The sequence below is a fragment of the Pseudophryne corroboree genome, chromosome 6 (assembly GCF_028390025.1).
Source record: "Pseudophryne corroboree isolate aPseCor3 chromosome 6, aPseCor3.hap2, whole genome shotgun sequence".
Lineage (NCBI taxonomy): Eukaryota > Metazoa > Chordata > Amphibia > Anura > Myobatrachidae > Pseudophryne > Pseudophryne corroboree.
Window position 1 is genome coordinate 77,056,357 of NC_086449.1, and position 72,089 is coordinate 77,128,445.

The 72,089-nt window shown below is 48.2% G+C and overlaps 1 protein-coding gene across 5 annotated transcripts; it reads right to left on the minus strand.

The window, feature by feature from the left end:
* Positions 1–5,368: 5,368 nt before the first annotated feature.
* ECSIT (ECSIT signaling integrator) lies at positions 5,369–36,846 on the minus strand. Of its 5 annotated transcripts, none has more exons than XM_063931238.1 (8): positions 36,736–36,846; positions 34,925–35,029; positions 33,609–33,981; positions 31,526–31,749; positions 29,955–30,012; positions 28,689–28,834; positions 28,513–28,570; positions 5,369–5,727 (listed from the first exon to the last, which is right to left on the minus strand). In XM_063931238.1, exons 2-8 carry the CDS (start codon positions 35,015–35,017, stop codon positions 5,492–5,494), a joined length of 1,188 nt encoding a protein of 395 aa, XP_063787308.1. In that variant the 5' UTR covers positions 35,018–35,029; positions 36,736–36,846; the 3' UTR covers positions 5,369–5,491. The 5 variants fall into 5 exon arrangements, with proteins under 5 accessions (XP_063787308.1, XP_063787307.1, XP_063787304.1 ...); XM_063931237.1 differs by having other exon boundaries at positions 28,513–28,612; positions 34,931–35,029; positions 36,736–36,845; XM_063931234.1 differs by having other exon boundaries at positions 28,513–28,612; positions 36,736–36,844.
* Positions 36,847–72,089: the final 35,243 nt, after the last annotated feature.

Here is a 72,089-nt window from a genome sequence, read left to right on the forward strand (position 1 = left end):
AGCATCTCTTGAAGTTCCGGGTACCAAGTCCTTCTTGGCCAATCCGGAGCCATGAGTATAGTTCTTACTCCTCTACGTCTTATAATTCTCAGTACCGTAGGTATGAAAAGCAGAGGATGGAACACATACACCGACTGGTACACCCACGGTGTTACCAGAACGTCCACAGCTATTGCCTGAGGGTCTCTTAACCTGGCGCAATACCTGTCCCGTTTTTTGTTCAGACGGGACGCCATCATGTCCACCTTTGGTAATTCCCAACGGTTTACAATTATGTGGAAAACTTCCCCATGAAGTTCCCACTCTGCCGGGTGGAGGTCGTGCCTACTGAGGAAGTCTGCTTCCCAGTTTCCATTCCCGGAATGAAACACTGCTGACAGTGTTATCACATGATTTTCCGCCCAGCGAAAAGTCCTTGCAGTTTTTGCCACTGCCCTCCTTCTTCTTGTGCCGCCCTGTCTATTTACGTGGGCGACTGCCGTGATGTTTTATCCCACTGGATCAATACCGGCTGACCTTGAAGCAGAGGTCTTGCTAAGCTTAGAGCATTATAAATTTACCCTTAGCTATATTTATGTGGAGAAAAATCTCCAGACTTGATCACACTCCCTGGAAATTTTTTCCTTGTGTGACTGCTCCCCAGCCTCTCGGGCTGGCCTCCGTGGTCACCAACATCCAAAACTGAATGCCGAATCTGCGGCCCTCTAGAAGATGAGCACTCTGTAACCACCACAGGAGAGACACCCTTGTCCTTGGATATAGGGTTATCCGCTGATGCATCTGAAGATGCGATCCGGACCATTTGTCCAGCAGATCCCACTGAAAAGTTCTTGCATGAAATCTGCCGACTGGAATTGCTTCGAAGGAAGTCACCATTTTTTTACCATGGCCCTTGTGCAATGATGCACTGATTTTAGGAGGTTCCTGACTAGCTCGGATAACTCCCTGGCTTTCTCTTCCGGGAGAAACACCTTTTTCTGGACTGTGTCCAGAATCATCCCTAAGCACAGGAGACTTGTTGTCGGGATCAGCTGCGATTTTGGAATATTTAGAATCCACTCCTGCTGTTGTAACAGTATCCGAGATAGTGCTACTCCGACCTCCAACTGTTCCCTGGACTTTGCCCTTATCAGGAGATCGTCCAAGTAAGGGATAATTAAGACGCCTTTTCTTCGAAGAAGAACCATCATTTCGGCCATTACCTTGGTAAAGACCCGGGGTGCCGTAGACAATCCAAACGGCAGCGTCTGAAACTGATAGTGACAGTTCTGTACCACGAACCTGAGGTACCCTTAGTGATAAGGGCAAATTTTGGACATGGAGGTAAGCATCCCTGATGTCTCGGGACACCAGATAGTCCCCTTCTTCCCGGTTCGTTATCACTGCTCTGAGTGACTCCATCTTGATTTGAACCTTTGTAAGTGTTCAAATTTTTTTAGATTTAGAATAGGTCTCACCTAGCCTTCTGGCTTCAGTACCACAATATAGTGTGGAATAATACCCCCTTTTCTTGTTGTAGGAGGGGTAATTTAATTATCACCTGCTGGGAATACAGCTCGTGAATTTTTTCCCATACTGCCTCCTTGTCGGAGGGAGACCTTGGTAAAGCAGACTTCAGGAGCCTGCGCAGGGGAAACGTCTCGACATTCCAAACTGTACCCCTGGGATACTACTTGTAGGATCCAGGGGTCCTGTACGGTCTCAGCGTCATGCTGAGAGCTTGTCAGAAGCGGTGGAACGCTTCTGTTCCTGGGAATGGGCTGCCTGCTGCAGTCTTCTTCCCTTTCCTCTATCCCTGGGCAGATATGACTCTTATAGGGACGAAAGGACTGAAGCTGAAAAGACGGTGTCTTTTTCTGCAGAGATGTGACTTAGGGTAAAAACGGTGGATTTTCCAGCAGTTGCCGTGGCCACCAGGTCCGATGGACCGACCCCAAATAACTCCTCTTTCTTTATACGGCAATACACCTTTGTGCCGTTTGGAATCTGCATCACCTGACCACTGTCGTGTCCATAACATCTTCTGGCAGATATGGACATCGCACTTACTCTTGATGCCAGAGTGCAAATATCCCTCTGTGCATCTCGCATATATAGAAATACATCCTTTAAATGCTCTATAGTCAATAAAATACTGTCCCTGTCAAGGGTATCAATATTTTTAGTCAGGGAATCCGACCAAGCCACCCCAGCTCTGCACATCCAGGCTGAGGCGATCGCTGGTCGCAGTATAACACCAGTATGTGTGTATATACTTTTTATGATATTTTTCCAGCCTCCTGTCAGCTGGCTCCTTGAGGACGGCCCTATCTATAGACGGTACCGCCACTTGTTCTGATAAGCGTGTGAGCGCCTTATCCACCCTAAGGGGTGTTTCCCAACGCGCCCTAACTTCTGGCGGGAAAGGGTATACCGCCCATATTTTCTATTGGGGGGAACCCACGCATCATCACACACTTCATTTAATTTATCTGATTCAGGAAAAACTACGGTAGTTTTTTCACATCCCACATAATACCCTCTTTTGTGGTACTTGTAGTATCAGAAATATGTAACACCTCCTTCATTGCCCTTAACGTGTGGCCCTAATAAGGAATACGTTTGTTTATTCACCGTCGACACTGGATTCAGTGTCCCTGTCTGTGTCTGTGTCGACCGACTAAAGTAAACGGGCGTTTTAAAAACCCCTGACGGTGTTTTTGAGACGTCTGGACCGGTACTAATTGTTTGTCGGCCGTCTCATGTCGTCAACCGACCTTGGCGCGTGTTGACATTATCACGTAATTCCCTAAATAAGCCATCCATTCCGGTGTCGACTCCCTAGAGAGTGACATCACCATTACAGGCAATTGCTCCGCCTCCTCACCAACATCGTCCTCATACATGTCGACACACACGTACCGACACACAGCACACACACAGGGAATGCTCTGATAGAGGACAGGACCCACTAGCCCTTTGGAGAGACAGAGGGAGAGTTTGCCAGCACACACCAAAAACGCTATAATTATATAGGGACAACCTTATATAAGTGTTTTCCCTTATAGCATCTTTTTTATATATTTCTAACGCCAAATTAGTGCCCCCCCTCTCTGTTTTAACCCTGTTTCTGTAGTGCAGTGCAGGGGAGAGCCTGGGAGCCTTCCCTCCAGCCTTTCTGTGAGGGAAAATGGCGCTGTGTGCTGAGGAGATAGGCCCCGCCCCTTTTTCGGCGGCCTCGTCTCCCGCTCTTAACGGATTCTGGCAGGGGTTAAATATCTCCATATAGCCCCCGGAGGCTATATGCGAGGTATTTTTAGCCAAAAAAGGTTTTCATTTGCCTCCCAGGGCGCCCCCCTCCCAGCGCCCTGCACCCTCAGTGACTGCCGTGTGAAGTGTGCTGAGAGGAAAATGGCGCACAGCTGCAGTGCTGTGCGCTACCTTAAGAAGACTGAGGAGTCTTCTGCCGCCGATTCTGGACCTCTTCTCGTTTCAGCATCTGCAAGGGGGCCGGCGGCGAGGCTCCGGTGACCATCCAGGCTGTACCTGTGATCGTCCCTCTGGAGCTAATGTCCAGTAGCCAAGAAGCCAATCCATCCTGCACGCAGGTGAGTTCACTTCTTCTCCCCTAAGTCCCTCGTTGCAGTGATCCTGTTGCCAGCAGGACTCACTGTAAAATAAAAAACCTAAGCTAAACTTTTCTAAGCAGCTCTTTAGGAGAGCCACCTAGATTGCACCCTTCTCGGCCGGGCACAAAAATCTAACTGAGGCTTGGAGGAGGGTCATAGGGGGAGGAGCCAGTGCACACCACCTGATCCTAAAGCTTTACTTTTTGTGCCCTGTCTCCTGCGGAGCCGCTATTCCCCATGGTCCTTTCAGGAACCCCAGCATCCACTAGGACGATAGAGAAAATCTGCTATTAAGCCTATTTGCACATAATGTATTCCTTTCCTAAACATATGTCTAATTTTCCCCTTTGTATTTCTCTATGCATTTTGCTGTGGCCGTCTGAGCCACTGTAAAAATAGGAATGGATCCAATAATACCACAGGACTAGCGTGTATACGTTGCTTAGCAACGACCAGCCGGAAACAACATGACTTGATACAAAGATAAATAGGACTTATGACACACGGGATACAATCACCGGACAGATAGCGGAAGTGACGGCGGGACGCCATAAGACTCATGGGACTTGTAGTTTGGCTATGTATAGGAGTCACTGGCATCCGCCGCACTTCCGGTAACACGATGAACAAGCCGTTGGAGCGGAAATGACGTGCCGAACCGGGGAGGCACCTGGGAAATGTAGTTCCCGAACTGATTAACGTCATCTGCACTTTCAACACTGCGATTGGATGTTCACCATTTAAAAAGAGGACGAGGACACCAAACTAATATCGGATGCCCTGACAAAGACCCGATGCAAAGGGTCGAAACGCGTTAAAAAGGCTATATCCACCCCAGGAACACAGGGGGAACCTTTGATCACATACCGGACGAGAGGGGGAGAAGGCGCTGCGGTTGCCATTGGAGATTTGTTTCTACACGCTTACAAATACCATCCCTCCGGTAATTATATACATTGGACACCCTGTATAAACAGACTGCCTGTGGCCACACATTGCTGCTTGTATCCATTCATTTTACACATGTGTCCTTTTGTCAGTGACTGATTTTTTGAATCCACCGATGTTTTTAATCTGAGGCTTCTGTGTTTTAATGAGCATATCAGAATAAATGTTTGTTTTTATTGCCTATACAGTACTTCACTATATGCACTTTTCCTTGTCTTTTTGATTCGGGGACAAAAAAATTGAAGCCCCCATAGGACAGGATTATAGAGTTCAGTATATTCCTGACTCTAAGAAATTCCCCATGAGATGCGCCTGGTTGGATGTACTGGTACCTTTTTTCTATGCTGCTTACAATGCTGTATCACAGTTGTACCAAGTAGCTTTCATGGAAACCATCCACATCTACCGGCAATGAGTGGGCAGTGACACTGACCAAACCTAACCACTTCACAGGCCCTGTAAGGAGGAGAGGGGGTGATTGTCTCAGTGTTACCTGGGAGAAGGCCCTGTCTGAGTATTACCCACAGGGAGGCCCTGACTAGTCAGTACCCGGAGGGGGCCCTGTCTGAATGTTAGATGCATGAGGAGCCCTGTTGAGCATTCCCTGGTGGGGGCCCAATCCGAACGCTACCTGGTGGGGTGCCCTGACTGAGCTTTACCTGGAGGGCTGCCCTGTCCGAGCATTACCTGAGGGGGCCCTGTCTGAGTATTACCTGGAGAGGGGCCATGTCCGAGCATTACATGGGGAGGGGGGGAGGGGGGGCTGGGCTGTCTGAACATTAGCTGGTGAACCACCCATAGGGGGAAAAACATTTCTGGACAACAATTCTCATTTACTGCACATGAAAAACATAATTCACTGTAATTTACCAAAAACCTGGTTATTACAATGGTGCTCAGTCTTTATAGCTGGGGCTGCAATTCTGCACAGTCAGTTACTGTTCCATTTGCCGGTGCTCTGGTTGTCCGGACTCCTCCTCCTCCTTCTGTTGCGACTTGTCCTCTTGTTTGGTGACTGTGCTGACTTCCTGCAGACCCGAGGTCAAGCGGAAAAGGACAGGTAGTTGGGCAAGTATTGGGTTAGTCTCTTCAAGCCCTTGAATCCACTTCAACAGTGATTTCTCATTTCCAGAACCGGTCATGCACATGGCGTAGACTGGACCTTCCTCCACTGCGCACATGGGAACAGAAAGAAAAATGGCGGGAACGTGAGCCAGATTTAGGGTACAAATGCAGCGACAATCAATTAACCATTCAAAGAGTCCAGAACACCTGACCTCATCCCCAGATACCCTCTCACTGTGCTCAACCAGTGAGTACTCACATGCACCAACATCACCACACTTTCCAGACACCCCAAATGGATTTCATGCAGAGACTGTACAGTAGGGGTGTCAAACTTGCAGGCCTCCAGCTGTTGTGGAACCACATATCCTAGCATGCCCTGCCACAGAGTCGTGCTGCAACTGATTTCATTTTGAACAGACTTCTTGTTGACTGATAAAGTTTCATTTTGGAAAAAAAAAACAACCTTTAAAATCTTTGCAGTGATACTATTCTATTCCAAGGGCTATGTCAGTGGAGGCTGAGGTCAAAGTACATATATTATGACTGTGGATGCTGAGCGTGAAGTATATGGATTATGACCATAGAGGCTCAATGCAAACCATATGGTTTATGACCATTGAGGCTGGGTGTGAACTATGGGGGTCATTCCGAGTTGATCGCTAGCTGCATCCGTTCGCTGTGCAGCGATCAGGCAAAAAAACAGCACTTCTGCGGATGCGGCGCAATGCGCACGCACAACGTACTATTACAACGGCCGATGTAGTATCACACAGGGTCTAGCGAAGCATTTCAGTCACACTGCTGACAGCAGAGTGATTGACAGGAAGAGTGCGCTTCTTGGTGTCAACTGACCGTTTTCAGGGAGTGTTCAGAAAAATGCTGGCGTGGCTGGGCGAACGCAGGGCGTGTTCGTGACGTCAAAACAGGAACTGAATGGTCTGAAGTGATTGCAAGCGCTGAGTAGGTATTGAGCTACTCTGAAACTGCACAACAAAAGTTTGCCACCGCTCTGCAATCCTGGGAGGCGGCATAGCGTTTGTACGGCTGCTAAAAACTGCTAGCGAGCGAACAACTCGGAATGACCCCCTATATGTGTAATGACTGTGGAGGCTGTGTGTGAAGTATATGGGTTATTATGGCAGTGGTACTATATTTTCATCAGAGTGTATAGAGTTGTGCCAAATGGCTGCATTTGCACAATAAAATTGGGAGAGGAGTCTGGTGAGACTGGTCCCTGCCTAGTACAGAGTTGGAGCCTAGTTTTGTGGATCACTACAAGACATTCCATTTCCTTACAGCAAGGTTACTGAAATGAGATTGATAGGTGCAGAAAGCCCAATTGTTCTGGCTGTTCCTGTATTTGCCTGAAAGCCACACCGACTCAGAGCTGGCGTGTACCAGGTCATGTCCTGTAGTTTAAGGGAACGTGTATCTTGTTCTCCAGGTGCATGTTGGGAAAGACGCAACAGTTGTCCGTCACTTCCATAAACACAGCCATACCTGAGGCTGCACCAAGCAGTATATTAGCAGATGAAATGATGAAAGTTTGGTGTGATTGACGGGGTGGCTATAAAGTGGTAACAAGCTGGCATCTGACAGAACGTTTGCTCAGTGAGCATGCACTAGGGGACCATCTGGGTGCATGGCTGCAAAACACACCCCAAAAAGGAAGTGATTTGCAGTGTTTTTACATTAAATTACTTAGTTGTGATACAACAATGGACACAATTATTTTCAATACACAAAATTAAGCTTGTATAAACCGAGATAACAAATAAGAAAACTGCTTTGAACATAGTGTATACAAGCGCCCCCTAGTGGCCAGTTTGCTGACCTCTATAAAAACAATTCAAATTGTCATGGGAAACACCATACAACCATAAAAAGCAATAAATATACATTATAATGACCTGTTACATTCTCCATGAATGTACCTGCCCTCTGTTCTATGGAATAACTAGTTCACTCCACAGGTCTGTTGCAGAAGTCTTTCTGTAACATCAGATTTAGTGTTTGTGTAACGTCTCATTTATATAACAGACCGATCATGGGGGCTAATGTAATTAGCAATAATCCAGTTCCAGCAACGTTCTGTTAAGAAAACTAATGAATAGAAAATCCTCTGAGGTATTAGATATGGATTTTTGTTTGCTAACAATGTTACAGAACTACTGAATATAAGGGGTCATTGCGATCAGGTCAGAACTGCGCATGCGTATGCACCGCAATGCACAGGCGCGTCGTACGGGTGCAAAGCGGATCGTTGCTGTGCGATGGATTTAACGAAGAATCCATTCACGCAGCCGATCGCAAGGAGATTGACAGGAAGAAGGCGTTTATGGGTGTCAACTGACCGTTTTCTGGGAGTGTTTGGGAAAACGCAGGCATGTCCAAGCGTTTGCAGGGCGGGTGTCTGACGTCAATTCCGGCCCCGGACAGGCTGAAGTGATCGCAAGGGCTGAGTAGGTTCAGAGCTACTCAGAAACTGCACAAAATGTTTTTGCAGAGCTCGGCTTCACTGGCGATCGCACACTTGCAAGGCTAAAATACACTCCCCAGTGGGCGGCGACTATGCGTTTGCACGGTTGCTAAAAACAGCTAGCGAGCGATCAACTCGGAATGACCCCTATAGTCTTAAATCTGATATGGAATAACTGTCTCCATCGTGTATCTACATGAGCCTTTCACATCAGACAGATCTCTCCTGCTCTATTCACCATAGGGATACAGACAACTCTACTAGCTTTATGCACACAAAACAGGAACCTTTGAAATATTCACAGCGCCTTCTCAATCAGCTTTACTTGAAAAGACCAACATGGTAGAATAACCATGTCTGTATCCTTATTCCGGAAAAACAAATCCATATGTCCAAAAGGTAAAAAATAAGAATTTACTTACCGATAATTCTATTTCTCATAGTCCGTAGTGGATGCTGGGGACTCCGTCAGGACCATGGGGAATAGCGGCTCCGCAGGAGACAGGGCACAAAAAGTAAGCTTTTAGGATCACATGGTGTGTACTGGCTCCTCCCCCTATGATCCTCCTCCAAGCCTCAGTTAGGTACTGTGCCCGGACGAGCGTACACAATAAGGAAGGATCTTGAATCCCGGGTAAGACTCATACCAGCCACACCAATCACACCGTACAACTTGTGATTTGAACCCAGTTAACAGTATGATAACAACGAAGAAGCCTCTGAAAAGACGGCTCACAACAATAATAACCCGATTTTTGTAACAATAACTATGTACAAGTATTGCAGACAATCCGCACTTGGGATGGGCGCCCAGCATCCACTACGGACTATGAGAAATAGAATTATCGGTAAGTAAATTCTTATTTTCTCTAACGTCCTAGTGGATGCTGGGGACTCCGTCAGGACCATGGGGATTATACCAAAGCTCCCAAACGGGCGGGAGAGTGCGGATGACTCTGCAGCACCGAATGAGAGAACTCCAGGTCCTCCTTAGCCAGAGTATCAAATTTGTAAAATTTTACAAACGTGTTCTCCCCTGACCACGTAGCTGCTCGGCAAAGTTGTAATGCCGAGACCCCTCGGGCAGCCGCCCAAGATGAGCCCACCTTCCTTGTGGAGTGGGCATTTACAGATTTAGGCTGTGGCAGGCCTGCCACAGAATGTGCAAGTTGGATTGTGCTACAGATCCAACGAGCAATCGTCTGCTTAGACGCAGGAGCACCCCTCTTGTTGGGTGCATACAGGATAAACAGCGAGTCAGATTTTCTGACTCCAGCCGTCCTTGAAATATATATTTTCAATGCTCTGACAACGTCCAGCAACTTGGAGTCCTCCAAGTCGCTAGTAGCCGCAGGCACCACAATAGGCTAGTTTAAGTGAAAAGCCGAAACCACCTTAGGCAGAAACTGAGGACGCGTCCGCAGTTCTGCCCTGTCCGAATTGAAAATCAGATATGGGCTTTTGAACGATAAAGCCGCCAACTCTGATACTCTCCTGGCTGAAGCCAGGGCCAGTAGCATGGTTACTTTCCATGTAAGATACTTCAAATCTACCGATTTGAGCGGCTCAAACCAATGGGATTTGAGAAAATCCAAAACTACGTTGAGATCCCACGGTGCCACTGGAGGCACAATCGGGGGCTGTATATGTAGTACACCTTTGACAAAGGTTTGTACTTCAGGCACTGAAGCCAATTCTTTCTGGAAGAAAATCGATAAGGCCGAAATTTGAACCTTAATAGACCCCAATTTGAGGCCCATAGACAATCCTGCCTGCAGGAAATGTAGGAATCGACCCAATTGAAATTCCTCCGTTGGGGCCTTCTTGGCCTCACACCACGCAACATATTTTCTCCAAATGCGGTGATAATGTTGTGCGGTCACTTCCTTCCTGGCTTTAATCAAGGTAGGAATAACTTCCTCTGGAATGCCCTTTTCTTTTAGAATCCGGCGTTCAACCGCCATGCCGTCAAACGCAGTCGCGGTAAGTCTTGGAACATACAAGGTCCCTGCTGAAGCAGATCCCTTCTTAACGGTAGAGGCCACGGCTCTTCCGTGAGCATCTCTTGAAGTTCCGGGTACCAAGTCCTTCTCGGCCAATCCGGAGCCACGAGTATTGTTCTTACTCCCCGTAGCCGTATAATTCTCAGTACCTTTGGTATGAGAGGCAGAGGAGGAAACACATACACGGACTGGTACACCCACGGTGTTACCAGAGCGTCCACAGCTATTGCCTGAGGGTCTCTTGACCTGGCGCAATATCTGTCCAGTTTCTTGTTGAGGCGGGACGCCATCATGTCCACCTTTGATTTTTCCCAACGGTTCACAATCATGTGGAAGACTTCTGGATGAAGTCCCCACTCTCCCGGGTGGAGGTCGTGTCTGCTGAGGAAGTCTGCTTCCCAGTTGTCCACTCCCGGAATGAACACTGCTGACAGTGCTATGACATGATTTTCCGCCCAGCGAAGAATCCTTGCAGCTTCTGTCATTGCTCTTCTTCTGCTTCTCGTGCCGCCCTGTCTGTTTACGTGGGCGACTGCCGTGATGTTGTCCGACTGGATCAACACCGGCTGACCCTGAAGCAGCGGTTTTGCCAGGCTTAGAGCATTGTAAATCGCTCTTAGCTCCAGTATATTTATGTGAAGAGACGTCTCCAGGTTCGACCACACGCCCTGGAAGTTTCTTCCCTGTGTGACTGCTCCCCAGCCTCGTAGGCTGGCATCCGTAGTCACCAGGACCCAGTCCTGTATGCCGAATCTGCGGCCCTCTAACAGATGGGCACTCTGTAACCACCACAGAAGAGACACCCTTGTTCTTGGTGACAGTGTTATCCGCTGATGCATGTGCAGATGCGATCCGGACCATTTGTCCAGCAGATCCCACTGAAATATTCGTGCGTGGAATCTGCCGAATGGAATTGCTTCGTAAGAAGCCACCATCTTTCCCAGGACTCTTGTGCATTGATGTACTGACACATTTCCTGGTTTTAGGAGGTTCCTGACAAGTTCGGATAACTCCCTTGCTTTCTCCTCCGGGAGAAACACCTTTTTCTGAACAGTGTCCAGAATCATTCCCAGGAACAGCAGACGTGTCGTCGGGGTCAATTGAGATTTTGGAAGATTCAGAATCCACCCGTGTTGTTGAAGCACTACTTGGGTTAGTGCTACTCCGACTTCCAGCTGTTCCCTGGACCTTGCCCTTATCAGGAGATCGTCCAAGTAAGGGATAATTAATACGCCTTTTCTTCGTAGAAGAACCATCATTTCGGCCATTACCTTGGTAAAGACCTGAGGTGCCGTGGACAAACCAAACGGCAGCGTTTGAAACTGATAATGACAGTTTTGTATCACGAACCTGAGATACCCTTGGTGTGAAGGGTAAATTGGGACATGCAGATAAGCATCTTTTATGTCCAGGGACACCATGAAGTCCCCTTCTTCCAGATTCGCTATCACTGCTCTGAGTGACTCCATCTTGAACTTGAATTTCTGTATGTACAGGTTCAAGGATTTCAGATTTAGAATAGGTCTTACCGAACCGTCCGGCTTCGGTACCACAAATAGTGTGGAATAATACCCCTTTCCCTGTTGTAGGAGGGGTACCTTGACTATCACCTGCTGAGAATACAGCTTGTGAATGGCTTCCAATACCGTCGCCCTTTCTGAGGGAGACGTTGGTAAAGCAGACTTTAGGAACCGGCGAGGGGGAGACTTTTCGAATTCCAACTTGTAACCCTGAGATACTACCTGCAGGATCCAAGGGTCCACCTGTGAGCGCGCCCACTGTGTGCTGAAAATCTTTAGTCGACCCCCCACCGCCCCTGAGTCCGCTTGCACAGCCCCAGCGTCATGCTGAGGGCTTTGTAGAAGCCGGGGAGGGCTTCTGTTCGTGGGAAGTAGTTGCTTGCTGCACCCTCTTACCCCTTCCTTTGCCTCTGGGCAAATATGACTGTCCTTTTGCCCGCTTGTTCTTATAGGAACGAAAGGACTGCGGCTGAAAAGACGGTGTCTTTTTCTGTTGGGAGGTGACCTGAGGTAAAAAAGTGGATTTTCCGGCTGTTGCCGTGGCCACCAGATCCGATAGACCGACCCCAAATAATTCCTCTCCTTTATACGGCAATACTTCCATATGCCGTTTGGAATCCGCATCACCTGACCACTGTCGCGTCCATAAACTTCTTCTGGCAGATATGGACATCGCACTTACTCTCGATGCCAGAGTGCAAATATCCCTCTGAGCATCTCGCATATAAAGAAAAGCATCCTTTAATTGCTCTATAGTCAATAAAATACTGTCCCTATCCAGGGTATCAATATTTTCAGTCAGGGAATCCGACCACACCACCCCAGCACTGCACATCCAGGCTGAGGCTATTGCTGGTCGCAGTATAACACCAGTATGTGTGTATATACTCTTCAGGGTAGTTTCCAGCCTCCTATCAGCTGGATCCTTGAGGGCGGCCGTATCAGGAGACGGTAACGCCACTTGTTTTGATAAGCGTGTGAGCGCCTTATCCACCCTAGGGGATGTTTCCCAACGCGCCCTAACCTCTGGTGGGAAAGGGTATAATGCCAATAACTTCTTTGAAATTAGCAGTTTTCTATCGGGGTTAACCCACGCTTCATCACACACGTCATTCAATTCCTCTGATTCTGGAAAAGCTACAGGTAGTTTTTTCACACCCCACATAATACCCCCCCTTTGAAGTACCTGCAGTATCAGAGATATGCAAAGCCTCCTTCATTGCCGTGATCATATAACGTGTGGCCCTATTGGAAAATACGTTTCTTTCTTCACCGTCGACACTAGATTCATCTGTGTCGGTACCTGTGTCGACTGACTGAGGTAAGGGACGTTTTACAGCCCCTGACGGTGCCTGAGACGCCTGGACAGGTACTAACTGGTTTTCCGGCCGTCTCATGTCGTCAACTGACTTTTGCAGCGTGCTAACATTATCACGTAATTCCATAATTAAAGCCATCCATTCCGGTGTCGACTCCCTAGGGGGTGACATCACCATTACCGGCAATTGCTCCGCCTCCACACCAACATCGTCCTCATACATGTCGACACACACGTACCGACACACAGCAGACACACACGGAATGCTCTTATCGAAGACAGGACCCCACTAGCCCTTTGGGGAGACAGAGGGAGAGTTTGCCAGCCCACACCAAAGCGCTATAAAAATGTATATAAACAACCCTAAAAGGTGTTGTTTCTGTTATATGCGCTTAATATATAAAAATATCGCCAAAATATGCCCCCCTTCTCTGTTTTACCCTGTTTCTGTAGTGCAGTGCAGGGGAGAGTCCTGGGAGCCTTCCTCACAGCGGAGCTGAGCAGGAAAATGGCGCTGTGTGCTGAGGAGAATAGGCCCCGCCCCCTAAAACGGCGGGCTCTTCTCCCGGAGTTTGCGATATATGGCAGGGGTTAAATACATCCATATAGCCTCAAGGGCTATATGTGATGTATTTTAGCCATAGAAAAAGGTATTATACATTGCTGCCCAGGGCGCCCCCCCCAGCGCCCTGCACCCTCAGTGACCGCTGGTGTGAAGTGTGCCGACAACAATGGCGCACAGCTGCAGTGCTGTGCGCTACCTTATGAAGACTGAAAGTCTTCTGCCGCCTGTTTCCGGACCTCTGGACCTCTTCAACTTCGGCATCTGCAAGGGGGGTCGGCGGCACGGCTCCGGGACCGGACTCCATGGCTGGGCCTGTGTTCGATCCCTCTGGAGCTAATGGTGTCCAGTAGCCTAAGAAGCCAATCCATCCTGCACGCAGGTGAGTTCACTTCTTCTCCCCTAAGTCCCTCGTTGCAGTGAGCCTGTTGCCAGCAGGACTCACTGAAAATAAGAAACCTAAAAAACTTTTTCTAAGCAGCTCTTTATGAGAGCCACCTAGATTGCACCCTGCTCGGACGGGCACAAAAACCTAACTGAGGCTTGGAGGAGGGTCATAGGGGGAGGAGCCAGTACACACCATGTGATCCTAAAAGCTTACTTTTTGTGCCCTGTCTCCTGCGGAGCCGCTATTCCCCATGGTCCTGACGGAGTCCCCAGCATCCACTAGGACGTTAGAGAAAATGTATTAAAAATGTATGAAAAAATCCAAACATAAAAAATAAAAACATGAAGCACTTAAACCGGTTTCAGGTAGACTTATATGGGTTATACAGTTTGGTATTTTATGGGATTATTTCTCACCGGACCTCCAGGGCGCTAGAGTTGCTATGCTCGGTATTCCCCTTCTGTCGGGAAGGGGAATACCTGAAACCGGTTTAAGCGCTTCATGTTTTTGTTTTTATGTTTGGATTTTTTAATACATTTTTAACCTTTTGGACATATGGATTTGTTTTCCAGAATAAGGATACAGACATGGTTATTCTACCTGTTTATGTTGGTCTTTTCTAGTAAAGCTGATTGAAATATTTCACAGCGCCGTTCTCAAAGGTTCCAGTTTTGTGTGCATAAAGTTTCTGGCTGATCAGCTTCTTTGGAAGTACAGCTGTGATCGTTCAGAGCGCTTAAGAAAAAATCCTTTACTTTGGATTGTGAACTCTACTAGCTTGTTCACTACAAAAGTGAATGGACTGTTAAGCTGTGTCGGCCAGATGAGTCTTAGGCCCTGTTGTACACTAGCGACTGGTCTGGACGGTCAGGGTACCGCAATGCAGAGCCAATACAAGCGAACAGTATGTCCTCTGCCAGGCCAGTGTTGTGAGGCGCATCCCTCCCATCCCTGCACAGTGGGTAGAGGAGGCAAGTTCTCCTGGTCACCGATTGGTTGTGTGCAGAGCGCTCTAGTGATGTCATTACTACATCATACAAGGGAACAGCCCCTCCTCTACCAGCTGCTTATATAGGAAAGAAAAAAAAGAAGAGGAGGATTAATTATAGAAGATGAAATGTATAATGGGATAGGGAAAAACAAAATTACATTTCCCGTAATCAATTTTGAAAATGATATATTTTTTGTTTGTTTTTCCAATTCATTCTCTTATTTGAGGAACTAACGCCATCCTAGCAGAGCATGCCCACGATTCCTCACGTGTCCTGTGTAACCCACTCTATGGGGTCAATCCAAATAGCTGCGATATTATTGCAGCTGCGAATCATGGCGGCAGGGGCGTACTTTAGGGTGGGTGGAATTCGCACAAAACTGCTCGCCACCCCATAGAGGTCCGAGCAATTTCGTGCAAATTGGGCCTGATTCGAAACAGTGAAGGGTGCGAGATTGGGTTCCGTTGCTGGCGTTTAAACGCCGTTGCAACGGCACTTCGCAGCTAATTGGATTGACCCCTAAGTGGCTGCTGTCCCATCAGGTTACTTAATCCTGTACAGGCTGATGAGTGTGCAGAAGATAATGTGACCACTACTGTTAGGGCACTCTGGGCGCTGTGAAGCTTAGTACATGGCATCCCATGTCTCTGCCCCTTGCAAAAAGGGGTTTCACCCATAAGAATAAACAAAATGAATGTTAAAAAAAAAAAAACCTCTGGTATTTTCCTTTATTTGCCAGCTGGGTGAGTACAGTGAAGGGCAGATTCCTGTTATGTTCATGTAATTATTTTATTAAATGTTAATTATACATAGGATACAGGGCGGTGGTTGGATTATATAACCTTGTTTCCTATAAGGTGACATCACAAAGCTCATGTGTATTACAGGTCTCCTGAGCTTCCCCTAGTGGCAGAGATCTTAACTGCTCTGGTTGCAGATGAATAAAGTACTGTCAATCGGTATACCGTTCCATATGGGATATTATCATCCCCTTACTCCATTTTACACCATAGAGCCCGATAGCATATCTTGGATTACCATATGATGCTGTACTGACGATACCAGACCATCACTCAAGCGGAGACTACACAAGGGCCTAAATTGGTGTGAACTACAGACAAAGCCTATGACAGCCACGCCTCCTGGCCCGGCCACTGCGCTGCTTCAGGCCGCCAATGTATGTGCCGTAGCCATAATGAGTGCAGGGACAGGGTCACGATAGGGCTCTCTTTGTGGCATATTTCAAATCGGGCTCTGTTTTTGTGGCAGCCTGATTTCTTTAAGGATCATCCGCCCCAACAATATAAAATGACTTGGTTGTTTTCTACACAGTGCCATACTTATGTGAAAGTCCATCGCCCCTTGGCTGCTTTTGCATGGAGCGCTTGTCCTAACTGCAATTTATATTTGAGTTAGGACACGCCACTCTCACATCCATATCTCTCTTGACATCTGTCTCCCCCCACCATCCCCTACACACACACACACCACACTGCAACATGGTTTGCCCAGGTGCAAACTTACCGCCTCTTTTTTTTAGCTTTGCTCTAAAGTCAGAATTACCCTAACACAGCTGATAATAGAAATCAGTAGCATTCTCCCATGTACCACTTAAATGCAATGCCTCATGCACTGCAATCAGTGCTAAAGCTGCCCTGTTACCATGTATATACAGCAAAAAATGTATCACAGAAGTTCCTTTAGTAACAAACGCCAGAGCAGCCCCGCCCACTTTGTGACATCATTGTGGCAGCTTCCATATGTTAGTAAAATTCACACAATTCCTTGCACATACCTCCCCACATTTATACATGCAAAACCAGGACAAAATAATCCCACTCACAGCCCTGATCTGCCCCAAATCACGCACTTTGGGGTGAGACACTGCCCTTCTCAGTGTAAGTTCACCCCTTTTTTAAAATAATTATTTAGGACAGCACCATCGAAATCCAGACAGTCTGCCCATATGCTTGTAAGACATGCATTTATTACACGTATGAAGTAATAACCCTTAAATGCAGTTTTGCAATGAGTGGTTTAGGTTTAGTTCTACTTTAACCCGTTCCTTTGCACGGGTGTGGTTCATCAAATCGACAGTGTCTAGGTCGACAATGTTTAGGTCGACAGTCACTAGGTCGACAGGGTTTCTAGGTCGACATGTGCTAGGTCGACATGAGGATTTTTATTTTTATTTGTGTTGTTTTCTTCGTAGAGTGACCGGGAACCCAAATTAGTGCACCGCGTCCCCTCGCATGGCTCGCTTCGCTCGCCATGCTTCGGGCATGGTGCCTTCGCTCCGCTACCGCTTCGCTCGGCACAGATTACCGTTCCAATCGTAGTCCACGTGAATCGTTAAGTATGAAAAAATTCAAAAAAAGAAAAAAATAAGAATTTACTTACCGATAATTCTATTTCTCGGAGTCCGTAGTGGATGCTGGGGTTCCTGAAAGGACCATGGGGAATAGCGGCTCCGCAGGAGACAGGGCACAAAAAAGTAAAGCTTTTACCAGATCAGGTGGTGTGCACTGGCTCCTCCCCCTATGACCCTCCTCCAGACTCCAGTTAGGTACTGTGCCCGGACGAGCGTACACAATAAGGGAGGCAATTTGAATCCCGGGTAAGACTCATACCAGCCACACCAATCACACCGTACAACTTGTGATCTAAACCCAGTTAACAGTATGATAACAGAAAGAGCCTCTTAAAGATGGCTCCTTAACAATATAACCCGAATTTGTTAACAATAACTATGTACAGTATTGCAGATAATCCGCACTTGGGATGGGCGCCCAGCATCCACTACGGACTCCGAGAAATAGAATTATCGGTAAGTAAATTCTTATTTTCTCTATCGTCCTAAGTGGATGCTGGGGTTCCTGAAAGGACCATGGGGATTATACCAAAGCTCCCAAACGGGCGGGAGAGTGCGGATGACTCTGCAGCACCGAATGAGAGAATTCCAAGTCCTCTTTTGCCAGGGTATCAAATTTGTAGAATTTTACAAACGTGTTTTCCCCCGACCACGTAGCTGCTCGGCAGAATTGTAATGCCGAGACCCCTCGGGCAGCCGCCCAAGATGAGCCCACCTTCCTTGTGGAATGGGCCTTAACAGATTTAGGCTGTGGCAGGCCTGCCACAGAATGAGCAAGTTGAATTGTGTTACAAATCCAACGAGCAATCGTCTGCTTAGAAGCAGGGGCACCCAACTTGTTGGGTGCATATAGTATCAACAGCGAGTCAGATTTTCTGACTTCAGCCGTCCTTGAAATGTATATTTTTAAGGCTCTGACAACGTCCAACAACTTGGAGTCCTCCAAGTCGCCAGTGGCCGCAGGCACCACAATAGGTTGGTTCAGGTGAAACGCTGATACCACCTTAGGGAGAAAATGCGGACGAGTCCTCAGTTCTGCCCTATCCGAATGGAAGATTAGATAAGGACTTTTATAAGATAAAGCCGCCAATTCAGATACTCTCCTGGCGGAAGCCAGGGCCAGTAACATAGTCACTTTCCATGTGAGATATTTAAAATCCACCTTTTTCAATGGTTCAAACCAATGGGATTTGAGGAAATCTAAAACTACATTTAGATCCCACGGTGCCACCGGAGGCACCACAGGAGGCTGTATATGCAGTACTCCTTTAACAAAAGTCTGTACCTCAGGAACTGAGGCCAATTCTTTTTGGAAGAATATTGACAGGGCCGAAATTTGAACCTTAATAGATCTCAATTTGAGACCCCTAGACAATCCTGATTGTAGGAAATGTAGGAAACGACCCAGTTGAAATTCCTCCGTCGGAACACTCCGATCCTCGCACCACGCGACATATTTTCGCCAAATGCGGTGATAATGTTTCGCGGTGACTTCCTTCCTTGCCTTAATCAAGGTAGGAATGACTTCTTCTGGAATGCCTTTCCCTTTTAGGATCTGGCGTTCAACCGCCATGCCGTCAAACGCAGCCGCGGTAAGTCTTGAAAGAGACAGGGACCCTGTTGTAGCAGGTCCCTTCTCAGAAGTAGAGGGCACGGGTCGTCCGTGACCAACTCTTGAAGTTCCGGGTACCAAGTCCTTCTTGGCCAATCCGGAGCCACTAGTATTTCTTACTCCTCCTCACCGTATAATCTTCAATACCTTTGGTATGAGAGGCAGAGGAGGAAACACATATACTGATTTGTACACCCAAGGTGTTACCAGTGCGTCCACAGCTATTGCCTGTGGATCTCTTGACCTGGCGCAATACTTGTCCAGTTTCTTGTTGAGGCGAGACGCCATCATGTCTACCATTGGTCTTTCCCAACAGTTTATTAGCATGTGGAAGACTTCTGGATGAAGACCCCCCTCTCCCGGGTGTATATCGTGTCTGCTGAGGAAGTCTGCTTCCCAGTTGTCCACGCCCGGGAAGAACACTGCTGACAGTGCTATTACGTGATTCTCCGCCCAGCGAAGAATCTTGGCAGCTTCTGCCATTGCACTCCTGCTTCTTGTGCCGCCCTGTCTGTTTACATGGGCGACCGCCGTGATGTTGTCCGACTGAATCAACACCGGTTTTCCTTGCAGGAGTGGTTCCGCCTGGCTTAGAGCATTTTAGATTGCTCTTAGTACCAGAATGTTTATGTGAATAGACTTTTCCAGGTTCGTCCATACCCCCTGGAAGTTTCTTCCTTGTGTGACTGCTCCCCAACCTCTCAGGCTGGCGTCCGTGGTCACCAGGATCAAATCCTGTATGCCGAATCTGCGGCCCTCCAATAGATGAGCCTTTTGCAACCACCACAGAAGATATACCCTTGTCCTTGGCGACAGGGTTATTCGCAGGTGCATCTGAGGATGCGACCCTGACCATTTGTCCAACAGATCCCTTTGGAAAATTCTTGCATGGAATCTGCCGAATGGAATTGCTTCGTAAAAAGCCACCATTTTTCCCAGGACTCTTGTGCATTGATGTACAGACACCTTTCCTGGTTTTAGGAGGTTCCTGACAGGTCGGATAACTCCTTGGCTTTTTCCTCGGGAAGAAAAACCTTTTTCTGAACCGTGTCCAGAATCATCCCTAGGAACAGCAGACGTATCGTCGGAAAACAGCTGCGATTCTTGGAATATTTAGAATCCAGTCGTGCCGTCGAAGAACTACTTTAGATAGTGCTCTTCCGACCTCCAACTGTTCTCTGGAACTTGCCCTTTTTAGGTCGTGCAAGTAAGGGATAATTTAGATGCCTTTTTTCTTTGAAGAAACATCTTTTCGGCCATTACCTTGGTAAAAAGGCCCGGGGTGCCGTGGATAATTCAAACGGCATCGTCTGAAACTGATATTGACAGTTCTGTACCACGAACCAGAGGTACCCTTGATGAGAAGGACAAATTTTGGACATGGAGGTAATCCTTGATGTCCAGGGACACCATATAGTCCCCTTTTTTCCGGTTCGCTATCACTGCTCTGAGTGACTTTATCTCGATTTGAACCTTTTATGTAAGTGTTCAAAACATTTTAGATTTAGACTATGTGTCACCAAGCCGTCTGGCTTCAGTACCACAATATAGTGTGGAAAAATAATACCCTTTTCCTTGTCGTAGGAGGGGTACTTTGATTATCACCTGCTGGATATACAGCTTGTGAATTGTTTCCAATGCTGCCTCCCTGTCGGAGGGAGCCGTTGGTAAAGCAGACTTCAGGAAGCTGCGAGGAGAAGATGTCTCGACTCTCCAATCTTTACCCCTGGGATAATACTCGTACGATCTAGGGGTCAACTTGCGAGTGATCCCACTGCGCCCTGAGACTCTTGAGACTACCCCCCCACCTTGAGTCCGCTTGCACGGCCCCAGCGTCATGCTGAGGACTTGGCAGACGCGGTGGAGGGCTTCTTTTCCTGGGAAAGGGCTGCCTGCTGCAGTCTACTTCCCTTACCTCTATGTCTGGGCAGATATGACTGGCGTTTTGCCTGCATGCCCTCATGGGAAAGGAAAGATTGAGGCTGAAAAGACGGTGTCTTTTTTAGCTGAGATGTAACTTGGGGTAAAAAAGGTTGGATTTCCCAGCTGTTGCTGTGGTCCCCAGGTCCGATGGACCGACCCCCAAATAACTCCTTCCCTTTATACAGCAATACTTCCATCTGCCGTATGGGATCTGTATCACCTGACCACTGTCGTGTCCCTGACATCTTCTGGGAGATATGGACAACGCACTTATCTTGATGCCAGAGAGCAAATATCCCTCTGTGCATCTCACATACATATATATAGAATGCATCCTATTAAATGCTCTACATGAATAAAATATTTTCAGTCAGGGAATCCGACCAAGCCAACCCAGCACTGCATCTCCAGGCTGATGGCGATCGCTGGTCGCAGTATAACCACCGTATGTGTGTATATACTTTTTAGGATATTTTTCCAGCTTCCTATCAGCTGGCTCCTTGAGGGCGGCCGTATCTGGAGACGGTAACGCCACTTGATAAGCGTGTGAGCGCCTTATCACCCTAAGGGGTGTTTCCCAACGTACCCTAATTTCTGGCGGGAAAGGGTATAACGCCAATATTTGCTATCGGGGTAACCCTACGCATCATCACACACTTCATTTTATTTTATCTGATTCAGGAAAAACTACAGGTAGTTTTTTCACTCCCACATAATACCCTTTCTTGTGGTACTTGTAGTATCAGAAACACGTAACACCTCCTTCATTGCCCTTAACGTGTGGCCCTAATGAGAAATACGTTTGTTTATTCACCGTCGACACTGTATTCAGTGTCCGTGTCTGTGTCTGTGTCGACCGACTGAGGTAAATGGGCGTTTTTAAAACCCCTGACGGTGTTTCTGAGACGCCTGGACCGGTCCTAATAGATTGTCGGCCGTCTCATGTCGTCAACCGACCTTGCAGCGTGTTGACATTCTCACGTAATTCTCTAAATAAGCCATCCATTCCGGTGTCGACTCCCTAGAGAGTGACATCACCATTACAGGCAATTTCTCCGCCTCCTCACCAACATCGTCCTCATACATGTCGACACACACGTACCGACACACAGCACACACACCGGGAATGCTCTGACAGAGGACAGGACCCACTAGCCCTTTGGGGAGACAGAGGGAGAGTCTGCCAGCACACACCAAAAACGCTATAATTATATAGGGACAACCTTATATAAGTGTTTCTCCCTTATAGCATCTTTTATATATATACAATATCGCCAAAATCAGTGCCCCCCCTCTCTGTTTTAACCCTGTTTCTGTAGTGCAGTGCAGGGGAGAGCCTGGGAGCCTTCTCTCCAGCTTTTCTGTGAGAGAAAATGGCGCTGTGTGCTGAGGAGATAGGCCCCGCCCCTTTTTCGGCGGCCTCGTCTCCCGCTATTTTTGAAGTTAGGCAGGGGTTAAATATCTCCATATAGCCTCTGTGGGCTATATGTGAGGTATTTTTTGCCTCTAATAAGGTTTTTATTTGCCTCTCAGAGCGCCCCCCCCAGCGCTCTGCACCCTCAGTGACTGTTGTGTGAAGTGTGCTGAGAGGAAAATGGCGCACAGCTGCAGTGCTGTGCGCTACCTTTATGAAGACTCAGGAGTCTTCAGCCGCCGATTTTGGACCTCTTCTCTCTTCAGCGTCTGCAAGGGGGCCGGCGGCGCGGCTCCGGTGACCATCCAGGCTGTACCTGTGATCGTCCCTCTGGAGCTAGTGTCCAGTAGCCAAGCAGCAAATCCACTCTGCACGCAGGTGAGTTCACTACTTCTCCCCTAAGTCCCTCGTTGCAGTGATCCTGTTGCCAGCAGGACTCACTGTAAAGTAAAAAACCTAAGCTAAACTTTCTCTAAGCAGCTCTTTAGGAGAGCCACCTAGATTGCACCCTTCTCGTTCGGGCACAAAATCTAACTGGAGTCTGGAGGAGGGTCATAGGGGGAGGAGCCAGTGCACACCACCTGATCTGGTAAAAGCTTTACTTTTTTGTGCCCTGTCTCCTGCGGAGCCGCTATTCCCCATGGTCCTTTCAGGAACCCCAGCATCCACTTAGGACGATAGAGAAATAAGATTTTACTTACCGATAAATCTATTTCTCGTAGTCCGTAGTGGATGCTGGGACTCCGTCAGGACCATGGGGAATAGCGGCTCCGCAGGAGACAGGGCACAAAATTTAAAAGTTTGACCACTAGGTGGTGTGTACTGGCTCCTCCCCCTATGACCCTCCTCCAAGCCTCAGTTAGGATACTGTGCCCGGACGAGCGTACACAATAAGGAAGGATTTTGAATCCCGGGTAAGACTCATACCAGCCACACCAATCACACCGTACAACTTGTGATCTGAACCCAGTTAACAGTATGACAAACGTAGGAGCCTCTGAACAGACGGCTCACAACAATAACAACCCGATTTTTTTGTAACAATAACTATGTACAAGTATTGCAGACAATCCGCACTTGGGATGGGCGCCCAGCATCCACTACGGACTACGAGAAATAGATTTATCGGTAAGTAAAATCTTATTTTCTCTGACGTCCTAGTGGATGCTGGGACTCCGTCAGGACCATGGGGATTATACCAAAGCTCCCAAATGGGCGGGAGAGTGCGGATGACTCTGCAGCACCGAATGAGAGAACTCCAGGTCCTCCTTAGCCAGGGTATCAAATTTGTAGAATTTTACAAACGTGTTCTCCCCTGACCACGTAGCTGCTCGGCAGAGTTGTAATGCCGAGACCCCTCGGGCAGCCGCCCAAGATGAGCCCACCTTCCTTGTGGAATGGGCCTTGACAGATTTAGGCTGTGGCAGGCCTGCCACAGAATGTGCAAGTTGAATAGTGCTACAAATCCAACGAGCAATCGTCTGCTTAGAAGCAGGAGCACCCAGCTTGTTGGGTGCATACAGTATAAACAGCGAGTCAGATTTTCTGACTCCAGCCGTCCTTGAAATATATATTTTCAATGCTCTGACAACGTCCAGCAACTTGGAATCCTCCAAATCGCTAGTAGCCGCAGGCACCACAATAGGCTGGTTCAGGTGAAACGCTGAAACCACCTTAGGCAGAAAGTGAGGACGCGTCCGCAGTTCTGCCCTGTCCGAATGGAAAATCAGATATGGGCTTTTATACGATAAAACCGCCAATTCTGACACTCTCCTGGCTGAAGCCAGGGCCAGTAGCATGGTTACTTTCCATGTAAGATATTTCAAATCCACCGATTTGAGTGGCTCAAACCAATGGGATTTGAGAAAATCCAAAACTACATTAAGATCCCACGGTGCCACTGGGGGCACAACCGGGGGCTGTATATGTAGTACTCCTTTTACAAAAGTCTGGACTTCAGGAACTGAAGCCAATTCTTTCTGGAAGAAAATCGACAGGGCCGAAATTTGAACCTTAATGGACCCTAATTTGAGGCCCATAGACAATCCTGTTTGCAGGAAATGTAGGAATCGACCCAGTTGAAATTCCTCCGTCGGGGCCTTCCTGGCCTCACACCACGCAACATATTTTCTCCAAATGCGGTGATAATGTTGTGCAGTCACCTCCTTCCTGGCTTTTACCAGGGTAGGGATGACCTCTTCCCGAATGCCTTTTTCCATTAGGATTCGGCGTTCAACCGCCATGCCGTCAAACGCAGCCGCGGTAAGTCTTGGAATAGACACGGTCCCTGCTGAAGCAGGTCCCGTCTTAGAGGTAGAGGCCACGGATCTTCCGTGAGCATCTCCTGAAGTTCCGGGTACCAAGTTCTTCTTGGCCAATCCGGAGCCACGAGTATCGTTCTTACTCCCCTTTGCCGTATAATTCTCATTACTTTTGGTATGAGAGGCAGAGGAGGAAACACATACACTGACTGGTACACTCATGGTGTTACCAGAGCGTCTACAGCTATTGCCTGAGGGTCTCTTGACCTGGCGCAATACCTGTCCAGTTTTTTGTTGAGGCGGGACGCCATCATGTCCACCATTGGTCTTTCCCAATGGACCACAATCATGTGGAAGACTTCTGGATGAAGTCCCCACTCTCCCGGGTGCAGATCGTGTCTGCTGAGGAAGTCTGCTTCCCAGTTGTCCACTCCCGGGATGAACACAGCTGACAGTGCTAACACATGATTTTCTGCCCAGCGGAGAATCCTTGCAGCTTCTGCCATTGCCCTCCTGCTTCTTGTGCCGCCCTGTCTGTTTACGTGGGCGACTGCCGTGATGTTGTCCGACTGAATCAACACCGGCTGACCCTGAAGCAGAGGTTTTGCCAGGCTTAGAGCATTGTAGATTGCTCTTAGCTCCAGTATATTTATGTGAAGAGACGTCTCCAGGCTTGACCACACGCCCTGGAAGTTTCTTCCCTGTGTGACCGCTCCCCAGCCTCTCAGGCTGGCATCCGTGGTCACTAGGACCCAGTTCTGTATGCCGAATCTGCGGCCCTCTAACAGATGAGCACTCTGCAACCACCATAGCAGAGACACTCTTGTCCTTGTGGACAATTTTATCCGCTGATGCATCTGCAGATGCGATCCGGACCATTTGTCCAGCAGATCCCACTGAAAAGTTCGTGCATGGAATCTGCCGAATGGAATCGCTTCGTAAGAAGCTACCATTTTTCCCAGGACTCTTGTGCATTGATGCACAGATACTTTTCCTGGTTTTAGGAGGTTCCTGACTAGATCGGATAACTCCCTGGCTTTCTCCTCCGGAAGAAATACCTTTTTCTGAACAGTGTCCAGAATCATCCCTAGGAACAACCGACGTGTCGTCGGGATCAGTTGGGATTTTGGAAAATTCAGAATCCACCCGTGTTGTTGGAGCACTACTTGGGTTAGTGCTACTCCGACCTCCAGCTGTTCTCTGGATCTTGCCCTTATCAGGAGATCGTCCAAGTAAGGGATAATTAAGACGCCTTCTCTTTAGAATCGGTCTTACCGAGCCGTCCGGCTTCGGTACCACAAATAGCGTGGAGTAATACCCCTGTCCCTGTTGTAGGAGGGGTACCTTGACTATCACCTGCTGAGAATACAGCTTGTGAATGGCCTCCAATACCGTCGCCCTGTCGGAGGGAGACGTTGGCAAAGCAGACTTTAGGAAACGGCGAGGAGGGGACTTCTCGAATTCCAACCTGTAACCCTGAGATACTACCTGCAGGATCCAGGGGTCCACCTGCGAGTGAGCCCACTGTGCGCTGAAATGTTTGAGGCGACCCCCCACCGCCCCTGAGTCTGCTTGTAAGGTCCCAGCGTCATGCTGACGCCTTTGTAGAAGCCGGGGAGGGCTTCTGCTCCTGGGAAGGAGCTGCTTGTTGCAGTCTCTTACCCTTTCCTTTGCCTCGTGGCAAATAGGAATGTCCTTTTGCTCGTTTGTTCTTATAGGAACGAAAGGACTGCGGCTGAAAAGCCTGCGGCTTTTTCTGCTGGGAGGTGACCTGGGGTAAAAAGGTGGATTTTCCGGCCGTTGCCGTGTCCACCAGATCCGATAGACCGACCCCAAATAATTCCTCCCCCTTATACGGCAATACTTCCATATGTCGTTTGGAATCCGCATCACCTGACCACTGGCGCGTCCATAAACTTCTTCTGGCAGATATGGACATCGCACTTACTCTTGATGCCAGAGTGCAAATATCTCTCTGTGCATCTCGCATATAAAGAAATGCATCCTTTAACTGCTCTATAGTCAGTAAAATACTGTCCCTATCCAGGGTATCAATATTTTCAGACAGTGACTCCGACCAAGCCACGCCAGCACTGCACATCCAGGCTGAGGCGATTGCTGGTCTCAGTATAACACCCGTATGTGTGTATATACTTTTTAATGTATTCTCCAGCCTCCTATCAGCTGGATCCTTGAGGGCGGCCGTATCAGGAGACGGTAACGCCACTTGCTTTGATAAGCGTGTGAGCGCCTTATCCACCCTAGGAGGTGTTTCCCAGCGCGCCCTAACCTCTGGCGGGAAAGGGTATAATGCCAATAACTTCTTTGAAATTAGCAGTTTTCTATCTGGGGTAACCCACGCTTCATCACACACTTCATTCAGTTCCTCTGATTCAGGAAAAACTATCGGTAGTTTTTTCACACCCCACATAATACCCCTTTTTGTGATACTTGCAGTATCAGAGATATGCAAAGCCTCCTTCATTGCCGTGATCATATAACGTGTGGCCCTACTGGAAAATACGTTTGTTTCTTCACCGTCGACACTGGATTCAGTGTCAGTGTCTGGGTCTGTGTCGACCGACTGAGGTAAAGGGCGTTTTACAGCCCCTGACGGTGTCTGAGACGCCTGGACAGGTACTAACTGGTTTGCCGGCTGTCTCATGTCGTCAACCGACTTTTGTAGCGTGCTGACACTATCCCGTAATTCCATAAACAAAGCCATCCATTCTGGTGTCGACTCCCTAGGGGGTGACATCACCATTACAGGCAATTGCTCCGCCTCCACGCCAACATCGTCCTCATACATGTCGACACACACGTACCGACACACAGCAGACACACAGGGAATGCTCTGATAGAAGACAGGACCCCACTAGCCCTTTGGGGAGACAGAGGGAGAGTTTGCCAGCACACACCCAAGCGCTATAAATATATATAGGGACAACCTTAATAAGTGTGTTCCCTTTATAGCAGCTCAAATATTATAAATATCGCCAATAAGTGCCCCCCCTCTCTGTTTTTACCCTGTTTCTGTAGTGCAGTGCAGGGGAGAGTCCTGGGAGCCTTCCTCGCAGCGGAGCTGGGCAGGAAAATGGCGCTGTGTGCTGAGGAGAATAGGCCCCGCCCCCTTTTCGGCGGGCTTCTTCTCCCGTTTTTTTTGGAACCTGGCAGGGGTTAAATACATCCATATAGCCCCAGGGGCTATATGTGATATATTTTAGCCAGAATAGGTATATTACATTGCTGCCCAGGGCGCCCCCCTCAGCGCCCTGCACCCTCAGTGACCGCTGGTGTAAAGTGTGCGGAGAGCAATGGCGCACAGCTGCAGTGCTGTGCGCTACCTCATGAAGACTGAGACGTCTTCTGCCGCCGGTTTCTGGACCTCTTCTCTATTCGGCATCTGCAAGGGGGTCGGCGGCGCGGCTCCGGTGACCCATCCAGGCTGTACCTGTGATCGTCCCTCTGGAGCTAGTGTCCAGTAGCCTAAGAAGCCAATCCATCCTGCACGCAGGTGAGTTCACTTCTTCTCCCCTAAGTCCCTCGTTGCAGTGAGCCTGTTGCCAGCAGGACTCACTGAAAATAAAAAACCTAACAAACTTTTTCTAAGCAGCTCTTTAGGAGAGCCACCTAGATTGCACCCTGCTCGGACGGGCACAAAAACCTAACTGAGGCTTGGAGGAGGGTCATGGGGGGAGGAGCCAGTACACACCACCTAGTGGTCAAACTTTTAAATTTTGTGCCCTGTCTCCTGCGGAGCCGCTATTCCCCATGGTCCTGACGGAGTCCCAGCATCCACTAGGACGTCAGAGAAAAAATGTGAAAAACTCATGACGACCTTTAGACCTGTCGACCTAGCACATGTCGACCTAGAAACCCTGTCGACCTTCCATCCATGTCGACCTATAGTGGTCGACCTAAACATTGTCGACCTAGACACTGTCGATCTTCAGACCGGATCCCCCTTTGCACACCTCGCCACAGGGCTGCCCCCACTGCTTCATGTTACAAGGCAGGCACACAGCAACCAGCTAATCCTTCTCACCTTCATCCACGTTAAAGGTGTGCTCATCTCCAAGATCCCTCTCCAGATCTAGATCCAGCTGCAGGGGGTAATAGAAACACCGTTCAGGGTCTAACTCCTCCTGAAAAGACAAGGCGAATCATGCTCTGTACACACTAGCAAGCCATGGGAGCATGCGGAGGGCACTATTCACCCACCTTCTTTTTAGCCTCCGGGTCACCCCGCAGCACGAAGTAATACACACAGGTCTTCTTCAGCCACAAAGGAAATGGACCTTCCACAATAACAGGATAGCTGCGGTCATGCTCAGCAAGGAGGGACACCTGGTTGGGGGACTGGATACCTGTAAAAAACAGAGACAAAGTGATAAGAGGTTCTGTTCAACTCTTCCTGCCACCAGAAGGTGGCGGTAGACACAGACACCCTCCCACCATAAGGTGGCTGCAGACACTGAGGCTCTTCCACCAAAAGGTGCTGGTGGCAGACACCGAGGCTCTCCCACCAAAAGGTGGCTCCAGACTCTGAGGCCCTCCCGCCAGAAGGTGGCGGCAGACATGGAGACCCTCCCACCATAAGGTGGCAGCAGACACGGAGGCCCTTCCACCATAAGGTGGCAGCAGACACGGAGGCCCTTCCACCATAAGGTGGCAGCAGACACGGAGGCCCTTCCACCAGAAGGTGGCGACAGACACTGAGCCCTTCCGTCAGAAGGTGGCGGCAGACTCTGAGGCAACCTCCCAAAGCGTCTTAATATATGCATGAGCACTTAATTGTCCACCAAGTGTATTACAAGCTCTACTTCTGAAGCAGTGCAATCCTTTGCATCTTATAGACGCCACCACCTTGGCCCGCAAACCAATGCGCTGACACGTGCAGATCACAAAGGAGCATTTGTACTGCACATTCGCAAATGAGCCTAAATATACAGTTTATTATGCTTTAGTAGTATTACTATATGCATAGAGCCCCAGTCTAATGCAAATTCACAAGCACACAACTATCCTAACAAACGTCCCTGGATAACTGGACTTTAGCATAAACTCATTATACATTTTTTCCTCAATGTTCTATCACACAGCTGAGATACAGGAAATGTTGTGTGCCTCTCAATGTTCTATCACACAGCTGAGGTACAGGAAATGTTGTGTGCCTCTTAATGTTCTATCACACAGCTGAGGTACAGGAAATGTTGTGTGCCTCTTAATGTTCTATCACACAGAAGAGATACAGGAAACGTTGTGTGCCTCCCAGTGTTCTATCACAAAGATGGAGGTATAGGAAACGGTATGTGCCTCCCAATGTTCTATAATAAAGATGGAGGTACAGGAAATGTTCTGTGCCTCCCAGTGTTCTATCTTACAGCTTGTGGGATGGAGGTACGGGAAATGGTCTGTAACTCAGATGGATGGAAGTGCAGGAAACGGAGTTTCCCCTACAATGTTCTATCATACAGAGGTACATACCCACGAGATGTACGTGCTCTAGAACCGTCCCATCCTCGCACTCTTCCGTTGATGGTAACTATTAAAAAAATAGGAGACTGTCAGAATAATAACCCATCAGCGGGAACTTTATTGATTGATAAACAAGTATTACAAGCTATACTGAAGAAACGCAAGGTGAGCATATATTCCTCTAGGTGTGTAATTTATCCCCCCAAAATCTGCAGCGCCTTTTCCCCGCCTCTCTGGTTGTGCTCATGTGCTGACGGTATCAGGGTTGAGCAAAGCGCATGAACTTACAACCAATTGCGCTCTCCATTGTGCACGCACCGCTGTGATGATTGCTTAACAGCACTTTAATACTTGGATCACTTAATACAGACTTCTTAGCAAAACGGACCGAGAGCCAAATAAGGGCTTTAAATCTACTCCATCCAGAGCATAATATTTTTATTGTATATTTTTTTTTTAGATAAAATGTAAATGTGTTGTTGCTATAAAATGTTTCTTATGCAATACTATAATACTTTTAATTACATTTCTTATACGGTTGTACAGACAATTTTACTTTTGCGCACCTTAATGTTGGTTAATCCTTCAGATCCCTTTCTATAAATGTATAAAATCTGTTATTCAATTAGTGAGATATGGGCGGTATTCAATTCTTTTCACCCTTTTCCACACCAGTTCTGCTTCTGCTGACGGGGGTGGTATTATCATTTCAGCTCACTACCTCCGGGCTATCGAGGGCACCCAACCCTTTACGCAGCTAAACCTGATTACTATGGGTGCAATATGAGTGATAACGGGGATCACTTTAGAAAGGAGATTGGATGTGATATATCATTTGAATACCACCCATTGTGTTTGTTATGATAGCCATCTCTAGTTCTAAACCAGTGATACTGCTGGATGAATATAAGGGGTGTGGTATGGATGGTAGATAGTAGCTAGGTCGACCACTATTGGTCAACAGTAACTAAGTCGACAGGGTCTTTAGGTTGACAGGTCAAAAGGTCGACATGAGTTTTTTATGTTTTTTTGTTGTCTTTTTCTCCGTACAGTGACCGGGAACCCCAATTAGTGCACTGTGTCCCCTCGCAGGTGCATCGATGTGCTCTGCACAGGTTACCGTTCCCAATTGTAGTCCACGTGGATTGTTAAGTATGAAAAGGTTAAAAAAAAGAAAAAATCGTGAAAAACTCATGTCGACCTTTTCACCTGTCGACCAAGAACATGTCGACCTAGAGACCCTGTTGACCTAGAAACCCTGTCGACCAACAGTGGTCGACCTAGATAGTGTCGACCTAGAGACCGGATCCCGAATATAAGCAAAGTTGCTCTATTCCGCAATCTCAATGATATATTTAAAGTTAATCAGCTTCTTGTTTCTATACATTCTGTATGGCAGACTCAATGGTAACGGTGTCACTAGGTTATATCCCTCTAATAAAATTACTGTTGCTGTATTCAATTGCTGTGCCATAATTAAGAAGTATGTCCTATAATACCCACACAGTGTAAGCTGGTAACACATACTGTGACTGTACACTAGTATCGTACCCAGTAATGTAATGACGGCAACCAATCACCTGATAGACTGTAGCAAGGGCGTCCCTGTCTGCTGCTATACGCTGCAGGCACATCTTCGACAGAGCCACGGGATCCGCTTCTATGCCGTCAGGTAGAGGGTAAGGGTTGGCGTATTTAAACCGGGGGAACCAGTACATAATCCGCTGATACTTTTTCAAAGGATGGCTGAGCTTTCCAAAGGTCTGTACCAGGAGGAAGCGGGTGTGCTTGTTGGGGGTGACACCTAGGAGATAAAGCTTATTACTGCCAGCTAAAGAGACAGAGTCTCATGTCATATAGTTCCCTCCTGTTTGTGTCACCCTGTAGTGGGAGGGACAGACCCCACGTCACATAGCTCTCTCCTGTCTGTGTCACCCTGTGGTGGGAGGGACAGACCCCATGTCACATAGCTCTCTCCTGTCTGAATCACCCTGTAGTGGGAGGGACAGACTCCATGTCACATAGCTCCCTTCTGCCTGTGTCACCCTGTGGTGGGAGGGACAGACCCCATGTCACATAGCTCCCTCCTGTCTGTGTCACCCTGTGGTGGGAGGAACAGACCCCATGTCACAAAGCTCCCTACTGTCTGTGTCACCCTGTGGTGGGAGGAACAGACCCCATGTCACAAAGCTCCCTCCTGTCTGAATCACCCTGTAGTGGGAGGGACAGACTCCATGTCACATAGCTCCCTTCCTCCTGTCTGTGTCACCCTGTAGTGGGAGGGACAGACTCCATGTCACATTGCTCCCTTCTGCCTGTGTCACCCTGTGGTGGGAGGAACAGACCCCATGTCACAAAGCTCCCTCCTGTCTGAATCACCCTGTAGTGGGAGGGACAGACTCCATGTCACATAGCTCCCTTCCTCCTGTCTGTGTCACCCTGTAGTGGGAGGGACAGACTCCATGTCACATTGCTCCCTTCTGCCTGTGTCACCCTGTGGTGGGAGGGACAGACCCCATGTCACATAGCTCCCTCCTGTCTGTGTCACCCTGTGGGGGGAGGTACAGACCCCATGTCACATAGCTCCCTCCTGCCTGTGTCACCCTGTGGTGGGAGGGACAGACCCCATGTCACATAGCTCCCTCCTGTCTGTGTCACCCTGTGGGGGGAGGTACAGACCCCATGTCACATAGCTCCCTCCTGTCTGTGTCACCCTGTGGGGGGAGGTACAGACCCCATGTCACATAGCTCCCTCCTGTCTGTGTCACCCTGTGGTGGGAGGGACAGAACCCATGTCACATAGCTCCCTCCTGCCTGTGTCACCCTGTGGTGGGAGGGACAGACCCCATGTCACATAGCTCCCTCCTGCCTGTGTCACCCTGTGGTGGGAGGGACAGTCCCCATGTCACATAGCTCCCTCCTGCCTGTGTCACCCTGTGGTGGGAGGGACAGACCCCATGTCACATAGCTCCCTCCTGTCTGTGTCACCCTGTGGTGGGAGGGACAGACCCCATGTCACATAGCTCCCTCCTGCCTGTGTCACCCTGTGGTGGGAGGGACAGACCCCATGTCACATAGCTCCCTCCTGCCTGTGTCACCCTGTGGTGGGAGGGACAGACCCCATGTCACATAGCTCCCTCCTGCCTGTGTCACCCTGTGATGGGAGGGACAGACCCCATGTCACATAGCTCCCTCCTGCCTGTGTCACCCTGTGATGGGAGGGACAGACCCCATGTCACATAGCTCCCTCCTGCCTGTGTCACCCTGTGGTGGGAGGGACAGACCCCATGTCACATAGCATCCTCCTGCCTGTGTCACCCTGCGGTGGGAGGAGCAGAACCCATGTCACATAGCTCCCTTCTGCCTGTGTCACCCTGTGGTGGGAGGGACAGACCCCATGTCACATAGCTCCCTCCTGCCTGTGTCACCCTGTGGTGGGAGGGACAGTCCCCATGTCACATAGCTCCCTCCTGTCTGTGTTACCCTGTGGTGAGAGGGACAGACTCCATGTCACATTGCTCCCTCCTGCCTGTGTCACCCTGTGGTGGGAGGAGCAGACACCATGTATCTCCTGTATGTCACTTTGAGGAGCTCAGTTATTTGCTATCTATGGTTCAGTCAGTGTAGAAGTGTACAATAAATGCAGATGTTACCACAACTTACCATAGTACTCCATCTGTTCTAGTACCTTGATTGCACACTCCTGCTGGCGGGGATAATGGTTGAAATATATCTGAATAAAGTTTTTGGGGACAAAGACCTCCTTGGGGAACACATCGAGCAGTTTGTTGTAAACCTCCAAGTCTTTCTCCACCCCAAATTCTGGCATCCACCTGAGGGCGGCCTCGATCATTTCGACATGTCCTCTCCTCCTCACACTGCGGCCACAGAACAGGTCCAGCACCTGCACAAACGAGGCCTTATTCCTCTGCTGATTGGCAAAGGCCTCTTCAAATACCGTTACAGTGCTTGTCTGGGGGGTGGCTTTTGGAGGATCAGGTGGAGACGAGGTATGGACCAGCCGGAGCAACTGCGGCTGCAGGTCGAAATGGAGAACGGGTTTGTGTTCAGAAAAGATTATCTAAAAAGTTACAATTTACAAATATGTGTATATATTTAAAGGGCACATAAAGCCACTATTTGTTGCTAATATGTATTATAACTGATCCACATGATATATATGACATAACTGGACGTCATAGCTATCCAAATCTGTCCCAGGGAGGGGCTTCTTGAGCAGACAGAGTGACTGACAATCTTGCAGTCTTAAGGGCCCTACACACTGGCAGATTTTTTGAAAGATATGAACGATCTCGTTCATAAATGAACGAGAACTCGTTCATATCTTTCAGTGTGGAGACTCCTGCGATGAACGATGCGCGGCCCCGCGCTCGTTCATCGCTGGTCTCCCGTCGGCTGTGCATGCAGGCCAATATGGACGATCTCGTCCATATTTGCCTGCACTTCAATGCAGCCGCGTCACTGCCCCCCCCCCGCCGCCGGGTCGCTCGGCGGCCGTATCCGCCGTCGGGCAGCTCGGCGGCGGGTCGGCCAGTGAGTAGGGCCCTTTAGTTCGCAGAAATGCCCTATGCGGAATAATCTCAGGAACAAGATTATGTCAAGGCAGCGGAAATTGCTAGATTCTCGGGGGGGGGGGGGGGGGGGGGAGGGGAGGGGTTTACCTGTCTTATATCACACTAGGACACAGCCCTCAAAATTTGGGAAAGGCTTTACCTACCTGTACCAAGTGGGGAGATAATAGTTGATCCTAACACAGAAAGTCATTTATCAATGCAGAGTAAAAATACCTTCTCACAGCGACACTACCTAAGGAGCATTTGGTACACTGATGTGATACGTATGGGAAATCAGTATACAGGGAAGCAGTGCTGTATAGCGCGTTCAGTTGTAGTCTCATGAATAGAGGCTTAAAGTAAACTACTGTGTAACAAGGACCGTGGGGGTATGTGTGTACTCACATTCACCTGAGGCTGTTGCGGTTCCATCCCAGGAATCCATCTTAACCCAGCACACAAACTCTGCGCTGAGCGCAACCAGCGCAGTGTCCTCATTCCCACAGATTTCTGTGTTGAGATGAAAATGAAATTGAAACAAATTTACACAACACCTCAATTAAGACACTAAGGGGGATATGTACTAAGCAGTGATAAAAGTGGAGAAGTGAGCCAGTGGAGAAGTTGCCCACGGCAACCAATCAGCATTGACGTAACAGTTATAATTTGCATACTTTAAAAATATACAGAGCGGCTGATTGGTTGGCATGAGCAACTTCTCCACTGGCTCACTTCTCAGATTTTATCACTGCTTAGTACATGTCCCCCTAAGTATTACATTGCATCCAGTTATAACACACAAGTAACACTGTGTTTGCATTTCATAACTTATAATTCATTACTTCACTGTTCTCTGCATCTCAAAGGACAATTATCATACTAGACACCAGTAACCTAATCTGTTGCAATGTCTGCATGTTCATAAATCAAGGAACCAAACGGGTGCAAAAGAGAATGTACTGCATACCTGTCAATCAGGGGACCCCAAAAACAGATGCTCGGTCATTCACCTACATAGTATTGGCTTCGGTGAAAAGCAAATCAAACAAGATGAAGATCTGCATTTAGTAAATGCTGCAGGGGGGGTCATGCAAATAAAAACAAATTGTTGTCTGTAGGTGGAGAAGCCATAGGCCCTCATTCCGAGTTGTTCGCTCGCTAGCTGCTTTTAGCAGCCGTGCAAATGCTAAGCCGCCGCCCTCTGGGAGTGTATCTTAGCAGAAGTGCGAACGAAAGGATCGCACAGCGGCTACAAAATTATTTTGTGCAGCTGCAGAGTAGCTCCAGACCTGCTCCTAGCTTACGATCACTGCAGACTATTTAGTTCCTGTTTTGATGTCACGAACACGCCCTGCGTTCAGCCAGCCACGCCTGCGTTTTTACACACACTCCCTGAAAACGGTCAGTTACCTCCCAGAAACACCCACTTCCTGTCAATCACTCTGCAGCCAACAGTGCGATTAAAAAGTGTTGCTAGACCTTGTGTGAAACTGCAACGGCCGTTGTGAAAGTACGTTGCGAATGCGAATTGCGCCGCATGCACAGAAATGCCGGGTTTTTTTTTGCCTGATCGCTGCGCAGTGACCGAAAACAGCTAGCGAACAACTCAGAATGACCACCATAATACCAACGCGTTACCACTTCTCTTGTCCAATATACAACATACAAGTATCACTACCTGCTCTTTATTTATTTCTCTCATACAAAATGATGCAGACCTAGATAATGGAGGACTTTCCCCTGACCCAAATGCATTTGCTTGCAGAAAATGTAACCTATAGCCTCTATACAAATGCTTCCAACCAAGAGATCACACGCTAGTAGGCTTGTGGTCACTGGAATCATACTGGTCGGTAATTAATACTAATATAGGACTGCAATGCATTGTTGCCAACCAAACCCTCCACCGCTGGCTGGTATAGTCACATATGCATCCACATACTATATAATGCTACAATATCGTGACATATGCCAAAGGATCATATATTTAAATATCCCCAATACCTCGTTTGTGCTGATTGAATACAGTAATCTTGCAGCATGATAGATAGATAGATAGATAGATAGATAGATAATCCAGGGACATTAGAATGTCAGCATGTCTGGAAAGCAGCTGGCACTTGATCCTTTGCAGCTGAATCTCCCCACGCTGCAGACCGCTTATGCCAAGCACAGCGTGCCCTGTGCATACTTATATGCCATGACTGTGTACATACCGCTTATCTATAGGCAGAACGTATATAGTGAAGGCTCAGTGTCACTTTAGCTCTATGGGCGCCGCCATCTTGTTGTACAATGACGGAACGCCTTCCTTCCGCCAATCATTAGTTATCACTAGAGGCAGAACTGACTCTTTTGGGCAGCGCTGTCATTTTTTAGAGGCTCAGGTACTGCTGAGCTGTACCGTGGTCTCCGGAAAAATGGCCGCTACATACAGGACTATTATTTTCAGAGAATTGGTTGGGTGGGGAGACAGATTGTTCTGACAGACAATTGCCAAATGAATCTGCTCTAGAGACAACCCAAGGGTATATGTAACTAATAGGAATCATTAACAGTTTGCAACCTTTTATTATAAAGTTTACCAAGCTAAAAACTTCAATACTCGGGTGGGCTTATGTCCAATACCTCAATGTCACTAGGCTTCCCATACTATTCCTTTTTGTTGCTGATTTACAAGGTGTAAAATGCAGGCTCATACCCTCCAACATGACCCGCCCCACTAGGTACAAAATGCTCTGTTTCTGGACTTCCCTCTTAATTATTATTGTCATCACCTGTGAAGAAACAGCTTTCTTATCATTTAACTAGTTCAACACAGGTGATGGAAATCATAAATTAAGAGTGAAGTCCAGGAACAGATCATTTTGTACCTAGTGGGGCGGGTCATGTTGGAGGGTCTGCAGGCTTGCAGTCAGACAGCTACAGAACCTGTGTAATTCATGAGTGTGCCAGGTTAAAGGGATAGTTCCGAGATGCAAAGTGCATGAGTCCCGATGGTTTCCGTGGAGATTCATGCAATTCCAATAGTCGTTCCTGGAAGGTGACTAGGGAAGGTTGGGGTGGCTGGTGCAGGCGACGTTCCGCTGTCATGGACTGTGTTGAAAGACGTAGTTCCGCTGACACTGGCGACCACATTCCGTTGTGCATTCTTAGCAACTGTAGTGTTGCTCGGAATTCCGATGGTGCCACCGATGTCTGACCGATGCGACTTTTAGAGCACCACAGCAACTGGAGCCGCAGCCAGTTGTCTTTTCAGCAGACAGCCCATCGGCTGAATAAGTGATGCTAACAGCAGTGACAAGTGAAAGTCACAGTTCTCATGGGGTAATTCCAAGTTGATCGCAGCAGGATTTTTTTTAGCAGTTGGGCAAAACCATGTGCACTGCAGGGTAGGCAGATATAACATGTGCAGAAAGAGTTAGATTTGGGTGGGTTATTTTGTTTCTGTGCAGGGTAAATACTGGCTGCTTTATTTTTACACTGCAAATTAGATTGCAGATTGAACACACCACACCCAAATGTAACTCTCTCTGCACATGTTATATCTGCCTCACCTGCACTGCACATGGTTTTGCCCAACTGCTAAAAATATTCCTGCTGCGATCAACTTGGAATTACCCCCTCAGTCTGTCCTTTTTATACATGACAGCATCTCTGTTTTGTGTACACAAAATGCACAGTATCACGTCTTTCGATTTCTATACAATACTGATGATTTTCTTTCTATTGTACATAACATAGGACTGATTTCAGTTATTATTCCATTCACAATTCCTGAAACAGTTATGTATGTTCTCTGGAAAAGGCCTGATTGAGGGGCCCATTTATCAATGGTCACTGAATGGGATCTGGGCGGGATTTTTCCGCCTAGGATTGCATTGCAATATGCGATCCCTTCGGGTGAATATATCACCCAGCACACGCAGGGACAGAGGAGCCTGTACCTGCAATGATGTGCTCAGCGGGCGGCCGGCCAGGGATCCTGCGCACAAGTGACCGCAGTGCACTGAGGCATTTCCCGGGGAACCCAGCCGGATCTACTTTCCTTGATCTGTTGCCCATACGCTACAATGGGCTACCGCAATCAATAGATTGCAGTAGCTGCAGGGAACAGTATCGGATTCCCAATACACATCGGGCAGTATCGCATCCCCCATAGAAACCTATGGCGGATGCAGCTGCGGGCGTAAACGGAGGGATCGCAGCAGGTGTAGGGGATACCTGCTGCGATCCCTCCTTTATACATGCCAGGGATAATTAATATTTCGGGGATATAGCCGCAAATATTATTTGATAAATGGGCCCCATTGGGCATTATGCGAGACCCTGGATTGGGCTGTCTTCCTGCCCTTTGTTTCTCCACACTGAGCCAATCAGGAGCCTAGGATACTTAATGGGTGACTCTGACTAAGCCCAAGCAGAAGGTGGGGGAGGGGTGGCAAAGGAGGGTGGGTAGATTAGAGTATATTTTCTCCACCCAAAAATAATATTTACCTAATGTATATATTTGTGCCTAATGTATACGTTTGTGACAGATTTATTTGTGTTTGCTTTGGGCAGGTGTCACTGTCTGCGGGTATGTGGATGTGATTTTCCTGTCCAATTACAGCTGATCTCAGCACCTTAGAGGTAGTTAACATTCCTACAGTGTTTGCTTTTCCTTATATTTCTATGTGTAATCTTGCTTGATATTTTTTCATTCCCATTTCACAACTTCTATATCTATCCCCTGTAATGCTTCAATCTCCCCCCCCCCTGCCATGGTGTGAGGCATAAAAGTGTTTCTGTACTTCTTGTCTCCTGGTTGGCACAGTACCCAGTGTTAACTGAGGCAAGTACTCCCCTGCCCGGCCAGACCTGCTGAGCCAGTTCATGTGAGGGCCTGCATTATGCATCCTGATCTCCTGTTATGCTAGTACTATGCATACAGGAAACATCGCGTGACTCCATCTTTCCAGAGGCAGCAAATGTAGAAACAAAAAAAAAAGAAAAGAAAAAAAAAGCAGCCTCGCAGAATAAATGGCGCATTATGATGTCATCGTAAACATTGTTTATCTATATCTGACGCCACAGATTCCACAGTGCTGGTCAGTCATCTTACAGATATGATATACCTGAATAGAACACAGTAACAGATAAAGATAATAACAGGCACATGCATACAATTAAACATAATTACACCTACATGGATAATTATAAGCTGACAATTACGGCTAGCATGGGTACCGGTCACATTTACATATGTGTGAGTGAGCAGATTACAGATGTGCTCAGTGTGGAAGTGGGACTTCTGTTACCACACATGCACAGTGGCCATTTCCAGGGAGGGTTCTACAGGAGCTCTGTGCCAGCTAGCTCTGCATCAGGCTACCGCCATCTAAAGATGGCGTTAGAGGCAAGGGAGCCAATCCCCAGAATGCTTTGCATTCCATAAATTGGTAAATATGGCAGCATCTGGCTGCCGGTAGGAATGGAGGAATCCCAGCATGTATCGGAGATATCTGCTGCAGTCCCTCCTACATACATTTAGGTGATTATAAATATTTGTGGATAACCCCCAAAAATTGTTTTCAAGGTAACAAGCCGCAAATATTTTTTGATAGATGTATCCCATAATCTGGAGAGGCCCTGGAATGGCCCTGGGTGGGTCGTATTGGGCCAATTCAGAGTGATGTTTCTGGCGTTCCAGATCCGATTGCAGCGGCACAACCCAGGCATCGTCTGCTATTGAATTGACCCTTAAATCTAGATTCTTATTCTTATGCTGTTATTCTTGCACTGCTGTGCCCGTTACATAGCAAAGCACATGGACTTCTGCGTCACTGTAGATATTGTGCCTGATGCGGATGCGGATGCATCTCAGAAAAGCACGCAACAGAAAACTGCATATGCGCAGGATCCATGCTGCCCACGTGCATTATGGGTCCTGCGTTCTCGCTCACAGTACAGCTGCATACATCAGGTGATGGACAGTCTGCAGCCGTTTGGGGGCGGGGAGGGGGCGGGAATGGGCCCTGTTTCACAAAACAGCGACAGAGTTGCGGCGGCCGGGCGTTACTCAGATGCCGATGGTGTCACAGAGTGATCCGATGCTACTACGTCCAAGGATCACACAGGCAAGCAGGAGGTGTCTATTTACCAGAGGCCTCCTGCTGCATTACCATATCTGAGCATCGCTATTGCTTCCAGGGAAGCAGCAGCAGTGCTAACTCTGTCCACATCGGAATCAGGCCCATTGGGGGTCACTCAGATTTGGTTGGAGTTGCTATCGCTGCTGCTTACATAGAAGCAGCAGCGATCGCACTAATATGGTAATGCAGCATCAGACATCACACCTCCTACTGCGTTACTGAGTCAAGCTGAGTCCTTGGACACAGTATTAGACCTTCCCTGGCATCATCAGGCGGCTTGTGGCACCCATGGGGATGCGCCCTGCCTGTCGCAGAGGCCATGAAATCTCCATGCAACGATGGAGATCCCTGGCCTCTTCCCTCCTCTTAAACGGAGGCTGCTGCCCCTTTCACACCCACCTTGTGTTGCAGGACTCGTTTGCACATGTGCAGAACGGATCCTGCGCATGCAGTAAGTACCGATAGTCAGTGCCTGATTCAGAGATTGGCACATAGATTTCCGATTATTGGGAATCTGCGTAAAGGTCCGTTCTGTGCATGCTCAGAATGGGCCTTGCGTTGTCTCCCGCGGTTTCCCCCTGTGTTGAGGAGGTGGGAAGGGGGCGAAGGAGTGGTTGCGTACCTAGAAACGGGGGGGGGGGGTCACCCCCACTTTCTAGGAGGGGAGAGCCAGGGGCCTGCACAGCGTCTACTCTCTGTACTTCTCCTAGAGAGGGGAACTGAAAAGTAGATAAGTATGGATGACTGACACAGTGGAGTCGGGTGGTCTTCAGTTTGCCGGCTGTCAAGATCCCGGCGCACAGTATACCGGCGCCGGAATCCCGACAGCCGGCATACCGACACTTTATCTCCCTCTTGGGGGTCCACGACCCCCCTGGAGGCAGAATAAATAGAGTGCCGCGCATAGGGGCTCATTTGCGCTCGCCACGCTGTCGGTATGCCGGCGGTCGGGATCCCAGCGCCGGTATGCTGGTTGCCGGGAGCCCGGCCGCCGACATACAATACTACACCCAGTGGAGTCATGTTACTTCTATTGGTAGTGTCATGGCCGTGTCGCTGATAGTGTCTGTGTTCATAGACGTAGAACCCTTCACACAGGAGGCCACAATCAGACGCAAAATCTGCACCTGCCATAGGATTGCTGCAAGTAATGAAGGTGTGATCGATAGCCGATAGGGGGGGTAATTCTGAGTTGATCGCAGCAGGAACTTTGTTAGCAGTTGGGCAAAACCATGTGCACTGCAGGGGGGGCGGATATAACATGTGCAGAGAGAGTTACATTTGGGTGGGGTGTGTTCAATCTGCAATCTAAATTGCAGTGTAAAAATAAAGCAGCCAGTATTTACCCTGCACAGAAACAAAATAACCCACCCAAATCTAACTCTCTCTGCACATGTTATATCTGCCCCCCCTGCAGTGCACATGGTTTTGCCCAACTGCTAACAAAGTTCCTGCTGCGATCAGCTCAGAATTACCCCCAGGGTGTGTGAGGACGTATCGGTATTACAGCGTCTAGGGACTCTGACAGTGCACAACACAGACGCGTCTGCGGCAAAAGACGCCTACAGTACACTGTCGTGCCTGCGACTGACTCGGATTCGGGTCGCCTGTGTCACATCTCTGCTCCTCTGTAGTTTACAGTACAAGCTCTGCAGGCCAAGGCGTCCTCATTTCATTTGTGATCTTCTACGCACAGGATTTGATTACTAAGATTATTGTAGGATATTGGAATATGGGTGCACATTGTACCTCTAATCTTCTTTCCAAAAGCCACAAGCCTTTCCGCACGGCCTCTGCTCAGCCGTCTAATCTCACAACAAGCACTGCATTCTGGGGCAGGGAGAGCGCAGACATGTGTAGCACACAATGAGCAATCATATGCCTGTAACAAGATTTACATATATTATATTATATTGCTATGTGTACAGGGCCTGATTCTGGTATGTACGGTAATGCACAGCCGCAGGGAGGCAGGTGAGCAATACCATACAACTAATCTTCTAATGCTACAGGAGACCATTTTCCCGGTGATTTGCACATGCGTAGTCAATATGTCACCGGGAATGAGGCATAGGCGCCATTTTCCCGGAGACCTGTGCATGCTCAGTAGACTCTGGCACAAAGCCAGAGTCTAGTGCTGCAGCCGCTGACAGAGAGGAGGGGCCCTCAAGGAAATGTAGTAAATAGGACAGGGCTAGATCATATTTAATATATTGAGCGAATATATAACAATATAATCTATATTTAATAAGGTCTGTCCTGCCTCCTGAATGCGTTTGCAGTGGGAGCTCGGTCGCATGTCCCTGCAGCTCCCACTGTGAGATAGACAGGACATACCTAGCGCCGCAGGACCTGCATTGCCACCAAGGGTAAGTATGGGAGCTGGGGGCTGTACAGGACAGAGCCAAGTGGTAGGGAAGGTTAGGGCTAAGCGGGGTTGGAGACCCGCCACACGGTGGAGCAGGGCAGACTGAGGTGACTGGATTATGCCAAGTCCCTTTATGACATGCCTGCGTTGACCAACCCCCGCCTGCTACCTCCCATAAACCCTCACTTACTGTCAGATGACTCAGATGCATGCGTAGGACATAAAAAAATGGCTGAGCATACTTTGGCCTAGTGTCCCCCTCTGAATCAGGCCCTGCGTCACTAATGCAATTTATAAAACAATCCTGTGGAACTTGAAAAACTCTGCTGGCTCCTAAATATGACTGGCTGGCTCCTGTTACTGTGACCAGCTGTGACAGGCGCTCTTGCATAAAGAAGGGGGCACAGAGGGGCATGGCTAGACTTATCAGGGCCCGTTGGTGTCAGAAGTAGCGTCATCTTGGGGGCATGGTTTTGCTTTGCCTGCACTCTAGGTCACCCACAGATGTCCATTTCCAGCCAGGCTTTTCATAATGTAAAGAAAGCTTCAAATATAAAAAGCAAAATATGTAATTAACGGACCCCAAACCCCCCCAGTCATGAACAAAAAATCGAACCTCTACAATATTTATGAACATACAAATAGGGCACAGCTCTTTTGGACATCAAATCAATGGCCATCCATTTGGGAAATACATGGGGGGCACCTAATGAGGTAGGTGCAAATATATTCTCACTGTAAACTAAGGGAGTTCCATTCTGTTTCTATACATTCTTTATTATATTTATTATTTATAATCAACATGGAACATGTGCAATAGTAGTTTACATAGATTACAATAATAAGTCTATTTACTGAGGATTTGCATTTCAACATTCCTGTTTGTTTCCCTGAGAATCCGGGTCATCCACATGGCTGTGATCCTCACATGCCTGTCTAGGGCTAACCTAACTTCACATACCTATCTAATATTTTTCCATCCATTGACACATAGAAATATATCTTCAGCCTCCTGTAATATAGATCCTTTCCAGAAAACTTTCTCCTGAAGCTTTCAAAATGAGTTCACCACCTCTTTTGTTCACCAGCCATGTTTGGGATCAGTGTTTACAGTATGTGTGTGCCTGACCTGAAGGACATAGGCACGCATACATGGTGTGTATGCCCAAACATCCCTTAGGCAGCCTTAACTCCTACCTAAAGCGTCTCCATCCCAAATCTCCCGGTAAAGAGGCAGCCTCTTTTTGAATCCAAGATGGGCGATGTAAAACTGATGAATCCGAGGTCATATCGGCCATCTTGGGTTAAAAATGAGGCTGTCTCTCTCCTGGGAGCCAGCTGAGATGCAGGGAGGAGACACAAGAAGGAGCAGGAGATGAGTGGGGGTTGGAAAGTGATGGGTAGGTTGGGCTGTCTATGCCCCGTAGGAAGGGGGGGAGGGGGGGATGTTGTGTAGGGTGAGCAGCTCATGTCCTGAGGATGGTGTTGTCGCACACATCTTGCTCTGAGCCTGCGCACACCTAAGCTGATTTATATTGAAAAGGCGTGAGCTTGAGGAGGGGGGTTGTGGTTATGTGTCAATGCCATTGGAGCGAACTTCATTCAATGCTGGGGGAACTTTGGGGATAGTTATTGTTAGGAGAGCAGCACTCTGCACTGTCTCCTATGTGTTATACATGCTGGGCACTAGGACCCAGAGTCTGCAGGGAGGGGCGCCCTCTGAACTGATGTGCTACTGCACATGTGCGGACTGCAGCATTTTATCAGTGTATATACATACTAGACAATATATATCTTCCGATATATGGTTCTGATGCGGATCAGAACAATATATTGGCATATCATCTAGTGTGTACACCTCATCTTGTACACCTGATCTGGTCCCGAATGCAGTATGGCATCCCACGTCGCCCCTCTGCAGCAAGGTCCTGGCCCCTATGATATAGGTCTGGTACACATCGCTCTAGTGTTTACCCGGCATAAGAGTGTCACAGTACTGCACACATGAGGTAAGACACCTACAGTATTAGCTGCAATACCCTGTGTTTGATGCCACTGCATTACTACTGTGTTCCTGTGTTGCCCTTTACCTGCTGTGAACCAATAAAGCCAGCACCCTTGGTAAGGACTCTCTGTGTGGCCTAACAGTCACTTTCACATCCGCTCTGCATGTATTGTGACCAGCATCCCAATAGGCTATATACGTCAACAGTTATCTCTTCTTGGGCGGGATGTATCATGCATCACATATTGCATCTCATGCATCCAACCACTTATCTTATACATAGTGGCATTTATTAACGCATGACTAATTGTGAATATAAATGCAAAGAACAGCTCTTCCAATAAGAGCTGTCATTTGCATTGTGAGCACTTCCAGGTTTATGACCCGGGAGTACTATAGTGCATGCATGGCTATTCGGGGGGTTCGGAGAGGAGAATTCTGAATGAAGAAGCCCATAGGCGTTGCCTGTCAGGTACAAGCTTCAAAGCAGTGGTGTATCTACAATGGGCCCCCGAGTCAAGGGGGAAGGCCACACCGCACACATTCTCTGCACCCGTTTTTCTAATACTCACCTCTTCAGAGTCCCCAAGTCGGCGGCAGCACCTCTCCATAAACCACCGGGGAAGTGCCGCGGTGGCCATTTTCCTAGGATTTTGCACATGCACGGTAAGGAAATCTCTGGGAAAATGGCCGCCGTGCCATATCCCAGGAGATCTGCAAATGCGCAATAGAGTCTAATAGTAGTAGTTCATAGTAAATAAAGGATTTATAATGTTAACCCTCCGCCCACATCCCACACTAGGAAAACAGCATTGGCCTCCAGTTTTTACATCTCTGTTCGGTTTAGAAAGCATAGTGGGGAAGTTCATTGAAAAAAAACGATATGTTGGGTTTAATTAGGATTATACTCAGGTAACAAAGAGTGTCGCCAGAAAAAAAAAAGTGGAACGTTTTCTGAACTAGCCGAGATGAAACGTCGGGGCGGGAAAGGCTAACACCCACGAGTTTGCATAATTTGTTTTGAGGTTGGAGAATGTGCTAAATTTGTAAAGTTCCTTAGAAGGATTAATGAGCGACATTATAGGGTGCGTGACGTACGCCAAAAGATCATCTGTAAATTAGTTCTCTTGGCTAGACCCAGAGCTTCTATACACAGGATAAAAATAAGCAGGGATTGTGGGTAACCCTTGCCTGGTACCATTATAAAGTGACAGAGGGTCAGATAAGGTGCCACGGCACACGGCACAACCATGTTTCTTGCCCAGGAGTTTCTAGAACTGGCCGTAAATTTCTAGACCGGTCCCTCACCCTAACTGTGTTTAATGAAGCACTAAGTAGCTGCCCTCAGGGCTCAAAGTGCACTTGCCAGCGGGTTTTATTAACCCGCTCAAAGCAATGCTTCCTGCATTTACGTTTGACATATTTTCTTCCTGTAAATAAACTTTATTGATGCTTGTGCTTCTTATACATATACTGTACATAGAATAAAACTGTAAGGGTTGTGTCTGTACATAGCAATTAAAAAAATATATATGTTTAAGGGACTGTTTATGGAGAAAAAAAATTTGAGGTAAATTTGTGTCTGTCTCTTTGTCTCTCTGTGCCGGCAACATGCAAAAACTACTGAATGAATTTGCATGGCGTCTTCACTATTGTATAGCTTAGTGACCTATAAACAAACTGAAGTATGTATTATCTCAATGTGACATCAGGGAGAGGAGCTAGAAAGGAAAAACCAGACGCTTGGCACTCTGTGCACTGAAAGCTGGTGTTCAGATCATGCTTCTGCGGAACTTGACTCCACCCAGGTTTTGCAACGGAACCCGACCTAAAGTGACCGCTCTGCAGAGGAACCTAATTGAGGCAGAGATTCTAACAGGATGTGTCGCAGGTGAGTCTGTGTTTCTAGCACATATACCTTTTATCCCCAACAATTTTCCTTTCTCCGGCAGGGTCCACAGGTTATCCACAGGATAACAATGGGATATGATGAAGCGACAGCGGATTTGCACCAATCGGTCAAAGCTTTTCCGACCTCCCAACATGCAACGGGCCCTTCCATATATCCCCGCCTCCTAGCTTAGGCAAATCAGTTTTTTGTTTGGTGCGGCAGGAGCCGGACCATGGTCTAAGGGCTGCTGGTTTTTAGACGCCCTAAGTTTTCTTATTTTATTTTTATAGTCTTACTATTTTTTCTGAGTGATCTTTCTAAACAGCGTCTTATACGTACCTTAGAAAGAGTCGCTCCAACTACTCCCCGCCGGGTCGCGACATCGCTTACCCACGAGTACAGCGCTGTTTCGGCGAGCGTCTGTGTCGGATATACTAGCAAGTCCAGCAGACGTTACCAGGCAGTGGCCGGAGCACGGGGAGAAGGTAAGGCATCGGTTCCGCTTAGTAGGGGAATACGGACACAGCCGCACTGTTTTGAAGGATACTACCAAACAGTCGCTGACGCGGCTGCCACCACGGGTGCACCAGCGCTAGGCCTTAGGGATCAGAGGCTTCAGGAATAGTGTGATGCCGCGATCCCTAGGGTTAATTTCAGCAGTGGGGAGTCAGACGCTCTCCTGGTCGCCCCTCCCCCCCGATTCATGGCCAGTTTACTCCGAGTCTCCCACCGTGAACTGTTTCCCGCTTCCGTCTCAGACGCTGTACACGAAGGGGACCCAGTCGCAGCATAGGCGGCTGTGTGACTGGTGCGTCAGTGTTCACTGAGCATCTGTGTTCACTATAGGTTCATGGAGCGGCAGTGTACTAGTAACGTCTGGATCCACTCAGCATTCGCTAACATATTAATTGGTCCTGGAAGCGAGGTGAGTCTCCCTGTATCCCACTCTGCTGAGTACGGGTAATACAGCACTAAGTCTCTATCTACCCTTTTGAGTACGAATAGTTAGATAAGTTCCTATTGCATATGAGTCTGTATACGTTTACTGTTGTTTCTTTCGCAAATGTGTCTGAATACGTTAGATCTGTTTAAACATGATGCAGTAATATGTTCTCCTACATACTCAAAATAAAGTTGTAGTGGATGATACGCTCATATTGCTTATTATACTAATACTAGGTGATTCATCGTGCCCTATGGGCGCTCTTCACACCGTTGTAAGGGGCTACGCCCCCTTAACGCTTGCACACCCTTGTGGCGTGCAATATTTTTATTATATGGAGTATTACCTCCAATCATAATTGTGTGAGTGGTTAAATATTGCACGGACAAAGGGCGTGCAATGGTTAAGGGGTCGAAGACCTTTGCAATGGGGTAAACAGCGCACGCAGGGCCTGATGAATAACCTAGTAGGTGCTTTGGTTGGGGTGCGGGGAAGACGTGGATGGGATCCGGGGGTGCCGCGGGAGGGGCGGTTGCGGTGGTGCCGCAGGTGGTGGAGGGGCAGGTGCGGTGGTGCCGCAGGTGGGGGTCTGGAGCCACTGCGGGTGGGGGAGGAGCAGTTGCGGGGGTGCCCCGTGTGGGGAGGGGGCGAATGCGGTGGTGCTGCGGGACGGGTGGGTGCGGGGTTGCTGCGGGTGGGGGGAGGGGGTACGGAGCTACAGCGGGTGCTGGAGGGGGTGTGTGGGAGTGCCGCGGATGGGGCCCGGAGCTACTGTGAGTGGGAAGGGGTGGGTAATGCTTCTCCTCCTGGAAGCAGCTAAGCTGCTGTCCTCCCTTTGGCAGTGGCTCTCCCGGAGACTCGCACAGCAGCCAGTCACTATTGTTAGCGCCGGTGTCCCAACGCGCCGCATTACAGGGAAGAAGATGCACTCAATAAACGACAGCTCCCAGCAGCCCTAAGGGCCGGAATGCTTCGGCACTAAGGGCTGCTGGGAGCTGTAGTTTATTTAGTGCGTCTACTTCCCTGTAATGCGGCGCGTTGGGACACTGGTGCTAACAATAGTGACTGGCTGGCAGAACTGACTGACTGGCTGAATCAATGTAAAAGGTGAGAGTGCTGTGCAGTGTCAGGGGTACGTGTCTAAGCGGCACTGGTACAGAGGGCGTTACGTGTGTAAGCGTCACTGCCACGGGGGGGCGTTACGTGTGTAAGCGTCACTGGTACAGGGGGGGCGTTACGTGTGTAATCGTCACTGGTACAGGGGGCGTTACGTGTGTAAGTGTCACTGGTACAGGGGGCGTTACGTGTGTAAGCGTCAATGCTACAGGGGTGCTACTTGTGTAAGCATCACTGGTACAAGGGGGCGTTACATGTGTAAGCGGCACTGGTTCAGGGTGCGCTACGTGTGTAAGCGTCACTGGTACAGGGGGGGCGTTACATGTGTAAGCGTCACTGGTACAGGGGGCGTTACATGTGTAAGCTTCACTGGTACAGGGGGCGTTACGTGTGTAAGCATCACTGCTACAGGAGGTGTTACTTGTGTATGGTCACTTGTACTGGGGGCATTACATGTGTAAGGCGTCACTGGTACAGGGGGCATTACATGTGTAAGCGTCACTGGTACAGGAGGCGTTACATGTGTAAGCATTACTGCTACAGGGGGGCGTTACATGTGTAAGCGTCACTGGTTCAGGGGGCGTTATGTGTGTAAGCGGTCTCTGGTACAGGGTGCGTTACAAGTGTAAGTATCTACTACAGGGGGTATTATGTGCGCTGTGCCTTTGTAAAGTATGCGAGGGTGCAAATTTATAGTTTGCAGGGGGGCGCCGAACACCCTAGCACCGGCCCAGACTGTACACCCACTGCACTGCACAGCACTGTCACCTTTTACATTGATTCAGCGTCCAGACATTAACTTCCGCGATACCACCCACTCTACATTAGCCATCTCGGGCCTTCCAGGCCGGCAGCCCAGGTGCTGTGTTTGCGGAGTCAGGGCCTCTGGGGATCTGGGCGCGGCTGTGGCGGGGAAGCACTTCTGTGACATCACGCGCAGAGGAGGCTCCGGGGCTCAAAGAGTATGCAGCACAGGGAGGGCTATGAAAGCCTTCTGCTGCGCCGCTTTCATACACATCTATGCCGGTGGCCGCGGCAGCTTTTGTTCCACCTGCGCTGTGGCTAGGGAGTGGGGATTGTTGATGCCGGAGGGGGCAGGTGGACTGGCAGCAGGACATAGGACGCTGCAGTAAAAGGATGGTTTCCCCTATGTACAGTGCAGAGACTTGCGGCAGATGCAGTGGCATACCCTCCAGCTGCACCTTTTTGGCAGGTACAGGACCTTTTTTTTATGGTCTGTACCGATTTTTGACTCTTCAAGCTTCCATTGAAAGCATAGGAAAAGGGGCGTGGCCACGTGGATGTACCCGTGGTCACGCCCCTTTTTCGAATTTGTATCAATTTTTATGTGTAAATTGTTGGAGGGTATGTTGCTGCAGATGCAGTGGGCCTATTTTGGGGTGTGGGCCTGGAGCTGCAGCTCCATCAGTCCCATTGCTAATCCTGCTTTGTGAAAACACAGCAAAGGGCAGAGCCTCCCATTGGATGTAACCTGTGTGGGAGGGCGTTTCTCGCCCAATCAGCTGTGGACTGGGTGTGATAGACCTGCCACTAACCCAATGAGAGCTCCTAGCCACGCCCAGCGTTATACACACAGGCACAAAGTCACAGATCTGGGCTATTATATAGGAGATATAACATGTGACTAACTGCTAGTGTGATTGCTGACTTTACTATATTTATGTCAGTTTGTTTATTCCGATTCTCAATGCTGGTGCATGGGTTGGGTCGGATTGTATGTCACTTTAAGAAGTTTAAAGTGATTACAGTCACAAATTGTGTAGTACACTGTGGAAGTGTTGATTATTTATCATGTCTAAGAGCGGCAAAGGTGAGGAAGGCACACTCACAGCAACACCAACACTCATCATGTTTGTCTTGTAAAGCTGTGTTATCCTCTCAGGATCTGGTTCAGGATGGTTTGTGTGCAAATTGTTTTAGCTTTCACCAGGGGTTATTGAAAAATACAAGGCAGATTCAGGTGAAGATGTATCCACCTTGGGCTATGTTTGCACGTACTTTATCCAGTATAGCTGAACGGATAATTCCTCCAACTCCTGTACCAGGGATAGGTTACACTATTAATTGATGTCACGGATAGGAGAGTGGATGGTTTTCTAAAAACCATTTTTTACCCTGTCTGGGGCAGTCATAAGGTCATCCATGGCTTCAGCTTGGATGGCAAAGGCAGTGGCTGCCTGGGCTGATGCATTGGAGGGAGATTTTTCAATAGTTTCTAGAGAGCAAAAATCCCATATAGTTCATATAAAACAGGCTGCAATGTTCTTGGAAGAAGCAGCATTGGATATGGGTACTATTGCCTCCAGGGCATCAGCTTCAACAATAGCTGCTCGCAGAGTAGTTTGGCTACGTACGTGGAAAGCTGATTCAGAATCTCAAAAGGTTTTGGAATCTTTGCCCTTTTCTGGAGATATTCTTTTTGGTAAAGAATTGACAGATATTCTGGAGTCAGAAGCAGACTCCAAGAAGGTCAAGTTTCCTTCCACATACAATTTCAAACCTAAAGTTCTGGCTTTTTGGCCATTTCGGTCTCAAGGAAAAGCTAAAGGAAAAAGTGATGGCAAGCAGCCCCAATACAAGAAGTCTGGTAAGACTAAAAAGCATTGGGCTACCAGAGGACCGGTTGGGACAAACAGATAATAAGCCATCAGACTGATGGTGCGGGTCTCCACCTGGGGGACCCTAGGGTGGGGAGCCGACTTCTTCAGTTTGCACAGATCTGGCAGCAGTCTACAACAGATGCCTGGGTACAGGAAGCGGTATCTCAAGGTTATGCTTTTGCCTTCAAGAAGCACCCTCCTCGAAGGTTTTTTTTTGTACCAGCCCGTCTCGGGTAGAGACGAAGGCCAGGGCTTTGTTAGAGGCAGTTCAGAAATTGCTTCACTCAGGAGTAGTCATTCTAGTTCCTCCTGCACAACAAGGACAGGGTTTTTACTCCAACCTGTTTTTAGTTCAAAAGCCGAATGGGTCATTTCGGCCCATTCTCAATCTCAAAGTATTGAACAAATACATTTGGGTACCTTGGTTTCACATGGAGACGTTACGTTCCATCATTTTGGCCATGGAGCCAGGGGATTATATGGTATCCCTGGATATACAAGATGCTTACCTACATGTTCCTATAGCACTGTCCCATCAGTGCTATCTCAGGTTCGCTATCCTCCAACAGCATTTTCAGTTCCATGCCCTACCTTTTGGGTTAACAACAGCTCCCAGAGTATTTACCAAGATTATGATGGTAATGGCAGCTTATCTCCGCCAGCAGGGGATAAGAATATTTCCATACCTCATCGATCTTTTAATCCTGGCACAGACGCAGGAATTGCTCTTATGTCATCTGCAACAGACAATAACGTGTCTGCAGAATCACGGGTGGCTCATAAATTGGGCAAAATCGTCTCTGGTTCTGTCACAACGGATGACTCGCTTGGGGGCTGTACTGGATTCAAGTAATTTTACCTCTGAACAAGATATCCAAGGTTCAGTCAAGGATTCAGGACTTGTTATACAGTCAAAAGGTATCCATTCACGCAGCAATGCGCGTGATGGGTTTGATGGTGTCAACATTCGACATGGTGGAGTATGCACAATTCCACTCGAGGCCTCTGCAGCATCTGATTCTTGCCAAATGGAATTGGTTGCATCAGACGATAAAAAACAGAAAAAAAGAAGTAAGAAGGTCATTAGCCTTGGTGGCTACAAACATCCCATCTGGACAAGGGGAGACCCTTTTGGATATCAGATTGGGAAATTCTGACGACAGATGCCAGTCTCCAGGGCTGGGGAGCAGTGTCAGGAAGGTTGTGTTTTCAGGGGCAATGGACCAAGGAAGAAAGTTGCCTGCCAATAAATATATTGGAACTTCGGGCCATATACATGGCACTGATTCAGGCAAAGGATATTCTTCGGCGAAAACCAGTCCGGATCCGCTCGGACAATGCGACGGCAGTAGCGTACCTCAACCATCAGGGAGGAACTCGCAGCCGAAAAGCGATGAAGGAGGTAAGTCACATACTAAAGTGGCCAGAACTTCATCGTCCAGCCTTGTCCGCAGTGTTCGTTCCGGGGGTCCTAAACTGGGAAGCGGACTTTCTCAGTCAACACGCCATTCAGGCAAGCGAATGGGCTCTACACCTGGAGGTCTTCCAGACTCTAGTAGACAAGTGGGGGTTGTCAGAAATAGATCTCATGGCATCCCGGCTGAACAACAAAGTGATCGCATATGGGTCAAGAACACAAGATTCCAGAGCGATCTTTGTGGATGCCCTTTCGGGTGAGATGCGATTTTCATCTGGCTTATGTGTTTCCTCCAATCACCCTATTACTCAGGGTGGTGAGAAAGATAAAGCAAGGAAAAGGTGCCGTGATACTAATAGCTCCGGCTTGGCCCAGAAGACATTGGTACACAGATCTGCAGAGGATGTCAGTGGATGTTCCACTTCTGCTCCCTCAACGTCCAGATCTACTGATGCAGGGTCCTTGTTATCACAGACATCTGGATCGACTGTCTTTGATGGCGTGGCTCTTGAAACCTCTATCCTGAAGTTAGGAGGATTCTCACAACAGGTAATTCAAACTATGCTCAGAGCACGGAAACCTTCCTCAGCTCGCATTTATCACCGAATATGGCAAACCTTTATTAATTGGTGCAGTGAATGGAAAATGGACCCTAAGTCTTTCAGAATTTCCAGGATCTTAGCATTCCTTCAGGCAGGAATGGATAAAGGTTTGAAGGTGGCTTCCTTGAGAGTACACATGTCAGCATTGACTGTATGGTTCCAAAAGAAAATTGCCAATTTACAGGATGTTCATACTTTTTCCAGGGAATTCTGCGCATTCATCCTCCTTTTGTTACTTCTACAGTGCCTTGAGTCTTAAGTCTAGTCCTGAAAGCTGTTCAAGTTACCCCGTTTAAACCACTTCATAAAGTGGATCTTAAATGCTTGACAGCTAAAGTTCTTTTTCTACTGGCTATGGCGTCAGCTAGAAGAGTATCAGATTTCGGGGCATTATCATGTTACCCATTTCTAATTTTTTTTTTATCCAGATACAGCAGTTCTCAGAACTAGATCTGGGTATCTTCCGAAGGTGGTGTCTAAATTCTGCCTTAATGAAGAAATTGTAGTCCCGGCTTTCCAGGTACCAGGCCTTTGTGTGGGAGATGCATTGCTGGACGTAGTCTGTGCATTAAGGATCTACGTGGATCGTACCAGTGCCATCAGAAAGACAGATTCTCTCTTCGTTCTCTACGGATTTCACAAGAGAGGATGGCCTGCTGATAAGTAGACACTGGCAAGATGGCTTCGGATGACAATTTCAGAAGCATATTCTCAGGCTGATCTCCCTGTTCCGGCTAATGTCTCTGCTCACTCTACTCATAAGATAGGTCCATCATGGGCAGCACAACGTGGTGCTTCAGCAGAACAGATATGTAAGGCAGCCACATGGTCTTCCATTAACACATTCATTAGACATTATGCCTTGGATACCTTTGCCTCTCATGACGCTGAATTCTGGCGAAGGATTCTCCTGTCCAATCAGAAGCGTCCCCACTACGAAATTGCTTTGGGAAATCCCATTGTTATCCTGTGGATAACCTGTGGACCCTGCCGGAGAAATATACGCTATGGTAAGTACGTACCGTTGATAATGGTATTTCTCCTAAGTCCACAGGATCCACAGGATCCCACCCTGACGCACCTGATTTGAGGATCCTTTTACTCACTAACCTCTTCCTTCTTGAACGGAAGGGTGTGCATGTGTGTTCTTATCGCATGATTATGGCTATCTATGATGCTCCTGCCTTGAGCTTTGGAATACAACTGATTTGCCTGAGCAAGGAGGCGGGGATAAATGGACGGGCCCATTGCATGCTGGGAGGCCGGAAAAGCTTTGACCGATTTGTGCAAATTTGCTGTCGCTTCATCATATCCCATTGTTATCCTGTGGATCCTGTGGACTTAGGAGAAATATCGTTATCAACGGTAAATTCTTACCATAACGTATATTTTCAATTCAAGCGCCTGCAGTTTCCCGTAAGCATCTGCTTCGCTATGACGATCAACTTGTCACAGGGACAAATGCTCAGGGCTGCAGGATCTCAGGATCAGTTGATTCTCCCATGGAAAGTTTTACATAGCCTGCTCACGAGTAAGTAGCCCCAGGCATATTTCTGTGGTAATCCCTGAAGGAAAAACAGCAAATATGTAGTTTTTTCACTGGTATGCTGCACTGGGCTTTCTGGCTTATGCTGATTTTTAGGGGAGCCACACCCTGCACCTAGATATAGCGCTAGGGACTCCAAATATACAGCGAGGCCTTGACGCGGCTTTGGGGCTTATTCATACATTTGCGCAAATATATGTAACTGAGATCTCTGAATTCCAATAATGTGTGGGATTTAAATCTGGTTACTGTTATCATTCAGGGTGCTGGGGGAAACAAAATGCCTTTTTTTCTGGCTTAGAAATACCCCTCCCTTTCAAGCACCTGAATGATATCACTAAGCTAATTGAGCATCTACCACTATATATGTTCATAACGTACATTTTCAATTCAAGCGCCTGCAGTTTCCCGTAAGCATCTGCTTCGCTATGACGATCAACTTGTCACAGGGACAAAGGCATAGATCTCAGGATCAGCTGCTTCTCCCATGGACAGTTTTACATAACCTGCTCACAAGTAAGTAGCCCCAAACATATTTCTGTGGTAATCCCTGAAGGAAAAACAGCAAATATTGTTTACAAAGACATTTTGTGATCAATGTGTACAATATAAAATATACAACACAACAGCAGCTGCTCTGACCTGGGTGGAGGAGGGGGGCTGCCGCTGGCCGTTCTTTCTGGTTTCACCGCCAGCCGGGTCCTTGTACCTGCACAATGTAGCTGGCAGGATCCAGCAGCGGCATCGGGACTGCGCATGCGCAAAACCCCGGCTTCTATGGGCTGCATCGTTTGCAGCCCATAGAAGCCAGCTAGGGCTGCCTGAAAGGCAGGGAGTGGCTTCCCACAGGAAGCCAACTCTCAGTAGCGGCTCTTGCCACGGGCAAGCAGGACTTTTGCCCGGGGGTGCCGCTGTCCCGGGGGCGCTGCCGCCGTGGCAAGAGCCGCTACTAACTTGGATGACGGCGGTTTTGAAAAGGTCCTCTCCGCGAAGGGAATCTAGACACGCAGTGAGGTAGCGTCTAGTTCCCCTTCGCGGAGGGGACCTTTCTGTGCAGCGCTATGGGAGAGACGTCATGACGTCTCTCTCATAGCTGAGAGGAGCAGCGCCGGAGACAGAGTGCACTGGTCGGGAACAGGAACGGGGCTGGTAAGTTTTTTTTTTTTTTTTACTAGGTGCACAGCTACTTTTGGGCACTACTAATGGAGGCACAGCTGCAGGGGGCACACTAAGGGGGCACAACTAATGGGGGCACAACTACTTGGGCCACAACTAATGGGGGCTCAGCTGCAGGGGGCACACTAAGGGGGGCACAACTACTGGGGCCACAACTAATGGGGGCACAGCTGCAGGGGGCACACTAAGGGGGCACAACTACTGGGGCCACAACTAATGGGGGCACAGCTGCAGGGGGGCACAACTACTGGGGCCACAACTAATGGGGGCACAGCTGCAGGTGGCACAACTACTGGGGCCACAACTAATGGGGGCACAGCTGCAGGGGGCACAACTACTGGGGCCACAACTAATGGGGGCACAGCTGCAGGGGGCATAACAGCTACTGGGGGCACAGCTACAGGGGACATAACAGCTACTGGGGGCACAGCTGCAGGGGGCACAACAGCTGCAGGAGGCATAACAGCTACTGGGGGCACAGCTGCAGGGGGCACAACAGTTACTGTGGGCACAGCTCTACAGGGTGCACAACGCTACAGGGGGCAAAACTACAGGGAGCAAAACTAACCACGCCCCTTTCCTATGAAGCCACGCCCCCATTTTGTTAACGCGCGCCTTCGGCGAGCACTAACCCTGTCCTGCGGATAACAGGCAGGTAAGACTCCCAATAGAAAGTCACTGCCAGTTAGAATGTAGTCAGTGCAGACGTGAGCTGAGGTTGCAGATTTTACTGGGGGGGGGGGGGGGGGGGGGGGAGGGGGTTTGCAGCCCATAAGTAAAAGGTTGGTTCTATATCGGAGTGGGAGAAGGGACCTTGTGACGTACATAGGGGAGGAGACACGTCACCAGGGGGAGGAGCTACGGCCAAACAGGGTACCCGAAAAGTACCCTCGCGGGCTCGCTTCGCTCGCCACCTAATTACTAAAGGTAATAGTTGGTGGCGGGGATAGTAGAGCAACTGTCCCGCTGGCCTAGCTCCTCCCCCTTGTGTCGTGGCTCCTCCCCCTGATGGAAAAGGTCACTTAGGCCACTTGGATCTAGCCTCAACCATAAGTAAAACCCTCCACTGTATCACATGATGGGGAAGGAGGCTGCAGCCATAAGTAAAATCCTCCAATGCATCACAAGATTAGATGGCACTACTGTCTTTGTAAAATCAGTTCCGCTGAGCAATAAAACACATCCACACGAGCGGACAAACACTATTTGCCCTTAATTCTCCTTGGAAAGTGTCAGTTTATGATTAGTTCTAAATCTCTCATCTTCTGCCATATAGCGATTTTAAGTCTTCTTTCTGTTTAAGATAAGAGACTAATTGGATACATCAGGCAGCTATATGCTTCCTGGTCATAGTAACATAGTAACATACAGTAGTTTCTGAAGTTGAAAAAGAGGCAATTTGTCCATCGAGTTCAACCTGTTAGTGATCTCCTACACACCATAATATTTTTAAGACTAATTTTAACTGTGGTGAATGTTTAGCCGTTATGTCTGTTCCTCTTTTTTTTTCACTACTATAGTGCATGATTTACCCGCCATAACCCTGTATATCCTTATCCATTAGGAATTTATCTAGCCAATTCTTGAAAGTAATGACCGAGTCCGCCATTACTACTCTCTCTGGCAGGATAATGCAAATATGTATTGTCCTTACTGTGAAGAAACCTTTCCGTCTCTGTGTGCGAAATCTCCTCTCCTCTAACCTAAGTGGGTGTCCGCGTGTCCTTTATTTTGATTTTACCAAATATAAATCACCTGCTAGCTCTGTGTACTGACCCCTTATATATTTGTAAACGTTAATCATGTGCCCTCTTAATCTCCTTTTTTCCAGTGTAAACATACCTAACTTATCAAGTCTTTGCTAGTATTCTAGCGTCTCCATCCCCTTAATCAATTTAGTCGCCCGTTTCTGAACCTTTTCTAGTTCCAGGCTGTTAGCTGCGCCGGGGGGGGAAGGGAGATGTCAGCGGCGCCGGGGGGGGGGGGGGGGGGAGATGTCTGCAGCGCCGAGGGGGAAATGTCTGCGGCGGTGGGAGGAGCAGCGGGGAGAGCAGCAGCGGAGACGGAGCGGACGGGGGGAGGAGAAGATGAGACGGGGGAGCAGCGGCTGCAGCAGCGTAACTGGAGGCTCACGGCAGCGTTCACCCGGCTCCAGCAAGCGGGATCTTGCTGGATCTGGGTGGACGCTGCCGCTGGGTTCCTGCTCTCCCCGCTGCTCCCCCCGTCTTCTGCTCTCAGCTCCCTCATCTCAATCCAACTTTTTTTTTAAAGTCAGATTGAGATTGTCAGAAACGGGGCTAAAACCTGTCGGCAAAAGGAAGGTAAATCAACCAAGAAAAACAAAAAACCGGGCGCTACCAGGGCTGGTTCTCCTTGCAGCTGTACAGGAGATAGTCACACTGCTAAAACAAAAACGATATCTACAGAGAAAACAGCGCTATGGATTCAAGTGATAGGCAGTGATGGTATAACAAGTGGTTAAATTAAAACTTTATGTTTAATACTGTAAATATGATTCACATTAAAACTTCCTTAGTAGCATTGGTATACAAAGATGTAAAGCAGTGTACATATTTGATTAAAACAAGATTAAATGAAAAATGACAACCCCTCTGTATGGTCAGGCATATGGGTTCACTCAAAAGGTCCTTTGTAGTTAGAATCCACTGAATTTGGACCTATATAAATTGCGGATCAGCTGATATATTTCAAACGTGGACCGTTGCAAGGTCCTAAAGGATGAGTATAGTTACCGGTCCTTCAGGTAATTTTCAAGGGTAAGTCCATTTAGCGTTAATCCTGCATAGAAAGGAGGCGCGTTTTTGTTGGAGTCCCTTTAACCTTCTGTGCTTGGACCGTTCACAACAAAAAATTCCACCGTTGAATTACCGCAGTAGGGTGTCTTTCTTGCTGACCCACTGACCAGGGGGGCGGCATGTCCTAAAACCTGTTGGGTTTGGCCCCGCTTCCGACAATGCACGCTGATCGGCGGCTGAAGCTGCCGATCAGGGTGCATTCCGACAAATCAGGTTTCCCAACTTGTCGGAAAAAATGGGGCCGTAATGAATAGGTCGGAACCCCTTCCGACCTAAAACTGTCGGAAGCTGCCGTCTTTCTGACAAGACGGCAGCTTCCGACAGTTATTGAATATACCCCTCAGTGTGTAAGTAGTATTTTTGTTCTTGCTACCAAAGTGCACTACCTTACATTTGTCTATATTTAACCTCATTCTCCATTTTGCTGCCTATGGTTCCAGTTTAAATAAGTCATTCTGAAGAGACTCAGCATCCCCCACCGAATTTATAACCAGATACATAAATGCCCCCACAGTGCCAGGTATGCCCTCACAGTGCCAGATATGCCCCCACAGTGCCAGATACATAAATGCCCCCACAGTGCCAAAATGCCCCCACAGTGCCAGAAATGCCCCCACAGTGCCAGATAAATGCATCCACAGTGCCAGATAAATGCGCCCACAGTGCAGATATGCCCCCACAGTGCCAGATAAATGCCCCCACAGTGCCAGATAAATAAAATGCCCCCACAGTGCAGATATGCCCCCACAGTGCCAGATAAATACCCCCACAGTGCCAGATAAATACCCCCACAGTGCCAGATAAATACCCCACAGTGCAGATATGACCCCACAGTGCCAGATAAGATAAATGCCCCCACAGTGCCAGATAAATGCCCCCACAGTGCCAGATAAATAAAATGCCCCCACAGTGCAGATATGCCCCCACAGTGCCAGATAAATACCCCCACAGTGCCTGATAAATACCTCCACAGTGCCAGATAAATACCCCACAGTGCAGATATGACCCCACAGTGCCAGATAAGATAAATGCCCCCACAGTGCCAGATAAATGCCCCCACACAGTGCCATCCATAAATGACCCCCCCCCCCCCCAAAAAAAAATACCTGCGACGTGGGAGGGGGAGGAGTACTGCTGACCGGGTGCGGGCGGCTGCAGGTCCAGGTTCGGGTCCAGGTCCGGGTCCGGGTGCGGGCGGGTGCAGGTCCGGGTGCGGCCGGACGGCCTCCAAAGTGCTTGTGTGCGCTGTGCACGCTGCGTGGCGCCGGCGTCTGACGTTAGACACCGGCGCCGCTCAGCGCGCATAGCGCACAATAAGAGTTCAAGGACAATGCTGCACAGGGCCGGCTCCAGGTTCGAATATGGCGGCGCCCATTATGGGTGGCGCCGATTAAGGGTGGCGCCCTGCGCGGCCGCTCTATTCGAACATGCCTGGAGCCGGCCCTGGTCACACCATCAAAACATGCACCAGCCCAATTTCAGATGCAGTTTGTCCACCTGACTATGGCATCCTGTGCTTGTGACTGTGCGCCTGGGAACGCAGCTGCTTGCATTGACAGCCGCGTCATTCCCATAACACGCCCACTGAACGGACCATCTGTTCATGCTCTACTAGCCACCTCCCAGTCACCGCCCAGGGGTGTCCATCACTTTCCCCCAGCATTTGGGACACACAGGGGCCAACAGAACCAGGGTAATCAGTTCCCATTACATCAAGAGTAGGGATGCGGTTATGTGACCGGCGGTCGGGATCCCGACCCCTCTATAGCCCACCGGTCGGCATGCCAACTAACCGGGACTATTTCCACTCGTGGGTGTCCACGCAAGGGGCTTTATTGCACTTGCCCCCCTACCCCTTCAACGGCCATCTAACAGCCAAACCCAACCCCAAGTATCAATGGACTCCTTAGGTCCAAGATGATGGAGAAAAATAGGAAACATCATTACTCAGTTGCCAAAAGGAACCATCTTATATTCATCCAAGAAACCAAACAGCCCCTGTTACAGGTATTACTATTATTATTATTATTATTATTCTCTATATTACATAGCACCAACCTACTACGTAGCACTGTACAGAAAATGACTATTCATCCATATCAGTCCAAGGCCCAGTGGGGCTATCACTTGCCTACTACACATATGCACTATGGACACTGTAGATAGCAGCCAGGTAGAAATACGTAGGTTGAGTATTGAATGTGACGCTACCCAATTGCTGACATAGGATATTGTAGTCAAATATGTAAACAAATACACACTTTAATAACCTAAACACCATACAACTAATAAAATACAACTAATAAAATATCACACCAGGCATAATGTGATAATAGGGAAGGAGTCCTACCGAGGATATACGTAGGGGAGCTGCAGGTGATGGTTTATGCAGGGAAGTCCGGACTTGCCCTGCATTTGCTCCCAGATCTTAAAGTCCTCACTCCGGCAGGCATCACTCCTCTGGTCCAGAAGATGGTAAGACCGTCCAACTGGGGGATGTTGCCAGGTAACCTTCCATTTTTCTGCACCATGAGAGGACACACTAGCACTTGGAGGAACCCCATGCCGACACGGAGAGTACATGCAAACCATCTAGATGGTTCCTTAGTTACATTTCAACTCAAGGCTCCTCTATAGGAAGGCAGCACTGCAAACCACTGTGCTACCTATCAATATATGCCATGGATTGGATTACCAGGAGACCTTCAGGAGGCAAATGGAGACATCAACTGTAATACAAAATACTGTGTCTTAGGAGTACCAGGTGCGGGCTGGCAAGGTGCGGGGGCTTTATGTAATGGGCATATTGAGCGTGTGGTGTTATATGACGCAATTTTCCAGTCAGAAAATTTGGGAGCTGTGTATATGTTTGTGATATAAAACTGCACACAGGGCCTGAACCAGAGATGTACGCTAATGTATTAACAGCTGCAATCCCGTACATCGCCGATATGCGAAAATCTGATAATGCTGTAGCCACCTGGAAATGAATTGAGACACCCGCCGGTGGTCTTGTAATTATCAGCATCCATATACAGACATGCAGCAATGCTCGTTGGTACATCATAGTAACCCTAAACACACAGAATAGCCGCGGGAACTGAGATGCTGGCGCCATGTTTTCTGCGCGTGAGCTTTCTGATGCAGGCTGCGATCGCAACAAAGCTGCATTTTTGCCACCACTCCATTTCCTCCCCCAAACAGACTGTCAATCACTTTGCAAATAAATCTGTGGGTGGCACCATTAAAACACCTTGGCACGCACGCAGTCCGACTGCAGCGCATGTGCAGTCAGGCCGATAATGGGGGTCATTCCGAGTTGTTCGCTCGCAAGCTGCTTTTAGCAGCTTTGCACACGCTAAGCCGCCGCCTACTGGGAGTGAATCTTAGCTTATTAAAATTGCGAACGAAAGATTAGCAGAATTGCGAATAGACACTTCTTAGCAGTTTCTGAGTAGCTTTACACTTACTCAGCATCTGCGATCAGTTCAGTGCTTGTCGTTCCTGGTTTGACGTCACAAACACACCCAGCGTTCGCCCAGACACTCCTCCGTTTCTCCAGCCACTCCCGCGTTTTTCCCAGAAACGGCAGCGTTTTTTCACACACTACCATAAAACGGCCAGTTTCCGCCCAGAAACACCCACTTCCTGTCAATCACATTACGATCACCAGAATGAAGAAAAAACCTCGTAATGCCGTGAGAAAAATACCTAACTGCATAGCAAATTTACTTGGCGCAGTCGCACTGCGGACATTGCGCATGCGCATTAGCGACTATTCGCTCCGTTGCGACAAAAAAATAACGGGCGAACAACTCGGAATGACCCCCAATATCTCACTGCATTGTGCACAAATCTGCATCAGGCCCACAATTAGGAGAGCTCGTGAGCTCAATAGCAAATACCTGGAAAAACAGAATTTGGCATGGGAAAGAACCGGTTGGCCCATCTGCTTTGCCCATATACTGTACATGTACCTGCACACATAGCTTAATATCCACTATTTCTGTGTCATGTTGGGACAGGCCTCTGCCGCATCTGTGAGAAGAGGCCTAAACATGACACCTACCTGAGAATTCCCTCAGCTATCTGCACATCTACAGCACGTTGCCTGAGGGGTGAGTACAGCCTGCACAGTTATTAGGTGACCCTGCACACTCCGGGTGATTGTTTAGCTTTAGGTTAATGGAATATAGAATCTAGAGATGAGCGGGTTCGGTTTCTTTGAATCCGAACCCGCACGAACTTCACTTTTTTTTCCACGGGTCCGAGCGACTCGGATCTTCCCGCCTTGCTCGGTTAACCCGAGCGCGCCCGAACGTCATCATGACGCTGTCGGATTCTCGCGAGGCTCGGATTCTATCGCGAGACTCGGATTCTATATAAGGAGCCGCGCGTCGCCGCCATTTTCACTCGTGCATTGAGATTGATAGGGAGAGGACGTGTCTGGCGTCCTCTCCATTAGAATAGAGATAGATAGATTAGATAGAGAGAGATTGTGCAGAGTCGCAGACAGAGTTAGTTTACCACAGTCAGTGACCAGTGCAGTTGCTAGTTAACTTTTATTTAATATAATATATCCGTTCACTTCTCTCTGCTATATCCGTTCTCTGCCTGAAAAAAAAAACGATACACAGCACAGTCAGTCACACAGTGTGACTCAGTCTGTGTGCACTCAGCTCAGCCCAGTGTGCTGCACAGTCATCAATGTATAAATTAAAAGCTTATAATTAATTGTGGGGGAGACTGGGGAGCACTGCAGGTTGTTAGCAGGAGCCAGGAGTACAATTATATTAATTAACAGTGCACACTTTTGCTGCAGGAGTGGTGACCAGTGCCTGACCACCAGTATAGTATTGTTGTATACTACTAATATCTCTTTAAATATCAACCAGTCTATATTAGCAGCAGACACAGTACAGTGCGGTAGTTCACGGCTGTGGCTACCTCTGTGTCGGCACACGGCAGGCAGTCCGTCCGACCAGAATTGTATTATTTATTATTATATACCTACCACCTAACCGTGGTTTTTTTTTCATTCTTTATACCGTCATAGTGTCATCCTAATTGTTACGAGTATACTACTATCTCTTTATCAACCAGTGTACAGTGCGGTAGTTCACGGCTGTGGCTACCTCTGTGTCGGCACACGGCAGGCAGTCCGTCCGACCAGAATTGTATTATTTATTATTATATACCTACCACCTAACCGTGGTTTTTTTTTCATTCTTTATACCGTCATAGTGTCATCCTAATTGTTACGAGTATACTACTATCTCTTTATCAACCAGTGTACAGTGCGGTAGTTCACGGCTGTGGCTACCTCTGTGTCGGCACACGGCAGGCAGTCCGTCCGACCAGAATTGTATTATTTATTATTATATACCTACCACCTAACCGTGGTTTTTTTTTCATTCTTTATACCGTCATAGTGTCATCCTAATTGTTACGAGTATACTACTATCTCTTTATCAACCAGTGTACAGTGCGGTAGTTCACGGCTGTGGCTACCTCTGTGTCGGCACACGGCAGGCAGTCCGTCCGACCAGAATTGTATTATTTATTATTATATACCTACCACCTAACCGTGGTTTTTTTTTCATTCTTTATACCGTCATAGTGTCATCCTAATTGTTACGAGTATACTACTATCTCTTTATCAACCAGTGTACAGTGCGGTAGTTCACGGCTGTGGCTACCTCTGTGTCGGCACACGGCAGGCAGTCCGTCCGACCAGAATTGTATTATTTATTATTATATACCTACCACCTAACCGTGGTTTTTTTTTCATTCTTTATACCGTCATAGTGTCATCCTAATTGTTACGAGTATACTACTATCTCTTTATCAACCAGTGTACAGTGCGGTAGTTCACGGCTGTGGCTACCTCTGTGTCGGCAGTCGGCAGGCAGTCCGTCCATCCATAATTGTATTATTATTATAATATATACCACCTAACCGTGGTTTTTTTTTCATTCTTTATACCGTCATAGTGTCATACTAGTTGTTACGAGTATACTACTATCTCTTTATCAACCAGTGTACAGTGCGGTAGTTCACGGCTGTGGCTACCTCTGTGTCGGCAGTCGGCAGGCAGTCCGTCCATCCATAATTGTATTATTATTATAATATATACCACCTAACTGTGGTTTTTTTTGCATTCTTTATACCGTCGTCATAGTGTCATACTAGTTGTTACGAGTATACTACTATCTCTTTATCAACCAGTGTACAGTGCGGTAGTTCACGGCTGTGGCTACCTCTGTGTCGGCAGTTGGCAGGCAGTCCGTCCATCCATAATTGTATTATTATTATAATATATACCACCTAACCGTGGTTTTTTTTTCATTCTTTATACCGTCGTCATAGTGTCATACTAGTTGTTACGAGTATACTACTATCTCTTTATCAACCAGTGTACAGTGCGGTAGTTCACGGCTGTGGCTACCTCTGTGTCGGCAGTCGGCAGGCAGTCCGTCCATCCATAATTGTATTATTATTATAATATATACCACCTAACCGTGGTTTTTTTTTCATTCTTTATACCGTCGTCATAGTGTCATACTAGTTGTTACGAGTATACTACTATCTCTTTATCAACCAGTGTACAGTGCGGTAGTTCACGGCTGTGGCTACCTCTGTGTCGGCAGTCGGCAGGCAGTCCGTCCATCCATAATTGTATTATTATTATAATATATACCACCTAACCGTGGTTTTTTTTTCATTCTTTATACCGTCGTCATAGTGTCATACTAGTTGTTACGAGTATACTACTATCTCTTTATCAACCAGTGTACAGTGCGGTAGTTCACGGCTGTGGCTACCTCTGTGTCGGCAGTCGGCAGGCAGTCCGTCCATCCATAATTGTATTATTATTATAATATATACCACCTAACCGTGGTTTTTTTATACCACCTAACCGTGGCAGTCCGTCCATAATTGTATACTAGTATCCAATCCATCCATCTCCATTGTTTACCTGAGGTGCCTTTTAGTTCTGCCTATAAAATATGGAGAACAAAAAAGTTGAGGTTCCAAAATTAGGGAAAGATCAAGATCCACTTCCACCTCGTGCTGAAGCTGCTGCCACTAGTCATGGCCGAGACGATGAAATGCCAGCAACGTCGTCTGCCAAGGCCGATGCCCAATGTCATAGTACAGAGCATGTCAAATCCAAAACACCAAATATCAGAAAAAAAAGGACTCCAAAACCTAAAATAAAATTGTCGGAGGAGAAGCGTAAACTTGCCAATATGCCATTTACCACACGGAGTGGCAAGGAACGGCTGAGGCCCTGGCCTATGTTCATGGCTAGTGGTTCAGCTTCACATGAGGATGGAAGCACTCAGCCTCTCGCTAGAAAACTGAAAAGACTCAAGCTGGCAAAAGCACCGCAAAGAACTGTGCGTTCTTTGAAATCCCAAATCCACAAGGAGAGTCCAATTGTGTCGTTTGCGATGCCTGACCTTCCCAACACTGGACGTGAAGAGCATGCGCCTTCCACTATTTGCATGCCCCCTGCAAGTGCTGGAAGGAGCACCCGCAGTCCAGTTCCTGATAGTCAGATTGAAGATGTCAGTGTTGAAGTACACCAGGATGAGGAGGATATGGGTGTTGCTGGCGCTGGGGAGGAAATTGACCAGGAGGATTCTGATGGTGAGGTGGTTTGTTTAAGTCAGGCACCCGGGGAGACACCTGTTGTCCGTGGGAGGAATATGGCCGTTGACATGCCAGGTGAAAATACCAAAAAAATCAGCTCTTCGGTGTGGAGGTATTTCACCAGAAATGCGGACAACAGGTGTCAAGCCGTGTGTTCCCTTTGTCAAGCTGTAATAAGTAGGGGTAAGGACGTTAACCACCTCGGAACATCCTCCCTTATACGTCACCTGCAGCGCATTCATAATAAGTCAGTGACAAGTTCAAAAACTTTGGGTGACAGCGGAAGCAGTCCACTGACCAGTAAATCCCTTCCTCTTGTAACCAAGCTCACGCAAACCACCCCACCAACTCCCTCAGTGTCAATTTCCTCCTTCCCCAGGAATGCCAATAGTCCTGCAGGCCATGTCACTGGCAAGTCTGACGAGTCCTCTCCTGCCTGGGATTCCTCCGATGCATCCTTGCGTGTAACGCCTACTGCTGCTGGCGCTGCTGTTGTTGCCGCTGGGAGTCGATGGTCATCCCAGAGGGGAAGTCGTAAGCCCACTTGTACTACTTCCAGTAAGCAATTGACTGTTCAACAGTCCTTTGCGAGGAAGATGAAATATCACAGCAGTCATCCTACTGCAAAGCGGATAACTGAGTCCTTGACAACTATGTTGGTGTTAGACGTGCGTCCGGTATCCGCCGTTAGTTCACAGGGAACTAGACAATTTATTGAGGCAGTGTGCCCCCGTTACCAAATACCATCTAGGTTCCACTTCTCTAGGCAGGCGATACCGAGAATGTACACGGACGTCAGAAAAAGACTCACCAGTGTCCTAAAAAATGCAGTTGTACCCAATGTCCACTTAACCACGGACATGTGGACAAGTGGAGCAGGGCAGGGTCAGGACTATATGACTGTGACAGCCCACTGGGTAGATGTATGGACTCCCGCCGCAAGAACAGCAGCGGCGGCACCAGTAGCAGCATCTCGCAAACGCCAACTCTTTCCTAGGCAGGCTACGCTTTGTATCACCGCTTTCCAGAATACGCACACAGCTGAAAACCTCTTACGGCAACTGAGGAAGATCATCGCGGAATGGCTTACCCCAATTGGACTCTCCTGTGGATTTGTGGCATCGGACAACGCCAGCAATATTGTGTGTGCATTAAATATGGGCAAATTCCAGCACGTCCCATGTTTTGCACATACCTTGAATTTGGTGGTGCAGAATTTTTTAAAAAACGACAGGGGCGTGCAAGAGATGCTGCCGGTGGCCAGAAAAATTGCGGGACACTTTCGGCGTACAGGCACCACGTACAGAAGACTGGAGCACCACCAAAAACTACTGAACCTGCCCTGCCATCATCTGAAGCAAGAAGTGGTAACGAGGTGGAATTCAACCCTCTATATGCTTCAGAGGTTGGAGGAGCAGCAAAAGGCCATTCAAGCCTATACAATTGAGCACGATATAGGAGATGGAATGCACCTGTCTCAAGTGCAGTGGAGAATGATTTCAACGTTGTGCAAGGTTCTGATGCCCTTTGAACTTGCCACACGTGAAGTCAGTTCAGACACTGCCAGCCTGAGTCAGGTCATTCCCCTCATCAGGCTTTTGCAGAAGAAGCTGGAGGCATTGAAGAAGGAGCTAACACGGAGCGATTCCGCTAGGCATGTGGGACTTGTGGATGCAGCCCTTAATTCGCTTAACAAGGATTCACGGGTGGTCAATCTGTTGAAATCAGAGCACTACATTTTGGCCACCGTGCTCGATCCTAGATTTAAAGCCTACCTTGGATCTCTCTTTCCGGCAGACACAGGTCTGCTGGGGTTGAAAGACCTGCTGGTGACAAAATTGTCAAGTCAAGCGGAACGCGACCTGTCAACATCTCCTCCTTCACATTCTCCCGCAACTGGGGGTGCGAGGAAAAGGCTCAGAATTCCGAGCCCACCCGCTGGCGGTGATGCAGGGCAGTCTGGAGCGACTGCTGATGCTGACATCTGGTCCGGACTGAAGGACCTGACAACGATTACGGACATGTCGTCTACTGTCACTGCATATGATTCTCTCAACATTGATAGAATGGTGGAGGATTATATGAGTGACCGCATCCAAGTAGGCACGTCACACAGTCCGTACTTATACTGGCAGGAAAAAGAGGCAATTTGGAGGCCCTTGCACAAACTGGCTTTATTCTACCTAAGTTGCCCTCCCACAAGTGTGTACTCCGAAAGAGTGTTTAGTGCCGCCGCTCACCTTGTCAGCAATCGGCGTACGAGGTTACATCCAGAAAATGTGGAGAAGATGATGTTCATTAAAATGAATTATAATCAATTCCTCCGCGGAGACATTGACCAGCAGCAATTGCCTCCACAAAGTACACAGGGAGCTGAGATGGTGGATTCCAGTGGGGACGAATTGATAATCTGTGAGGAGGGGGATGTACACGGTGATATATCGGAGGGTGAAGATGAGGTGGACATCTTGCCTCTGTAGAGCCAGTTTGTGCAAGGAGAGATTAATTGCTTCTTTTTTGGGGGGGGTCCAAACCAACCCGTCATATCAGTCACAGTCGTGTGGCAGACCCTGTCACTGAAATGATGGGTTGGTTAAAGTGTGCATGTCCTGTTTTGTTTATACAACATAAGGGTGGGTGGGAGGGCCCAAGGATAATTCCATCTTGCACCTCTTTTTTCTTTTCTTTTTCTTTGCATCATGTGCTGATTGGGGAGGGTTTTTTGGAAGGGACATCCTGCGTGACACTGCAGTGCCACTCCTAGATGGGCCCGGTGTTTGTGTCGGCCACTAGGGTCGCTAATCTTACTCACACAGCTACCTCATTGCGCCTCTTTTTTTCTTTGCGTCATGTGCTGTTTGGGGAGGGTTTTTTGGAAGGGACATCCTGCGTGACACTGCAGTGCCACTCCTAGATGTGCCCGGTGTTTGTGTCGGCCACTAGGGTCGCTAATCTTACTCACACAGTCAGCTACCTCATTGCGCCTCTTTTTTTCTTTGCGTCATGTGCTGTTTGGGGAGGGTTTTTTGGAAGGGCCATCCTGCGTGACACTGCAGTGCCACTCCTAGATGGGCCCGGTGTTTGTGTCGGCCACTAGGGTCGCTTATCTTACTCACACAGCGACCTCGGTGCAAATTTTAGGACTAAAAATAATATTGTGAGGTGTGATGTGTTCAGAATAGGCTGAAAATGAGTGTAAATTATGTTTTTTGAGGTTAATAATACTTTGGGATCAAAATTACCCCCAAATTCTATGATTTAAGCTGTTTTTTAGGGTTTTTTTAAAAAAACACCCGAATCCAAAACACACCCGAATCCGACAAAAAAAATTCGGTGAGGTTTTGCCAAAACGCGGTCGAACCCAAAACACGGCCGCGGAACCGAACCCAAAACCAAAACACAAAACCCGAAAAATTTCCGGCGCTCATCTCTAATAGAATCTGATGCGATCTGTGTGACCCGCAGACGCTCTGTGTTTACCTGATATGATGTATCTGCGGCTTTGATGTTTTACTCCCCCGTCTCTCTGAACCATGAACTTAAATAATCCGATTGCTGAATAGTAAACAGTACGAGCCCCGTGTGACAGCTGTCTGTGCTGACTGAGTATCCACTTGCCATAGGTGCTAGAGGGACAAAACCTCCATTCTGTACTGAGGCTGATTCAGAAGTGGGCGTCTTAGTACACAGTGGCTGTGCAAAATTATGCATAAGCCGCAGGAGGCCGCAGGTGTGCACAAAGATGCAGCTTCAGAACAACTGCCTGCCCATCGGACATCTGATTTACCCGCAGGTTACTGAGGATGTCTGATGAAATCACCCTGCCTGGGCCAGTGCAGCTGCACCCGCAGTCAGGTCCCCGTCTTCTGGAACGCTGCGCCCAAATTCCAGCAGCGAGTCACTTATGCTACATTTTCTGGCGCACTTCGAGCGACGTCGCAGGATCTGCACTACGCATGCACAGTCTGGCATTATATGTTATTAAGATTATGATCAAGCGGTTGATGTGCCAGTCATCCTCTTCTTGATATGTTTTTAAATGTAAAAAATAAATAAAAAATCAGATATTAAATAGTGCAACCCCAGCGCTCTCAGCCTGGCGGTAAAATCAGCAGAGCTAATGGCGTGTGGTCCCCCCCGAAACACAGCAACTAGGCTAAGACAGGCTGGGCCGGTGTTACTATAACAGTGACCCCTGCTGTGTGCAGTGCCCCTGTCAAAGGGTCATTCAGCAGCAGACTGGGGAATAAAGGGCCCACCGGGGGGATGCAGTGGTAGGCGCTCATGCTTAGGGGAGTGGCCAGCCTCCAGAGGGGGTGTGGCCAGCCACCACATTGGTTTGCCTAACCATTAGAAACTGCATGTTTGGGCCTCTTGATAAATATATGTAATAAACACTGCTAGTGTTGAGGCATGATAATGTACCAGAGTAATAACAGCAATGCACTGTAGAAAATACACCATAGTCCTGTGCAGTATAAGGTCTTATTTATAATATATAATTCAAGTGCACAGTCTGGAACCTGATCCCTAGAGGAGGCGGGCCCCCCGGCAGAAGGGCTCCCTAGGGGTTTCCCCTATTTGCCACTCCAACCCTACGAAATTAAAATGGTGGTGGTGGGAAGGAGAGGGGGGGTAATTATGACACAAATACAGCATCACCCCACTCCCCCCCCCCCCCCCATCAAACTTATCTGCAGTATGACCCCCACACCCCGCTCTGCCAGAGGCGGAAGCTAAACTGCACCATCAAACCTTGCATACGTCCACTTCACTGGGGAAGTAGGTTGGACGCGAAGAGGTGGCCTCCTGTTTGTTGGAAATGATGTGTGTGTAGGTGTTGATATTGATGTGTTATATTGGCACACGCCAGCAGATGACTCAAACTATTAGCAGCCCAGTTACTTAACCAGCGGTGATGGTTTATTTATAGATAGCAGGTACAGCCGTACTCACTGTTACACACTGATTCTCTTGGAGCTTCAGCGTAGTTGGGTGTCATAAAACTTAACAGCCGGTGAAGCCTCCGAGGAGAACAGGAGAACTGGAGACTGTGCAGTAGCACACTCTTCTTTCAGCACTGTATCGGGAGAGTAGGCGAACATGGATTGATATCTATTTTCCACCTAACTTGCTGTATGTATGTAATATCCTATGTCTATTTCTGTTATTTTGTTTGATTTCTTTAATAAACCTGAAGTGTAAATTCTGCTTTCCCTATACCTCAACCTACAACCTGTTTCTGCCACAGGACTATCAGGGTTAAGTCTGTGTCT

Excerpts from the sequence above, each read along its gene's own strand:
- ECSIT (XM_063931234.1), bottom strand. The coding sequence starts at position 35,017 with ATGAGGACACTGCGCTGGTTGCGCTCAGCGCAGAGTTTGTGTGCTGGG. Across the intron at positions 33,982-34,924 it reads CGCAACAGCCTCAGGTGAAT|CCGCAGTTGCTCCGGCTGGT; the intron begins GTGAGTACACAC and ends TTCGACCTGCAG. Across the intron at positions 5,728-28,512 it reads CACCTTTAACGTGGATGAAG|TGGAGGAAGGTCCAGTCTAC; the intron begins GTGAGAAGGATT and ends CCATGTGCGCAG.